Source organism: Magnolia sinica, chromosome 6, assembly GCF_029962835.1.
Source record: "Magnolia sinica isolate HGM2019 chromosome 6, MsV1, whole genome shotgun sequence".
NCBI classification, from domain to species: domain Eukaryota; kingdom Viridiplantae; phylum Streptophyta; class Magnoliopsida; order Magnoliales; family Magnoliaceae; genus Magnolia; species Magnolia sinica.
This window is the reverse complement of record NC_080578.1, coordinates 18,048,426-18,120,514: the sequence shown is the minus strand read 5'-3', so window position 1 is coordinate 18,120,514 and position 72,089 is coordinate 18,048,426. Positions and strand designations below refer to the sequence as shown.

Below are 72,089 nucleotides of genomic sequence, written 5' to 3'. Positions count from 1 at the left end.
CCTGTTCATGGTCAGACACAAGCACTTAGAATAGTAATCCAAACAACATCCATAACTAGACTTTGGTTGAGCTCTTAGAATGGAGAAGTACAGAACTTCCAATTAAGCACACTAGAGAAAGAAACACATCAATTAAATCAAAATGAAATCAACACATAATAAGGGTTATTCAAGTTAGGGGCTTCATCTCAGCCCTAGCTAGGAAATTTAGCTACTCATGGAATCAACTGGAAAGAAGGAAAAATATAGATGATAAAAGAAAAACATCCTTCCAATCTCTCCCTTCTTTCTTCCTCTCTATCTCTTACTTCTCCAAGCTGAAAAAATCTCCAAAAACTTGGAGGATCCGGCTCTCTGGAATTGCTCTTGAATTCCCTATCTTCTCTCTTGCTTTCTCCTCTCCAAAACGAACTCTCTCTCTCTCTCTTGCTTTCTTCTCTGGATCTTTTCTCTCCCTTCCTTTCTAAACGAGCCTTCTTTCCTCTTTCTTATAGCAGTGTAGGCGGTGGAGAGACGTGCTGGAATGATGGTGGAAACGCTGTCGCAGCAACAGCCGCGTGCGTAACTTCTTTACGCAGCCAAGTTTCAGACGCAAAAACCACACATCTTTCCTTGCTCAGTTACCAAATAAATATCGTCCCTTAGGACGTTTCCGAGTTATCTTCATGATGGACGGATCAGATCTTTCATCTGATCAAGTATGGTGGGCTAAAACCGCTGCAGAAATCGGACAACGTCCGGCGCCCGAAAACAGGGTATGCGGATTCCGTCCGCTGTGGTGCTGGTGGGACCCACTTCGATGTTATTTTGATAAATCCAATCCGTCCATTAGATGCATGACGGAATTTCGACCGCATATGGATGGTTTTGAACTTGCGTGGACGCGGCCCATTGTAGCAATCATGCTGTTTTCATTCTGGACGTCATGGGGCAGCTTGTTTGTGTCCTCTGTACCGAACACGTGTGCACGTATGGGTACAAAATGTAAACGTGGTTTTGTAGTTGTCGAAACCTTCTACACGATGAACGGTTTAGATTAAACATTCGTGCCACCGGTGGGGCCCACAGCGGTCCGTAAAAATGGATTTTTCGTCCGTTACACGCGCCAGAAATGAAAATTTCCATTTTTTGAAAGAAAGTCGGGTTAGCGCAGCTGACCGACGCATGCTCGTTCGGTGCTCGGGCAGTGCACATGTGCACCATGCACATGTCATACAAGGTGGGGTCCACTGTGATGCTTTTGAGAAATCCAATCCGTCCATCCTATTGCTCATCTTATTTAAACCGTTTGGGTCAATTTTGAAGTATATCCAGATTGTAGGTGGGCCTAAAATTGAAGATTAATGGGCTGATCTGTCCGTTGGCCCACTTCTCGAGATATTCAATGGTTGAAATTTAATATGTACGGTTTATTTATGGCCTCCAGGCCATATATGGAGTTCGAGTCAATCGGATGGCGAAAACCAAGTGATCTTGCATTCTAGACCATTTTCGGGCCTTTTTAACGTGAACGTCTTGATTTCCTCGGGTCCCTGGCATGTGAATTCTTTAGTCTTAGTTCTCTGGAGTGCGTCCCTTGCTCTGGTGACTTCGGAGTGTCAAATCCATGCTTGTAGTAGTCTTTTTCCATCAACGCTCCTGATTTCATCCTGCAACAAAAATATAATTAAAATACTCCGTTAAGCATTATCATATACGTAAAATCAGGTAATAATTGGGGTCTGATATGTAATATTTGACCCTCATCATTGGGACCCAACTAGAAAGGGCCCTGTATCGTCTCAGCTACCATTCAACCAAGGACATATCAGTTGGAAGACCTAACCGGATGACTACTGTCTCACCCATGGAACGCCGAGCATCTGAAAACCTATTACCCTTAAAGTCCGCACGGCAAAGTAATGAAAAAGACTCGGAAAAAACAGGCATGTAAATTGAGTCAAAAATGAATAAAATGAAACTGATCATATTCATTTATCAGCATGTTACATCGAATTACATCTTGCTTCGACAATACATTGTTAGACTAGAAAGGGGCAAAAGAAAGATCGGCCACAACGTGCGAATGTCTTCTTCGGTTAACGCTATTCTCAAGCTTGCCCAGAGCCGGTGTTAATGCCACAAATGGAGCTAATGATGGTACTCGATGATGGTACCAGCGAAGCTGGTGTTAGTGCTAAAAATGGAGCTGATGATGGTACCAAAAATCGAGCTCCGGGGCTCTCAAGGGTCATTCGGAATGACCTCGACCCCGGTACCAATCGCAACATCGTAAGGCTCAGCCGCTTCAGTCGCTGGATCATCGGGAGGCCCATCCTCAAAATTCGAGAGGTCAAGGTCGGAAAAAAATTGCTTCACCCCTTGGATGCAAGCTCGGTACCCGCTCGTGTATAGGCAGTTTCTCTCGTCTTCAAACTCCGGAGATTCAAGGAAGTCTTTTATGGTCTTCTCTCCCGCCTCTTTCTTGGCCACCTCGAGCGCCATTTTTGTATCGACCTTTAGCCAGGTTAGCTTATCCTCAGAGGCATCACGAGCCAGGCGAAGTTACCGACTCTCATCAGTGGCCCCTTTCAGTAGCTGAGCCATCCGAGTACATTGGGGTCTAGTGTCTTCAGTCGCCTTCCGAGCCAAGCTCAACTCGCCAGTCAAACGGCCGACCTTAGTGGAGGCGATCTCAAATTGGGCTTCTGCCTCTACTGCCCATCTCTGAGCCGCTTCGACGTTTGCCACATTTTTCTGAGCCTTCTCAGCCTCGGTCAGGTCTACGCTGGCTCTCAGTAGGCAAGGAGCGAGCTGCACAAATTTTTTTTACTAAGTCCGATTAAAGTTGAAAGAGACAAAGAGCTAGAGAACAAAATTTGAAACCCCACCTGGAGCAAGACCTTTGTAGCATAGGAGAGTATCCGACTCCTAGGAGCTTTGAAGATGGAAGCGAATTCCCTTTCGCTCTTGGTAGAAATAGCCCAAGGCACCATATCTGTCACGGCCCGATGGAAGGAGGATTGCTCCTGCGAAGCCGACTCCTCCCTTGAACTCTCCCCTCTCTGCTCCTCTCTATGCCCCGAGACTCGTTCAGCGACCTGTGTTGGCTAGAGAGTCACTCAAGACTCGACCGGAAAGTCCTCCACCCTCTCTTCGGGGTCAGAAAGATCGATGATGGGCGGGACGGCCGAGGTAGCGACAATGGGGGCAAAAGGCTCTGCGGCCGAGGGAGCGGTCTTAGCCTTTTTCGGGGGCCGAGGCTCTGACAGAAGGACTGACCTAGGGGGAGCCTTTAACTTCGACGGTCTCAGGAGGGGTCGAGCTTCGACCATTTCTGTGTCAGACAAAACACAGAACCAGAAAAATTCAAAAAGAATGTGCTTGAGTAATTCAAAGTTACCTGTCCCGGACGAGTCCAAGCCTGAGAGAAGAAGATGCTCCAGCTGTAAAAGGGACTTCCAAGACCTGTCTTCCGGGCTCAACTTCCACAAGTCTCTAATCCGAGCTAAAGCGTTGGCTGCTAGCTTCGGCTTTCTCTTGGAGATATTTGTAGAAGACGCTCATTTAGACTCAAGAGGAGGTTAGTAAAACAAGATGAGGAAAAAGGCGTGCCGAGTCACCTGCTTTAGAGAACACCCGGGGAACGAGGAATTTGTACAGCCCAGACTCGGCAGTTTCCTAGCGACCGCATGCTCAGAACCACCTCTCTCTCCAGTGCTTGTTAGAGGTAGGAGGGTAGGTTATCAAAGAATTACCCTTGTTCCGCCAAGCACTCAAAAAATACCAGCCGAGTTGCGAAGTATTCAACCGAACTTGGTATAGATAGAGGAACTCGTCAACAGTCAGTGGGGGCTGCTTAATCTCAGCCCACAACACTGCACATCCAAACAAGTTCCTCTACCCATTTGGGACTATCTATCCGGGAGCAATCCTGAGTCGGAAAAGAAAATCCCGAACAATAGGCTGTAGGGGTAAACGCAAGCCACATTGCATGACAACTTGAAAAATTATGACCATCCTAGGAGGGGGATGGTCGGGCAATTCATTTGGAAGCGGAAGTTGAAGAATTATTGAGTCAGGAACATGATACCCTATTCGGATCCTATTTAAGTCCATCTCAGTCAAAACTAAGGGAACCGACCCCTTTTGTTCGTCTCCAACCTCCTCACTCTCGGCAGCCTCTCCTTCTTCAGCCGCCGACTCGGCGAATCGAACCGATCTCCGTAGGGGGACCGACTCAGTGGTTCCCCCAAACTCGGCCCTCATCAGTCTCTTAGGAAGAGCCGATTCAGAGGTTCCTAATTCTTCCTCCTCTTCCTCTAAGTCATCCCTTGGAAAAAAGGGAGTGGGCCTGCCCAGGAAATGTCTCAAGACAGAGGGGTCCTCTGGGGCAAGGCGTTCCACTGGGGTCCTACTGGACATCCTGGCGGAGAGTTGGAAAGACTCATTGGCACTCATCGCCATCTTCGCTAATAAGGAAGGCAATTCCGAAGCATTCCAAAAATTCTCCGTTTCGCCCTCATCACTAGAAATCTCTCCCTGGGGATTTGAAGGATGCATAGTCACTAAACGTCGAAAAGAAAAGGAAAAAAGATAAGACTCACCGGAATGACGATAAGCACACAGTTGAGGAGAGAAGAAGGCAAAGATGGAGAAGAATGACAAACCGTAAACACAGCCGAGGAGGGAGAATAGGAGAGGAAAATGAATTGGGCAGACGAAATTGTGAAAGTCGATCCCGCTCTTCCTTTTATAGCTGAGCCACGTGGCAGCAGCATTTAAGGAGGAGTTAAATCGATGCCTGTTTCGACTCTACCCGACACGTGGCGCACGCCGACTAACGCAAGTAACGTCTTCGCCACGTGTCTGGCGCTCATAAGCGGACAAAACGACTCGACGACTGTCCGCTCGTGCGACCTCGAGTAACGATCCGTCACACGTTAAGAACGACACAAGAAACAATAAATATCCCATCATAACCTCGGTCCGCAATATAGTACTCCTTAGTGTCGATGTAACTGACACAAGGAGTAGGAGGCTTACTGTTGGGAAAAAAAATATGACAAGTCCGGAGACTTGGTTATGGAATGGACCAATTCTACTAAAACCGACCGAAGGATCCAAACTAATAGTTCAGATCGAGTAAGATAAAGCCAAAGAAGAGACTTGTTCGGATTTGTGGGAAATGAATCCCGACCGAAGTTGAGAGTCGAGAGCCTTAGGCAAGTATAGGACACATCAAGTTGACTCGGTTAATGAGGCAGCAACGTCTAAAAAGACCTGTTAAAGGTCCTAAATCAGAAAGCCGCCTGACCGACTATAAAAACAACTCATGTATGGTTGGTTGTAGTATCGGCTATCGGATAGAAGGAAAACATCGGCCCTGAACCGACCCAGTTTCATCCAATAGTAGGCAAAAAGTCTCCTATGTATGTCAGCCGAGATTACGGATCTATTGAGGCCAAGTCAAGCAAAGGAGAGATGGTGTAATCTTAAACACCGTCCTGAGAATTTTGTAGAAGGATCCCCGATCCCGAAAATCTCGGGATCGCGAAGTATCCATAAACAAAATACCATTTAAATCAAATCTCCAAATATCAGGAAAGAATCCCCATACTGCGGGATCCTCCTCCTCTTATAAATAGGAAAGACTCCAAGGATGAAAGGTACGCAAAAAACTTTCTCCCAAACCCTCTCAATACTATAAGACCCAGATTCCTAGCCTGACTTTGGCATCGGAGGGTCCCCTGCTTTAGCCAGGGTCTCCTTTGTCTTCTTCTCGTGCAGTTACCCAAAGGTATCAGGAGGGACGACCAGATTTTTGCATTGACGGTAACAAAAGCAGCCTTGTCACTTTCCACCGCCCGTCCCATTCAACAGTTCTCACCGACGTAGGCTATTAGCTCTTGCACTTTCTTATGCCGGAGGCCTTGGCTTGCATCAAGCCTCTGGGTGGTGAATATATGTGTGTTGCACAAAGCCCGCTGCCTCCGCCAGCGTGGGTTCGGTGGTAGCCATGCCATCGATGCTTCATGGTGACGTAGCGCTTGGACGGCATCCACGACGGTTCGACCGAAGAGAACCTTGTCATTCTTCTGGAGGATTTCTTTGGCAATCTTGGCAGATGAAACAACAACTGTTGTTACATGGCCCAGCTTTAGGGTCATCAGTGGGCCATATGTGGTGGAGAGCTGGGCAAGTGACTCGTTGGGCTTGTTACCGAGTCTGAAAAGGCTTCCAACGATGGGAAGTGGGAAAGGGCCTGGTGGGAGGCGGCCCTGGTCAGACCTTTTCCTTGCAAGGAGGAGGAGGACATGGATGCATGACCACGTAATCGAAATCCATACAAAGAAAGAAGAGTAGTCCATCTCTCTCCCTCTCTCTCTATCCGGCTCTATCCGGCTACGAGAGTATGGATATATACTGGATCTGGAAGATGCTATATATTGGCATGCATTTTTGGAAGTCCACTTTCTAGTTTGCGTGAGATCCGAGCCCCTCAACAGAAGGGTGTGCTTCAGTTGGGATTCCATGTCTAAGAATTAGGTGGGCCACAAATGGACAATGTGTACGCAGCCAATGAGCAGAGAAGAGACTGAATTTTCGCCCAGGGTACGTAACAAGTAAAAAAATTAAGTGGATATATATGATCTTGCCTTTTCCACGAGTGTTTTGTGGCCTAGTTCTCACGGGTGATGGCACACATGGCAGAGAAGGAAGTTGGATCGTTCGATCTGCAATATGTGTGTGTAAGTTGACGAGTGTTTAACATTGCTACTACAATCTTGGATACACGTGTTTTATGCGCGCAGCGCGTGAATTAGGCAAGCCATGCATTTTATGCAGCGTGTGAATCACGCAAGCCGATAGGCTTGATTTAGATGATACAAACAGACTCCTTCTGGACAAGGTGGGCCTAGGGGCATTGAGAAGGCCTTGATCAGGGCCCCCGTGGCGGCCCTCCCTCTTTTCTTGTTGTTAGCGGCTGCTTTCTCCTTGTCTGGCTGGCGGGTGATGTACACAGATCGCACTGTGCTTTTGGTAGCCTCTTTTCGATTTTTTTTTTTTTTTTTTTCTAGCTTAGCTCCTGGATATGATAGGTGCCGTGTGTATTCTTTTTGTTCCTAGATATGATAGGTGTAGCCTGTATTCTTTTTGTTCCTGGATATGATAGGTGTTGTCTGTATTCTTTTTGCCTGGACCCACTCGAATGGTTGTAAATTGCTGTGATTAATGAAATCTAGTGGTATCAGTCCACTTTCCAATAATTTAAAAAAAAAAAAAAAAAAAAAAAAAAACACTAAGAAAATAATTTAAAATTGTATCTAAAAGTTTTAGGTCTATACTCATGTCGAACGCACGCACGCACTCATACACTCACTCCACATTCTCCCGCACACTCGCATACAGAGATTGCTTGAACATGTGACTTTGTGTTGAAACTCCGTTGGGTCTACCACCAAGGCATGGCAACAGGTACATCAGGCTGATATTCGTATCTACCTTTCATCGTAGTAAGTTACACTTGATTAATGGCTTTAATTAAAGATATGCACCATGGTTGCCCCACCAAAAACCCTATGGTTGTCATCACATTCTCTAACTGGCATCCATCGTACATATCAGATGATCCGATCCATCTTTGATTTGGGCTTATTTTGTATAGCCATCCTTTTTTTTTTTTTCCAATCATGGATGGGATGGATAGGATTGCCTAAAAAAGTGATTCTTTAGAATCATAAGCAATCCATGATGATCTGTAGGTGAAAAACGAGGAAGCCATTGTCTAGGGGCCGGCCACAAGAGAAGGCGTGTGCTAGGAGAAGAAGATCATCCGATAATGCGGAAGGGCGACAGCATAGTAGGAGGTCTCCGGAACACGGTAAAGAATAGGAATGGAGTGTCGTAAGGCAGCAGAAGCCGGATGCGGGAGGCTATAGCCACTTCTTTGGAAATCTTCCTTTTGATTGCATGTTAGACATACCGGCAAATATGGTGGTGTTTAAATTAGATGATTTGTACAATAAAGCTTCGGGAGAAATCCTAAAATTTGTTATGAGAAATTTCCAACTGGGCGATCCATTTACGGCCCATTTTTCTTTTTAAGCCCACTTATTTTTAGCTCCCAATAATATGCCCCAGTGTACGGACAGCTTTTCTCATGTCGAAAATGCCCCTACTTTTTTCCTTCCAATGCGGATCGGCTGGTGCTCGAAGACGAGCGCTGACGCTCCTCAAACACTGAGTTGTACGAACAGTTCAAAAGAGATCAAAGTTACATGGCCCCATAGACATGTATTTATTATATCCACAACGTTCATTCATATTTCGAGACCATCTCCGAGCATTATCCAAAAAAAAAAAAAACATATCCAAAGATCAATTGGACCACACCACAAAGAGCAGCGGGAAAATTATATTTCACCGTTGAAAGTTTTATAGAGCCCACCATAACATTTATTTTCCATCCAATCTATTCGTAAGGTCACAAAGACCTGAATGAAGAGGAAAAACAAATTTCATAATGATCCAAAACATTTGTTACCCTTAAAAGGGTTTCAATGGTACACGTTTAAAGAAGCATGGTAATATCTTGGATCCTTACTCTTGCTCGGCTGGTAGACTCTTGGGAGTTTCAACACCCGGTCAAGGGTTCGAGTATCCATAGGTGGTGAAAGCCTACTATGGCGTGAGTGTCTGGGGGTGTGTGTGCGTGGGTTTAGAATTTTATTTTTTATTTTTTTTATTTTTTAAAAAAGGGTAATATCTTATGCTATGGTAAGACCTATGGCTGGATATCATAATCCGTAGCCATAGGGGCCTCCCCCAGTGATCAAATCCAAATCGAGGTGGGTTCGCTGAACTGGTGCCCCACTTGCTGGCCTGTCCGGGTAGGCCACTCATATCTGGCGGCTCCCCTATCGCTACGGATTATAACCGTAGCGATAGGTATTGTAAGCCGGTCTGCCTTTGATTTATTTATTTATTTATTTTTTTACATGGAGAACTTTATTCTACCTACATTTTTCTCTAATACATATTTATATAAATATGTACATGTAAGCATATAAAAAAAAATTTCTCTCTTTTTTTCATTTCTTTCTTTATTTATTTAATAAGAATATCTTCTAAGCCAAAATTAGTTACTTGACGTACCCTATATGATTTTGGGGTAGGAGAAGCTACTTTAGCCAACCAACTTGGTTATTTTCTAAGATTCCATCAGGTCGATGGTCGAAAATCCATTTTATTTACTCTGCGGTCAATTTCATTCATTTCATTTACTTCGCGATCAATTCCATGCATTTCATAGTCAATCCCGATGATTCCCCTTCACTTCACGGTTAATTCCATGCATATCACGGTCAATTCCCTTCACTTCATGGTCAATTCCGTGCATTTCACGGTCAATTCCCTTCATTTACGGTCAATTCCATGCATTACACGGTCAATTCCGGTGATTCCCCTTCACTTCACAGTCAATTCAATTCATTTCACGGTCAATTCCCTTCACTTCACAGTCAATTCCGTGCATTTCATGGTCAATTCCGTGATTTCTCCCCGGATGTGGGGAGGGACTTGAGAAAGTGAGCTGAATGCGACTGTCTCCTGGGAGCCGCTTCCCAGTTTCGCAAAAGGGTCAGCCACTCCATTTGCCTCCCTGACTGTATGGTGGACTATCACATCGGCTCTCTAAAGGAAAATCTTAGGATGAGCGCTCCAGTACCACAGCTGCGGGGAGAAGCAGAACCCCTTTGCCGCCATGTCGACCATTTCTTAGGAGTCGGTTCTACCGCAATTTTTCGGTATCCCTGGTACACAGTGAGGGCGAGGCCCTCAATCATCGAGCATGCCTCAGCTTGATTGTTGGATCCCATGCCATAAGCTGCCGCGAACGTAAAAATGAAGTTTCCACCTCTACCCCGTAAAATTCTCCCTCCATTAGACAGCCCTGGGTTTCCTCAGGAAGAGCCATCCACATCTAGTCTCCGGTTTTGTCCATCTCACCACCTCAAGCTTCCCTCGTCTAGGTGGGGGGCCTTTGATCCTTAAAGCTTGCAAGAACAACAGATGGGAGAGAGAGGCTGGCGACGATGATGGTAGGCTCAATCCAATTCTGCTCAGCCAGGTGCAGGTACGAGCGATGATTCTCCCATGCTTCATGTCATTACCTTCCATCCCGCTTTCATTTCTCTCCTTCCATACTTCCCAAAATAGAAAGCATGCCTAAGAGGGAGGGGAAGATATCATGCGAGGGGGTGGAGGAGGCCTTAGACCAGCAATGAACTGCTCTTGCAGCTGCACCTTGGTCCAGCGGAGTAGATAGGTCGAACATCGTCGAAAAGAAATCTCAAACTAAAGATGCCTTGCTGCCTGTGGAGAACAAATGGTCCAGCGTCTCAGTGGACGGGGCAGCAAAGGGGGTGATCACCGGATTACAACATTCACTATTGAAGTTAATGGGACGCCCCTGGCCTGCACTCTAGTAGCCTACACACACACACACACACACACACATATACACACACACACACACTCACCCATAAGGGATTTAAGATGGAAAATGGGCCTAGCTACCTGCACTGAAGAATGTCCAAGTCCGGCCCATGAACAAACACCATAGTTGGTTAGCTTTGCGTCATTCAGTAAAAGATGGCTAGCGAAAGATGGAAAGTAGTAGGGAATTAAGAATATAGATGTGTGCGGACTATGAACCATTCCCAGCAATATTAAAAATTGTTTGCTCTTAAACCGGTTAGACATAGTAATATCTTAGGCCCGTTAGGAATTGGTGATATCCATAGTACATTAACCATCATAATTTTTGTGTGTTTTATTGTTTGCTCTGTAATTTGATGTGCTTGTAGTATCATGTCTTCAGAAAGAAATAGGTCGGCAGCTGACATGATATGTTTGCCACATCTAGCTAACTTGTCAAATATATGTACCCAACCAAAATAATTAGGTGGACAAAAAGTCTTTCTATTTAAATCCTGAGTTGCGTGTGTATTTTGATGTTTTTAAGTGGTGTGAATTATTTTTTGTAGTGCATCTGTTGGACGGGTTGGACATGGTATGATTATTGGGAAGGTCATACAATTATTCATCACTTTTTAAAGTAAAAAGGTTTACAATGGGCATTCCTATTGTTTCTACTGCTTGAAAAGAAATTTCCTAGCTTAGAGGTAAAAATCCAGTTTACTGTAAATAATGAAATAGTAACATTCACGTTCACCCCAACGGACCACAAAATTAACATACATTGTGCAGATAGGACCAATTATGAGACACATGTATGCAAAATCCAGCGACCAAAAAGGAATGCATCACCTTGAAGATCAGTATGCGTGAAAATAAGGCACAACTATTGATCAGGTGGGCCACATCCTGGAAAAAGCAGGCAGTGGATATAAATGGACTGGCACTGTATTTATTACTACAGGTACACACGTATGGCTACCTAATTAAAGGATTTGTTTTTTTTGTTTTTTTTGGAACAATGATCTTCAGGCCATAACACTTTTAAGCCGCTTGGATGTAGTATACAGAGTGTACGTACAGTCAGCTGTATGTTTGACAAGTTAGCTAGCTGTCGTAAACATTCATTGTGAAGTGGTGACGAGCTGGATTTTCCCATTGAGAAAAGAGATTCGTGAAGTGGCGACGTGCTGGATTTGGCCATTGAGAAAAGAGATTATGAGCATATTAGCTCTGTGGTGTTGCCATGTTATAAGACAATATTTGGAAAAAGAGATTGTGTGTTATATTGAGCCACACACAACCCATATATTTATACTAGAATATTAAATGATTAGAGAAAAATATAATTAGAAACAATGTAGAAAAAGGAAGATACAGATGAATTGGATGGATGAGCTCATATCACGAATCCGAAGGGTTCAGTTTCCAACTCGTTCTTTCAACACTCCCCCTCAAGCTGGGTATGAAGATAATCAAAAAGCAAAGCTTGGAAGTAATTGCATCATGCCAGTCACGTGAAAGAGGTTTAGTGGAAACATCTGCTAGTTGGTTCCCAATGCAAACTGTGGAGTTACAATTTCATGGGACTTAATTTTCTCTCGAATAAAATGACAATCCACCTCAATATGCTTTGTGCCCTTATGTAAGACTGGATTGCTAGAAATGTGAATGACAGTCCGATTACCACACATCATCTGCATAGGTGTATATGGAGAGAAGCCAAGCTCGGTCAGAAATTTCTTTAGCCAAAGTAACTTACAAGTGGCATGGGCCATAGCCCTGTATTTGGCCTCAACACTAGATTGAGCAACAACCGGCTGCTTCTTACTTTTCCAAGTAATCAAATTTCTCCCCACAAGCGAGCAATAACCGGCTGCTTCTTACTTTTCCAAGTAATCAAATTTCCCCCCACAAGCGAGCAATAACCGGTTGTAGATTTTCGGTCATCTTTGGCACAGGCCCAGTCTACATCAGAAAAAGAGGAAATAGACAAGTATCCATGTTTGGAATAAAGAAGGCCCTTACAGGAGAGCCTTTGAGATAGCGGAGAACATGATGGGCAACATCCTAATGGGCAACCCACACTCACAGCATGAGAGATATCGTGTTTTGTAATAGTCAAGTAAATAAGTTGGCCAATGAGTCATTGATAAGGACCAAGATCAGAGAGAGACTCACCATGAAGAGAGGTGAGCTAATGATCCTATCTCATTGAGTAAGTCTAGTGCATATTTCCTCTGACATAAGGAAATACCATAGAAAGAATGAGCAATCTCAATACTAAGAAAATAATGCAAGAAGCCCAAATCTTTTACCTCAAAGGTGCTAGCAAGATGTGATTTAATGCTGGATATAGTAGTAGAATCATCGCTTATAACAATGATGTCATCAACGTAGATCGAGACCACTATGAGCCCATTGGTGTGCGCTTCCAAAAAATGGAATGATCGGATCTGCACTGGTGAAAGTGAGCAGCCTGCATGGCATGAGTAAATTTGTTAAACCATGCCCGTGGTGACTTGCGAAGGTGACAAACTTTATGTTCCTCCCCCTTATGACGAAACCTAGGAAGTAAGGACATATACACTTCTTCATGAAGGTCACCATGTAAAAAATATTCTTGACATCAAGTTGATGCATTAACCAACCCAAATTTGCAGTTATGGATAAGAGAACCTGAATAGAATTCATTTTTGCAACCGGGAAAAAATTCTCCATGTAGTCTCGATGCCACAAGTGTATGTGAAGGCTTTTGCAACAAGGCGTGCTTTATACCGATCAATGGTACCATCAGGTTTATGCTTGACAATGTAAACCTATTTACAGCCAATAGTATGTTTTCTGGCCGATAAATCAAGAAGATCCCAAGTTTGATTTATTTATTTATTTATTTGTAAGGCATTCATCTCCTCAGGCATAGCATGCTTCTAGTGAAGGCATGCCAAGGCCACAACCACTCGTATTGAAATAGAGACAGAATCAACATTAGCAATAAAAGCTTTATAGAACGGAGATAATGACTAATAAGAAACTAAATGTTGAATAAGATGAAATGTACAAGGACTAATACCTTTCCCGGGAGATACAGAAAGATCCGAGTTAGGAGCAGATCTCGGAGCATGTGATGATGGTGGAGGCAGTGACATGTTGGCTTACCCTTTTCTATGTTGTAAGATAGATGAGGCTTGAGTGCAAACATTGGAGAGGTCGAGTGTTGGGGCGAGTTGAGCGGCGTGGTATAGGTGAAGGTGGAGGCGGGTGAAGTGATGGCGGATAGAATGGAGCAAATGAGGAAGGTATTACTGGAGATGGAGGAGATGATGGTGATGGTGGAAGAGGTGAGGTCGGGGTCGATGAGTCTAGTAAATGGATATGAGTAACGTGTGGGGATAAGAGAGGAGAGGAAGTCTTTGGAGAAAAGAAACTGAGAGACTAAAAAATGTCGCATCTAGAGTGATATAGTGACGACCAGTATGAGGATCCACAAATTTATAACATTTTTTAGTAGGTGAATACCCAACAAACATCCAAGAGATGGATCTATCTGATAAATTTGTTCGAGAGGGAGAGAAGTCATGCACATAAGCAGTGCAGCCGAAAACGCGAAGAGGAATATCAGTGACATGGTGAACTTTCTTAAACAAGGAAATTAGAGTCTGAAAGTTTAAAGCAGAAGATGCAGTCGATTGGCCAAGTAGCATGCGGTGAGAATTGCATCTTCCCAATAGCGTTTGGGAACATGCATCTTAGTGAGGAGGCAAGGAGTGATATTTAACAATTGTTGGTTTTTTTTTCTTTCTGCCATCCCATTCTACTAAGGAGTGGAAGCACAAGTGGCGTTTAACTCGATGCCATGTTGACAAAGGCAGGAAAGAAAAACAGTGGAAAGGTATTCGCTACTGAAAAGGCCAAGCTATATGTCATGGAGCGGAGGGGGGGTGTGAATAGGACAATGCCAAATTTAAAATAATAACAGCGGAATTAAATAATGAGATAACCAAATAAAAGAAATCAATTCACAATACTAAAATGAAAGGCAACCTCAATAAACAAGTATTGAGAGGTTGATACAAATGTTGTTCTAAGGGTAACCTTACACCATAAAAACCAAGGGTTTATGGCAGGACAACTTTATTTCTAGAATGTTTTTCGTATCAAAAACTCAAACCGAAGAGTAATAAATAAATAGTAAGGAATTGAAATAAATTGCAAGAATTTAAATCTAAATTATTACAACATTCCCCACGGTGCTTGAAATGTAAATATTACAACATTCACATCCACACATACATTCCACAAACTTGAATGATAAAAGATAGGAAATATAAATCACACATCCACAAAACACAAAGAGTTATAGTAGTTCGCTTATGTGTACACCAACTGTTAAACAACAGTCACATAGCTTGCTACTCCACTCCTAATATCCTCACACAGGGGATATTAGCGTTCACTATGAAAATAGGTTTCACAGGTTCACCTAAAACCTTTACAATTGTGTCTTTCAAATGGGCTTAAACAATTTAAAAACCCCACTTCTGAGTTTTCGTGGCTCTCCTCAAATAACCACTAGATTGAGATTTTTCTGGCTTAATCTTAAACAAAAACCAAATTGAAGGAAATTTACAATACAGTAAAATACCTAGATTTCTCCTTTTGTAGCAGCCCGGAAGAACCAATCGGAGTAAAAGTTCGAATGTGGAAGTTCAAATGTGGAAGTTCAATGTCCAATACTCACTTTGAAATGGTTCTAGGTTCTAATTGATTTTAAATTAAACCAATTGGGCTAGCTATATTTGATTTTGATTCCAAGAAGAGGGAATACAATAATTCCTTTTTTCAATTCAGATTGGAATATAGAAACAAAATCAAATTAATAAAGCTAACAAAAGAGAATATTAAATAAGTACAATGTAGCTTAAAAATGAACACTAACTTATTTCAGAGTGATGCCTTGATTTTTCTAGAAATTTGATATAAAACTCTGAAATTCATGTTCTATTTATAGTTACAGAAATCTCATCTACGACTGGTCGTAGACCGAACAGATTTTTAAAATTTTAAGCGCAATCGAATAAAACCATTTCACTACCGGTCGTAGGGTGTCCACGACTGGTCGTGTGCCCTCCACGACTGGTCGTGAGCATCCCACGACTGGTCGTGAGAAACCAGGAACAGTTGCTGGAATTTGAATCGTAGGTCCAGGATTGGTCGTAGGACGAGTCATGCACTATTCACACGACCGGTCAAATAGAGTCAAGGACTGGTCGTAGCTCAACCAAAAAATTTTAAAAATTTGCAACAACTTAGGACTGGTCGAGCCACAGCTAGGACTAGTCGAACAGAGTTTAGAACTAGTCTTAGAACAGTCCAAATACATGAAAAGTAATTCAATTTGAATTATGTAAACAAAATGACCTACCCTAAGGTCAATCTAAGGTCAATCATACCTTGAAAGTGAGGTATGCACATTGAGACTTCATTTTTTTAGATGATAGTTGACCTTTGAAGATTGTAAAGCTTGAGATCTCTCTACTTAATGTAACATTGAGCTTGAGATCTTTTAGAGCTTGAATTACACTTGACTTGGGTCTTGAACAAGATCACTTCTTCCGTTGTAGCTTGTACTTGCATTTCTTCAAATGGTTTGAAGTAGTTCTTCGTTCTTGACTTGAAGCAAAGTGTTTAGAGAGGTGATGCAATGTCTTGAACATATATACCAATGAGCTACACAAGATATAGATTGAGGTTTTGACACCACAAAATTTTACAACCAAAGGAGCATAAAACCATAGCACTTACAACTACCATTATCACAGTGAAGAATCTTGATTTTTACATCAAATTGATTAATCAACCAACTATGAAAAGATCTAAAAGTTTTAAACACTTCACTTTTATTTTTAAGAAGATAGATCCATGTCATCTTGGTAGTACAATCCATAAAAGGCACAAAATATTAAAATCCCCTGGAGGAGGGAATAGGAGCAGGTCCCAAACATCAAATTGAATGACAGAAAACATAGAACCAGAGTCTTTATTCAAGATTAAAGGAAATGAAACACGTTTATGTTTGGATAAAGCACAAGTACTACATTGAAAGGCTAACATCTTTATGGGAAGCTAAAGTAGGAAATAAATTATGTAAAATGGAAAAGGCGGGACGACCATAACGAGAGTGCCATCGATAAAAATCCTCCTGAGTGATTGAAACAAGATGGGATGCAGCTCTAGGTTGAACATCAGCATCCAATTGGTAAAGACTAGAATGTTCACAACCACCACCAATTATCTTCTGCATCTTGAGATCCTGAAACATACAATGAGATGGGAGAAAAATGGTAGCATGGTTAAATTGTTCGGTGAGTGTACTAAGGGAAAGAAAATTGGAGTCAAGACCCGAGACAAGAAGGGTCTTGTCGAGGGAGACAATAGAGGTTAGAGGAACAGTTTCCGACCCCGTAATGGGAGTAAGGTTTTCATCGACTAACTTTACTGATCCTAAAGTAAAACTGGGATGAAAAGATAAAAAACTACCATGTTTGATCCAACAAGTGTCAACCATATATATGGTTGGTATGTTTGCAATGAGTGCAAAAAAGAGAACCACGACCATGGCTTCGAATTCCACGACCACATCCCCGATCATCAAAAAAAGGAGTATCAGCCTGTAAGGCAGACTGTGTGATAGAGACAGGTGGAATCATAACCTACTTCCATTTTTCTTCTCTTGCGAGCTGAGCATAAACCTGATTCAAGGTCATCGTCTCAACATTGTGGATGATCTGTTGTCGAAGTATCTTGTACTCATCATTAAGGCCATCTAAGAACTTAAAGATCCAGCGTTGCTCCTACCGTTTTTTATAAGAATCACATCTCGAGAACAGTAGGTATCTTCCTCGTCATGAAAGGCAAGCTCCTCCCATAAAATCCAGAGTTTAACATGGTACTCTGTGAGGCTCTTGTCGTTTTGTTGGAGAGATGTTATCTCCTTCTCTAATTGAAAGATGCATTACATGTTGTACGCATTGCTATAGAGTTTGTGGATCATGTCCCATATTTCTTTCGCCGTCTTTAAGAAAAGAAGGCTACTCCGGACATTGTTGACCATGGAGTTCCATAACCATGACATGAAAATCATGTCGTCAAATTCCCACTTTACTTTCTTCGGGTCTCTATCAGCTAAACAAGGAAGGGTCCCAGTGATGTGGCCAAGTTTTCACTTGCCGCTAATAAAGATGCAGACAACCTTTTACCACTAAAGAAAATTGGGCCCTGTGAGAGAAGAGGATGTGATCTTCAGACCAAGATTTCCAGACTGTCTAAGATCCACATCATGAGAGAACAAAATATCGTCAGAGTCCTTTAACGGTACCATGGAGAAATATCAAGAAGAGGAGAACCACTAATTTTATTTTATTTATTATTTTTTTTATTTTTTATTTTTCAACTAATAAGCATGCTGACGTCGTGTAACACCTCGAACTTTTCAATACCCGAGTATTGAAAATTCTTAAGTGTTACCATAAAATTTAATTTAGTATATACATATGTATATCACCAATTTAACCTATCCTAACCTTACATCTATTCTCCAACATGAATTTGATCATTGAGAATGATCTTCATCTATAGATCAAGTCATCAGACCGTTAATTTTAAGATAAGATTATCATATATTCAAGTATTCTCACTTATCTATCATAACTAACTGTTTAATCAACTATCCACCTATATGTAAAGATATCTGACCGTCCACTTTGAGTTTGGACCACCCGATCGTAAAACTAACTACTTGATATTTACATCCACTCGTAAACATATCAAACTGAGATTTTGATCCATTCATCTTGTTCACAACCTATGAATATGTTTAACACAACATCAGAACTATAATATGAGAAACTTACACATGTGAACAAGTTACTTAAATCTAATGGTATTCATGTTCTACCACTTGATCACTCCATAAACCTACTTGTGTTCATCCATTTACAAAACCGACCATATAACCACCTACATACATGATCAGAGTACTAACCATCAAGTTTTCTTCTTTTTAACATGTCATCTAACCATCCATTATATTTAGATTCACTAAACGGGACGCCTAAATATCAGAATGAATAGCTCAGTTCGAAGATTGTAAGATATATACTACAACTACCTGCTGACTTCTCTATTAGATATATGAAAGTGTTGATTTAGACTCAGGGCAGTATAACCCATTAAAAAGGCATCTGGGTCATCTACAAGCGATCAAGACCCAAAATGGGGTGATGGAAAGAGAATGAAAAATAAAAAATGTCTGTGAAATTTCAATGCATTTAGATGATGTAGTTCGACATTACGGATAATGGAAGTTAGAGAAACAAATGATGACAAAATTATAAATACTTAATGTCATTAACATATACCCCTGAATTCTAGATCACATAGTTCTCATGATCCATTTCATGTGAAATTTTAGATCATTCCTATTTATCATAAATTAACCATACACATCGAATTTCAGCCTATAGATCATTGTAAAAGTAGCCCAATTGACAAATCTACCCCTTAACCATTGATTTTGATGTCTATCTAGAAAGGTCATGGGTAGTCACAGTAGGATATTTCCCTTCATATGAATGACTTGGATTTTCTATCATATAAACCATATGAAAACCCCACCTTACAGGCTTTTACTAGCCATTTTAAGCTTACTAACTCTTCCTAAATCTAAAGCTTCCGATTGACCCACATTACACTGTTAATCACAACTTAAATTTAGAACACACTTTGGATTTATATAACTACGATATCATATAAAATTTAGACCTCAATATATAATCTTATACCGTTGAATGGTGGCCGCCTTGACTCCAATTCCTTCCTTTTGGTGCAAAAGGTGAAATTTTAGGTTGAAGCCTTTTTCACCATCGATCAACCACCAACTTTTATCCAACCATTTTCCTATCATGACTATACATTTCTCTCAAAATTGAGCCTTGATCATTAAGTGTTGATCATTAATTTAAATCAAGTTCGCTTTGGCACTCGTTTGAAGAATTTTTAAGATAGGCTAATCTAAATTTCAGATCACCAAGAAAATCATGTACTCTGACTTTATTCAACGACCCCGACATACTGGACGAATTATATTTAAAGAACGATCACTAAAAAAAGTCAAATTGGAGAAATCTAATATAAGTGGGATGTGAAAGAGAAAGAGAAGCCTAGACGCCATCATCCTCTTCCTTCTCCACACGGATGATGTCACCTTCTTGCTCAAGTGATGTCGTGGTTCATATAAAAGCTTTCCTACATCGAGATCTACCTTGGGTTTAGATCTAGGACTAAAGTGAGAGATTCTTTTAAGCTTACACTAATTCGAGTTGATATGATTTATCTTATTTTTACATACTTTCATATTACTGTAATTTTTCATGCAATTGATTGAAGGACCATTATGAATTATTTATCCTTTTAAAAATTATGGTTAAGGTATGATTTTAATTATACGTGATTTTTATGAATTTATATGGGGTGATAGATAAAAAGCATTGCCCTTTGCCAATTTTGAGAGCGACGTGTACTTCCACTCTATATTGAGTTGGTATTTTGCTCTTCTCCCCTTGTTCTTATTAAGTTAGCCTATTTGCTACTCTTCTCTTTTATTGAGATAACTTCATGCAACTTTTCTCATTTATTAGGTTAGCCTTATGCTACCTCCCTTTTTGTCTTGGGCATGTGTCTTGGAATTCTAAAACCCTCATGGTTTGACTTGTTTCTCTATTGATGCAAGTGATGTGTTCACTACCAAAAAATCGGGCAAAGGATACAGCCTATGGCGGAATTTTGCTACGGTTTAAAGCCGTAGCTATATAGCTACGGATTTAATCCATAGCTAAAGCCTGTATATCCGTAGCTAAATCCGACGAAAAAACAAGCTGCGCGGGTCCTTCCTATTTCATTGACGCGGGCCTTTTTTTTTCATTCCCTCTCTCTCAAACATCCCTCTCACGCCTCCACCTCACCCCCACGCCCTAGCCGCACCTCCACCTCTCTCTCTCTCTCTCTCTCTCTCTGAATTGGAAGAAGGTCCCCACGCCCTAGCCGCACCCCCACCTCTATCTCTCTCTATCTCTCTCTCTTTGAATTGGAAGAAGGTCCCCACGCCCTAGCTGCACCTCCACGCTCTATCTCATGTCTACCATCTTTGATGCCTACAAGAAACAAAAACGGCAGATCAAGGCCTATGCATTCCATGCGTTCGCAGACCCTAGCTGCCCAGTCGACTACTCGGGCCTGTTTCGCGACAATATCCGATCGTTCCTCCAGGAATGTGCTAAGATCGAGGACTACAATGTCGAAGGGATGCCGACATGGTGCACGTTGCTCGTCAATGAGAGCAGCGGTGTCGTTGTCCGTCTCTATTTGATCGAAGAAAATGTCAAGCACTCGAGCTGACTGTTCTGCGATTTCTGTTGTTGCATCGGTAAGGAATTACTGATTTGGATTTGTCACGTTTGATTGGAAATGGGATTTTCTTGAATTGGAATTTGCAGGATTTGGGTTTTGAATTGGGGATTTGGGTTAGAATAATGAATTTTGAGAATCACGATGAATTCTTTTTGGCAATTCATTAACATGGCATCTGTCATTGTAACCCTAACTGGATTTCTTGTGAGAAGTGATGAATTGGCTCTATGTTAATTTCCCCCCTGCATTTCTACCCTCGACCTGAATTGGGAATCGGACTTGTGTAGGATTCTTTTAGGCGTCATGATATAAACCAGAGTGTGTTTGTTAAAAAAACCTTTTGGATTTGGGTGGGATTCTTTTCAGCAACGAATTTCAGTTATTGGGTGATTTTTTTTTTCCATTTCTAGACCTGAATCGGTTTCCTGAATTGGGGATGGGATCATGAAGAATTCCTCTTGATCCAAATCAGGTATTGTGATTTATGTCTTTTCTATGACAGAATCTTATTTCTTACAATTAGTCATGGATAGTTGTATAGTTGTCAAGGTATTTTCTTCATTTGAAGGTATAGGAAGCCTATGAACTCATTTTCAACTATTTCAGGCCTGTTTTGCAAATCAAAACATAAGATTTGATGTATTTAAATGAGGACCAAATCCATATCCTGTTTTGGGTTTTATCCATTGTTGGAATTAGTGGTGCTAAATCTTAGTAATTTGAATTATTTTTAGCATTTAATGGTTTTGGGAAAGAAATTAAAATAAAACCATGTTCCTATTTTGTGCATTGTAATTACTGATTTTCAAGACATTGAAACTCCATGCAGGTCAAGAAGACTATAACAGGCTGAGACCTCTCAGCTACAGTGGCGCTGATGTCTCTCTCCTTGCTTTCTCTCTCATTAGCAGGCCTAGTTTTGAGAACATAGCAAGGAAGGTGAGCTTATTTGATTGTCCTGCTGTGATTTTTTTTTTTTTTCAATACCCAATTGTATTTTGTTGGCATTGATATTCTGCTCAAAGTAATATTAATGATGCTGTATTCTTGGGGTACACTTTTCTGATTTTCTGTGACTTTCTTTTTCCGGATTCTGTTATTTGTATTGGTTTCTGTTTGTATTTCACATGTGCTGAATCTCAATATGTTCTGTTATAGTTCTAGTCCTGAGCCTGCCTCTTCCTTGTTGAACTCTTGCTTTTACTTTACTCTAACATTGCTCATTTTTATACTTTTATTACCTGTTCTGATCTTCTGGCCACTAAGCTGGATTCGCACTATCCAACTATTGGTGACTCATGGTGTTGTGGCTTCAAAAACATCACGCACCTGGTTCACCACTCACCAATGGTGGCTCAGTCACTTAGCATCAAAACTTGACCGTCCAATATGGGAAAAACAAAGAGGTCAGGCAGATTTGTGAGTTGCCTGAGTCGACTCAGTAAATCCACCCCATTTTGAGTCGTACCAAGCACCTAGCTAACCAGGTGTCAACAAATGGGGCAATAGAAGATCAAAGGGCAACTAAACTGATTTGCTGGCATTTGGATCATGGGGTTTAAGATGGAGAGTCACTAAACTGATTCTATCATTTCCAGTCTCTAATATCTCCAATGATTTCTATCTTGCAACGTATCATTGGAAATTTCTAATACACCGCCTAGTTTCTCAAATTAGCTTCGAATTCAATTGTTAGGTTTTAGTTTATTAGCGTTGTTTTTTAATTGTGTAGATATTTGTTAATCAAATCAACCCAGAAATTGCTAAAGCAGGGTGACACCAATTTAATTCATATTGATGGCCGATCTTTAGTTGTATTCTCATGCATTTCGAGCAGGCCTGAAGCAATCCTAGCTAGAATTTGGGGCCTAGTTCTGCCATTTTGAATGGAATGGAGCTAGCTCCACTGGTTTACCTAGAATAGGAATCAAATAAATTTCCTAAATCAGATGATATCTATGTAGCCTGCATCTTTTCTGTGCATGTGGACTGTCTGATGATGAATCTGAAGCATCCAACTGATGGGCAAGCTTGGATTTTCCATGTTTCAAAACTCTGCTATCTAAACAGTGAGCTTCAACAATTTCTTCTCACCTAAAACATATTAAATATAGATGGTGCTTAAGGGGATCCATGAGGTCCATTGGAATATATGTGTTTGATCTAATCCGTCCAAAAATTCTGATATATAGTTTCAAAACTCTGCTATCTAAACAGTGAGCTTCAACAATTTCTTCTCACCTAAAACATCTATTGTTTGGACAACATGGGAATAGTGAAGTGTAACATCTTTGGAAAGATGCAAACCACTAATTGTAGTTTGTGTTCTTGTTATTTCTAGTTAGTTATAGTGCCCATGTTATTGACATCCTGTTTGGTTTGTCTACAGTGAGTTTCAGCTAATTCATGAATTGTGCTTATATGTACTATCTTCATCACAAAGGACAAAACTTATACGAGCAACACTGGCAACATTGCATGCTTTTCTATCATGGATTCCTCTGGGCTATATATTTGAATCCCTGCTGGTTTGTGTTTTAACAACTACGGATCTAAAGAGTTATTAGTGCTAAGTTACTTTTGGTTTCTATATTTTTCTGTAACATTTTCCTTTATCCGACTTTCTTATCTCCCATTAATCTTATGCATTTGCTAATGTTTTGTGGATGTGATAGCTGGAAACACTCCTAAAGTACTTTCCCATGGCATTGTATAGGAATCTTATTCTCCTGTGTTTAACAGATGTAAGAATCTATTTCACAGTTCAATAGAAATCTATATTTTACCATTTTTCTCTGTTAAGTAGTGATTATTCTATGTTTCCTAATGTCATGATGTTCACAGGTTTCGTCCCTTCAATTTGAAGATTACTATGACATGCAATATGTTAAAATGTACACTATGTTCATGATGCAACTACCGGTATCGTTCTGTTATCATTGCATATTTGCATGTGTATTAGTTCTATATCCAAAATTGCTATTTGTTTCCTTGAGTGTGCTCAATGACACATCATCTAATGTTCCATAGAGTATTCTCCCACTTGGAATGAATACTCCTAATTCTTATGCAAATGGTAAGAGCAGGTACTTCTTCATTGCATGGAATTGCTGCATGCATGTAAACTCATGATGCCTCTGCTGCATCTTCATACTGAGATTCTGATGTGCCATTGAGCATGTCTGATATGCTTCTTTTGGTCCATTCAGGCATTTATTCAAAATCTAGCCCTTTTTTTCACTTCATTTTACAAGGCAAGTTCCTCGGCTGTATAGTGAATAGATAATATGAATGCCAAGATTTAAAAGGTGAAGAGTTCATGATGTATATGGAGCAATACTGATTGCACATGTCCTATTGAGTTTAGTCAAGTTTGGTTCAAACCGAATATACTGACAGTTCATACTTGTTTGTATAGGTTCCACTGTCGGCATGCCGTTATTCAGTCCATTTTTAATGTTCTTTGAGTGCTTGAGTAGTTTTATTAAAACCAAACTAAAAAGGGTTCCAGTTCTAGTTGAACTCGGTTGGATTGGATGGTCTGGTCTAGTTTTTAAAACACTAGACCTAACCTATAATTCCATTTGTATGCTTAGGGCTTGGTTTTCAATGAGATTAGTTTTTGAAAAAAATTCATACACTTTCAAATCTATCACCTCTCACTTGTAATCTTTTGTAGTGTTAAAGATAAATTGTAGCACATGTTACTTTGTCACTTAAGAACATGTGGTACCCTGGCACATGGGGCGGTTGAATATGGATTGTAGCTCACGGTGCCCCGTGGCATATCCGCATGTGGTGCACAAGCGGAGCTTGAAGATGGGCGAGGGAGATGTGGTGCATGGGCATGGCGTACGCTTGTACAATCATACATGCGGAAAACTTAAAGATGAAGGTGTACTATGCTAATATATGATAAATTGATATGTAGGCATTTGATGGGCATTGACAATACTGTAGCATATACATCGCTTTAAGATAAATGGTAGCACATCCATATACTCTGTCTAATCTCAAGTGTCCTATCACAGGTGCCAACTGTTTTAAGCTGTCTATGCACATCCAAATGGAGCAGGTGAGCTTCTTTTACTTTATTTTATTAAAAACATATCACCTCCATTCTTCGATTTGGAAACATGATGTCCCAAGTAATTTATTTGCACTATTCAACCATACCATCAGATTCTTCACCCCAGAAAACCACCAAGGACCCTAAAACAAAGGAAACGAGCTACGAGGGAATCTGGACCCTTGAATTTCAGTCACAAAATAGCTGGAATATTTACAATCAGCGTCCCTTTTTTGGTGGGTGGTCGGTAACATTGGAGAACGCCCCTATGTTTTAAAGTTGTACGTTATTACCCAAGAAGTATGTCTCTCCTCACCTCGGTTGTATTATCATAAATCACATCATTTTAGGGCATGAGACAACGAATGAGGCAGATCCAAAGCTCAAGTAGACCCCATCACAGAAAACAGTTGGGATTAAACACCTCCTATTAAAAAATTCTTTGGGCCACATAAGTTTTTGATTAAGCTAATATTTGTATTTTCCCTTATTATATGTCTTTGTTAACTTATAAATAATTTGGTTCTCAAATAAACATCATGGTGGGCCTAGGAAGGTTTCAAAGGTGGCGTCACATTTCCAGATTTTATTAAATATCATAAAATTCTATAACTCATCAAAACTCTAAATGAGATTGAAAACAGATATCTATAAACATACATGACTTTTCCATTAAAACCCACCAATGCCTCACGGTGTGTGTGTTTTTTTTAGTTGTCTTTTCTGCCAATAATACATACTTGTCTGGGTGCCAAGTTCAAATATGCCCTGTACGCCGCAAGCAATTGATGTTCCGAGGAAGGCTAAAGTTCTGATTGTTCCAGAAAAGGCTGCCAGCGCCGGATGGGTATGAATATTTTTAGACAGCTAAAAATGAAAAATATCCTATGGGCCTTTTTCAATTAACCGTTAGCCTTTTGTTTAATGGGCCTTAAGTCCTAAGTAAATATGTTAGAGAGACTGAAAAGAATGTAAGGGACCTGTTTGCTGATGCTGAGAATGACCAACGGACTCCTGGTGAGCAGCTTTGCTTAGAGAAATGTCATGTTTTATAGTGATGGCTATGCCATACATGCTTGCTGATGCTGAGAATGACCAACGGACTCCTGGTGAGCAGCTTTGCTTAGAGAAATGTCATGTTTTATAGTGATGGCTATGCCATACATGCTTGTTTTGATAGTCTAATTTGTATTCCTTTCTTTCCTTGTTTTAGGTGATCAAAGTGATCTGCATGTTATCTTACCGAGTTTAATGAGTAAGTCTTCCATTTTCTTAGCTTTTCATGTTTCTCAATGTTTGTTTTGCTCACTAATTTCTTCTGCGTGTGTTTTTCTAGCTTCTTACACCCAGCTGATACTGATAACCAGATGTTGCATGTGGGAGGGTTGGAGCTGCATATTTCAGATTCAAGCATCTGGTACGTCTCTTGTCAAGAATGCACATGTGTAGTTCATCAAACAATACATTATGTGATATCGTGTGCATGATATCTATATTGTAATTTCCCTCATGTATTTTGCTTAAAATCTATGTTTATGCATGATTCTCATGCATTGACATGGATTTGAGCTAAAAAAGATCGAAATGGAAAATTTGAGAAAACATGGGATATTTTCTTTTATAAAGTAAGTATTTGAGACCAAGTGGTTACGTATTTGCTCCATTAAATTTGCTCAAAATTAATGGAGCAGACCCGGATGTGCGTCGGAGCTATCCGGATGAGCGGGGGTCCCTGGAAGGTGGGAACCGCTGTTATGACCATGATGAAGCTGTCCATTTCCTATGGACAGCGTTGGAGGGGCCTGTCCATTTGGATAGGCCGTGTTTATGTATTTGATCGAAATTAATGGAGCAGTCCCGGATGTGCGTCGGAGCTATTCGGAAGAGCGGGGTTCCCTGAAAAGAGGGAACCGCTATTATGACCATGATGAAGCTGTTTATTTTTTATGGACAGCATTGGAAGGGGCCTGGCATTTGCGTCGGATGGCCTTGTTTATATCTGTATTTGCTTTGCAGGGACCATACCCTTAACCTTTCTCAATTCCCTAAACTTAAACCTACACCTAATCCTAATCGTAACTCCCTAACCTAAACTTATCTTTAAACTTGAAAACCCAAACATAAACCCGACCCCGAACCCAAACCCGATATCATAAACCTAAACCTTAACCTATTCTCAATTCCCTAAACCTATGTCTTATAACCTAAACCTAAACCTAAAGCTAAACCTAAACCTTAACTTATACCTATAACCTATATCCTAAACCAAAATCCATGACCTAAAATCTTAACCTATAACCTAAACCTCAACCTTAACTTAAACCTATAACCTAAACCTGAACATATAACCTTAACCTAAAACCTAAAACCTAAACCTAAACCTATAACCTAAATGTATTCTCAATTCCCTAAACTTAAACCTACACCTAATCCTAATCGTAACTCCCTAGCCTAAACCTATCTTTAAACTTGAAAACCCAAACATAAACCCGACCCCGAACCCAAACCCGATTTCCTAAACCTAAACCTTAACCTATTCTCAATTCCCTAAACCTATGTCTTATAACCTAAACCTAAACCTAAACCTAAACCTTAACTTATACCTATAACCTATATCCTAAACCAAAACCCATGACCTAAAATCTTAACCTATAACCTAAACCTCAACCTTAACTTAAACCTATAACTTAAACCTGAACATATAACCTTAACCTAAAACCTAAAACCTAAACCTAAACCTATAACCTAAATGTATTCTCAATTCCCTAAACCTCAACCTACACCTAATCCTAATCGTAACTCCTTAGCCTAAACCTATCTTTAAACTTGAAAACCCAAACATAAACCCGACCCCGAACCCAAACCCGATATCATAAACCTAAACCTTAACCTATTCTCAATTCCCTAAACCTATGTCTTATAACCTAAACCTAAACCTAAACCTAAACCTAAACCTTAACTTATACCTATAACCTATATCCTAAACCAAAATCCATGACCTAAAATCTTAACCTATAACCTAAACCTAAACCTTAACTAAAACCTATAACCTAAACCTGAACATATAACCTTAACCTAAAACCTAAAACCTAAACCTAAACCTATAACCCAAATGTATTCTCAATTCCCTAAACTTAAACCTACACCTAATCCTAATCGTAACTCCCTAGCCTAAACCTATCTTTAAACTTGAAAACCCAAACATAAACCCGACCCCGAACCCAAACCCGATTTCCTAAACCTAAACCTTAACCTATTCTCAATTCCCTAAACCTATGTCTTATAACCTAAACCTAAACCTAAACCTAAACCTAAACCTAAACCTAAACCTTAACTTATACCTATAACCTATATCCTAAACCAAAACCCATGACCTAAAATCTTAACCTATAACCTAAACCTCAACCTTAACTTAAACCTATAACCTAAACCTGAACATATAACCTTAACCTAAAACCTAAAACCTAAACCTAAACCTATAACCTAAATGTATTCTCAATTCCCTAAACCTCAACCTACACCTAATCCTAATCGTAACTCCCTAGCCTAAACCTATCTTTAAACTTGAAAACCCAAACATAAACCCGACCCCGAACCCAAACCCGATTTCCTAAACCTAAACCTTAACCTATTCTCAATTCCCTAAACCTATGTCTTATAACCTAAACCTAAACCTAAACCCAAACCTTAACTTATACCTATAACCTATATCCTAAACCAAAACCCATGACCTAAAATCTTAACCTATAACCTAAACCTCAACCTTAACTTAAACCTATAACCTAAACCTGAACATATAACCTTAACCTAAAACCTAAAAACTAAACCTAAACCTATAACCTAAATGTATTCTCAATTCCCTAAACCTCAACCTACACCTAATCCTAATCGTAACTCCCTAGCCTAAACCTATCTTTAAACTTGAAAACCCAAACATAAACCCGACCCCGAACCCAAACCCGATATCATAAACCTAAACCTTAACCTATTCTCAATTCCCTAAACCTATGTCTTATAACCTAAACCTAAACCTAAACCTAAACCTAAACCTTAACTTATACCTATAACCTATATCCTAAACCAAAATCCATGACCTAAAATCTTAACCTATAACCTAAACCTGAACCTTAACTAAAACCTATAACCTAAACCTGAACATATAACCTTAACCTAAAACCTAAAACCTAAACCTAAACCTATAACCTAAATGTATTCTCAATTCCCTAAACTTAAACCTACACCTAATCCTAATTGTAACTCCCTAGCCTAAACCTATTTTTAAACTTGAAAACCCAAACATAAACTCGACCCCGAACCCAAACCCGATTTTCTAAACCTAAACCTTAACCTATTCTCAATTCCCTAAACCTATGTCTTATAACCTAAACCTAAACCTAAACCTAAACCTAAACCTTAACTTATACCTATAACCTATATCCTAAACCAAAACCCATGACCTAAAATCTTAACCTATAACCTAAACCTCAACCTTAACTTAAACCTATAACCTAAACCTGAACATATAACCTTAACCTAAAACCTAAAACCTAAACCTAAACCTATAACCTAAATGTATTCTCAATTCCCTAAACCTCAACCTACACCTAATCCTAATCGTAACTCCCTAGCCTAAACCTATCTTTAAACTTGAAAACCCAAACATAAACCCGACCCCGAACCCAAACCCGATTTCCTAAACCTAAACCTTAACCTATTCTCAATTCCCTAAACCTATGTCTTATAACCTAAACCTAAACCTAAACCTAAACCTTAACTTATACCTATAACCTATATCCCAAAACCCATGACCTGAAATCTTAACCTATAACCTAAACCTCAACCTTAACTTAAACCTATAACCTAAACCTGAACATATAACCTTAACCTAAAACCTAAAACCTAAACCTAAACCTATAACCCAAATGTATTCTCAATTCCCTAAACTTAAACCTACACCTAATCCTAATCGTAACTCCCTAACCTAAACCTATCTTTAAACTTGAAAACCCAAACATAAACCCGACCCCGAACCCAAAACCGGTTTCCTAAAACTAAACCAAAACCTATAACCAAAACCTATAACCAAAACCCAAACCGACACCTAAACCTAAACCTAAACCTAAACCCTAACCTAAACCTATAACCAAAACCCAAACCGACACCTAAACCTAAACCTAAACCTAAACCTATAACCTAACCTCAACCTAGACCTAAACTTAAACCTATAGCCTAAACTCAAATCCCTAAACTTAAACCTAAACCTATAGCCTAAACTCAATTCCCTAAACCTTAACCTAGACCTAGACCTAAACCTAAACCTATAGCCTAAACTCAATTCCCTAAACCTCAACCTAGACCTGATCCTAAACCTAAACCTAAACTCAAATCCCTAAACCTTAACCTAGACCTAGACCTAAACCTAAACCTAAACCTATAGCCTAAACTCAATTCCCTAAACCTTAACCTAGACCTAGACCTAAACCTAAACCTATAACCTAAACTCAATTCCCTAAACCTCAACCTAGACCTAATCCTAAACCTATAACCAAAACCCAAACCGAAACCTAAACCTAAACCTAAACTTAAACCTATAACCTAACCTCAACCTAGACCTAAGCTTAAACCTATAGCCTAAACTCAAATCTCTAAACCTTAACCTAGACCTAGACTTAAACCTAAACCTATAGCCTAAACTCAATTCCCTAAACCTCAACCTAAACCTAAACTTAAACCTATAGCCTAAACTCAAATCCCTAAACCTTAACCTAGACCTAGACCTAAACCTAAACCTAAACCTATAGCCCAAACTCAATTCCCTAAACCTTAACCTAGACCTAGACCTAAACCTAAACCTATAGCCTAAACTCAATTCCCTAAACCTCAACCTAAACCTAAACTTAAACCTATAGCCTAAACTCAAATCCCTAAACCTTAACCTAGACCTAGACCTAAACCTAAACCTAAACCTATAGCCCAAACTCAATTCACCTAAACCTAAACCTATAGCCTAAACTTAATTCCCTAAACCTCAACCTAAACCTAAACCTAAACCTATAGCCTAAACTCAATTCCCTAAACCTCAACCTAGACCTAATCCTAAACCTAAACCTAAACTCAAATCCCTAAACCTTAACCTATAACCTAACCTAAACCTATAACCAAAACCCAAACCGACACCTAAACCTAAACCTAAACCTAAACCTATAACCTAACCTCAACCTAGACCTAAACTTAAACCTATAGCCTAAACTCAAATCCCTAAACCTTAACCTAGACCTAGACCTAAACCTAAACCTAAACATATAGCCCAAACTCAATTCCCTAAACCTTAACCTAGACCTAGAACTAAACCTAAACCTATAGCCTAAACTCAATTCCCTAAACCTCAACCTAAACCTAAACCTAAACCTATAGCCTAAACTCAAATCCCTAAACCTTAACCTAGACCTAGACCTAAACCTAAACCTATAGCCTAAACTCAAATCCCTAAATCTTAACCTAGACCTAGACCTAAACCTAAACCTATAACCTAAACTCAATTCCCTAAACCTCAACCTAGACCTAATCCTAAACCTAAACCTAAACTCAAATCCCTAAACCTTAACCTAGACCTAGACCTAAACCTAAACCTATAGCCTAAACTCAATTCCCTAAACCTCAACCTAAACCAATTCCCTAAACCTAAAACCTAAACTCAATTCCCTAAACCTCAACCTAGACCTAATCTTAAACCTAAACCTAAACTCAAATCCTTAAACCTTAACCTAGACCTAGACCTAAGCCTAAACCTATAGCCTAAACTCAATTCCCTAAACCTAAACCTAAACCTATAACCTAAACTCAATTCCCTAAACCTCAACCTAAACCTATAACCTAAACTCAATTCCCTAAACCTCAACCTAGACCTAATCCTAAACCTATAACCAAAACCCAAACCGACACCTAAACCTAAACCTAAACCTAAACCTATAACCTAACCTCAACCTAGACCTAAACCTAAACCTATAGCCTAAACTCAAATCCCTAAACCTTAACCTAGACCTAGACCTAAACCTAAACCTATAGCCTAAACTCAAATCCCTAAACCTTAACCTAGACCTAGATCTAAACCTAAACCTATAGCCTAAACTCAATTCCCTAAACCTAAACCTAAAACCTAAACTCAATTCCCTAAACCTCAACCTAGACCTAATCCTAAACCTATAACCAAAACCCAAACCGACACCTAAACCTAAACCTAAACCTAAACCTATAACCTAACCTCAACCTAGACCTAAACTTAAACCTATAGCCTAAACTCAAATCCCTAAACCTTAACCTAGACCTAGACCTAAACCTAAACCTATAGCCTAAACTCAGTTCCCTAAACCTCAACCTAAACCAATTCCCTAAACCTAAAACCTAAACTCAATTCCCTAAACCTCAACCTAGACCTAATCCTAAACCTATAACCAAAATCCAAACCGACACCTAAACCTAAACCTAAACCTAAACCTATAACCTAACCTCAACCTAGACCTAAACTTAAACCTATAGCCTAAACTCAAATCCCTAAACCTTAACCTAGACCTAGACCTAAACCTAAACCTAAACCTATAGCCCAAAATCAATTCCCTAAACCTTAACCTAGACCTAGACCTAAACCTAAACCTATAGCCTAAACTCAATTCCCTAAACCTAAACCTAAACCTAAACCTAAACCTATAGCCTAAACTCAATTCCCTAAACCTCAACCTAGACCTAATCCTAAACCTAAACCTAAACTCAAATCCCTAAACCTTAACCTATAACCTAACCTAAACGTATAACCAAAACCCAAACCGACACCTAAACCTAAACCTAAACCTAAACATATAACCTAACCTCAACCTAGACCTAAACTTAAACCTATAGCCTAAACTCAAATCCCTAAACCTTAACCTAGACCTAGACCTAAACCTAAACCTAAACCTATAGCCCAAACTCAATTCCCTAAACCTTAACCTAGACCTAGACCTAAACCTAAACCTATAGCCTAAACTCAATTCCCTAAACCTCAACCTAAACCTAAACCTAAACCTATAACCTAAACTCAATTCCCTAAACCTCAACCTAGACCTAATCCTAAACCTAATCCTAAACCTAAACTCAAATCCCTAAACCTTAACCTATAACCTAACCTAAATCTATAACCAAAACCCAAACCGACACCTAAACCTAAACCTAAACCTAAACCTATAACCTACACCTAAACTTAAACCTATAGCCTAAACTCAAATCCCTAAACCTTAACCGCTGACCTAGACCTAAACCTAAACCTATAGCCTAAACTCAATTCCCTAAACCTCAACCTAGACCTAATCCTAAACCTATAACCAAAACCCAAACCGACACCTAAACCTAAACCTAAACTAAACCTATAACCTAACCTCAACCTAGACCTAAACTTAAACCTATAGCCTAAACTCAATTCGCTAAACCTTAACCTAGACCTAGACCTAAACCTAAACCTATAGCCTAAACTCAATTTCCTAAACCTCAACCTAAACCTAAACCTAAACCTATAACCTAAACTCAATTCCCTAAACCTCAACCTAGACCTAATCCTAAACCTAAACCTAAACTCAATTCCCTAAACCTTAACCTAGACCTAGACCTAAACCTAAACCTATAGCCTAAACTCAATTCCCTAAACCTCAACCTAAACCTAAACCTAAACCTATAGCATAAACTCAATTCCCTAAACCTTAACCTAGACCTAAACTCAATTCCCTAAACCTATAGCCTAAACTCAATTCCCTAAACCTCAACCTAGACCTAATCCTAAACCTAAACCTAAACTCAAATCCCTAAACCTTAACCTATAACCTAACCTAAACCTATACTTATAACCTAAAACTATTCCCAAATCCCAAAACCTATTACCTAAACCTAACCTTTCCCTAAACCATAACCCATTCTCAATTCCCTAAAGCTATAACCTATAACCTAAACCTAAACCTAAACATAAACCTAACCTAAACTTATAACCTTTCCTAAAACCTTTAACTTAAACCTAAACTTAAAACCTAAATGTATTCTCAAATTCTTAAACCCAAACCTACACCTAATCCTAATCTCAACTCCCTAACCTAAACCTAAACTTGAAAGCCCAAACCTAAACCCGATCCCGAACCCGAACCCGATTTCCTAAACTTAAACCTTAACCTGTAATCAAGTTCCCAAAAGCTATAACCTATAACCTAAACCTTAACCTAAACCTAAACCAAAATCTATAACCTAAACCTTAACTTATAACCTAAACTTAATTATAACCTATAGCCTAACCTTAACCTAAACCTATAACCTAAACCTAAACCAAACCTAAACCTATAATCATATGGTGAGACCATTTCTTTTGTGTCAATTTCATTCCTCTTTGAGGTTTTTTTTTAATTCATTAAGAAAAAAAAGTGGTTATACGTGATGCACTTCTTTTACTGTCTTTCTTTTCTCTAATGGGCATTCTAATTTATGAATGACATGACTGTTTGTAAGATGATGGAATATACGAAGCTGCTGAAATTCGGTGAAGTCGAGCACATTTCTCTAATGAAGCCAAAGATTTGTATTTTCAGCATTATTGTATTTGTAACTGTATTTGATTGTAATTGTAATTAATTGAATGAAGGATCGTAATTGTAATTGAATGAATGAAGGATTGTAATTGTAATTGAATGAATGAAGGATTGTAATTGTAATTGAATGAATGATTGTACAGGTGGTATTTGAATGAACAGGTGGTAATTGAATGAACAGGTGATGAATGAATGAATGATTGTACAGGTGGTATTTGAATGAACAGGTGGTAATTGAATGAATAGGTGATTTAATTTTTTAATGTACAAAATAGCTACGGATATTGACCGTAGCCACTAGTCAAACAGGTGTAGACTTTTTAATTTTGGCATATTGTTACGGACTTTCAGCTACAAATAATATCCGTAGCTGTTTGAAGTTTTTGCTACAGATATAATTGCTATGGATTATATCTGTAGCTATTTACAATATAGCTACGGATTAAATCCGTAGCCAATAATCAGATAGGTATAGCCTTTTAAATTTTGCCCTATTGCTACGGACTTTCAGCTACAAATATATCTATAGCTGTTTATTTTTTTTTGCTACAGGGGAAAAGGCTACGGATTTAATCCGTAGCCTTAGGTTTATGGCTACGGATTAAATCCGTAGCCATAGGTTCCAGACCTATCGTTATGGCACCTACGACGACGGTCGTGTTACGGATTAGCTACGGACTTAATCCGTAGCCATAGACCTAAGGCTACGGATTAAGTCCATAGCCTTTACCCATTTTTTTGGTAGTGGTTATAGACCTCATATATAGTGGTTCATATATTTTAGCATGGACATAATGTGCTCTGGGTAGTGACCCTCTTAGTTAACGCGTAATTTTATGGATTTTGGGTAGTGGTGCACAAATCAATGTAAGTAATCTGCAATGCGTGTTACATTATTTTAAGATTAGATGTCGCAAATAGTCACTCCATAAACAAATTGTGTTACATAATTCATCTTATCCGTGTTTTGTGTCATCTTGAGGTATTCATGTAAATCTATAGTAGTATTGGACATGCCGACGAATCTCTATAGTATGGGATGCGGGGCGAGCTAATTTTTTTTATGAATTATATTCCATATTGTGATGATCACTACATATGATGAACCACACACACTTTGCTAGGTGTGTGTATATATATATATATATATATATATATATATATATATATATGATCCTTACTCTTGCTCGGGTGGTAGACTATCAGGAGTTTCAACACCCGGTCAAGGGTTCGAGTATCCATAGGTGGTGCAATTCCACTAGCGTGAGTGTGTGGGGGGGTGTGTGTGTGTGTATGTGTGTATTAGTTGCATATACTAATACCACTCGTGGCGGTGGAGTACGAGACGTATTAGAACCCTTAAATTATTCTTATGAATCTCTTGAATTATTATTAATCTTAAAGGATAACCATCACTATGAGTACGGCATTGACCCTCTCCGACCATACAGATGATGCAGGTGATGTGTAGATTAAAGATATGGATGACGATATCCCTATGGAAGATTATTCCGAATAAAAAGGGAGATAACTTTATGTTTAATTTTATTTATTTTTCGCTGCACGTGTTGAACAATGTAAAAAGCTCCCATTTAAGAGGGCATTAGACAGTTAGCTAAATTTTATGTCTTAATGAAAGAGTAAGCACAGATGATTTTGTTCTTGTGAATGTGTATCTTCGTGAAGGTAACTGGATGTGAACTAAATGAAAAAAAAAATGTGCGATTTTAAAGTATCTAATTATTACTTTATTAACACTCGAAATTCTTAGGCACAAGTATGTACTCAAGTTACGAAAATTTGAGGTGTTACACGTCGGCTGATGACGGAGTGGAGAGAAGAGAGAAGAGAGAGGGGCTTGAGATCTAGATTGAGTCACAGCCGGAGTTGGGTTCGATATGAAAGACAGCCCCGATGTCAGGGAAAATGACTGTAATCACTGATGCTAGATCTGTTGTGGCGGCTGGATTTAATGGTAGATGGGTGTCAAATGCAAACAGGTGATGCAAACGCTGGCTATGAAGATTGGTGGTGCACTAGATCTTGGAAGAAAAATGGATTATTGCCGCTAGTTGAGGCTCGGATCCTGTTGTCTAAGCCATGGTGGTGTCGCCTTGTTCAAAGGCGTGGAGAAGAATAGAGGGATCTAGTTGTGATGCCTGAATCCGGTGCATGGCCGTGAAGAACAAGTTGTCGGTTTCAATGGTGCCGCGGTGGTGGAGAAGAAGGTGGTGGTGATGCAGCTGCTAACAAAGATAGTAGTGCTGCTATTGATTGTGAAATATTGTATATTTTCCCCCTATTTATGCCATGGTTTTATAAACATGATAGTGCTTAATCGATCTAACTATGCATGTTTTCATGTGCGAGACGAATTCGAGAGCTTATGGTGAAATTGATGCTAAAAGGAATATTTATACTCAAAAGATTACTAAATGAGGATTTGGAGATTTGGAAGTCATTAATGAAGAATTCATATGCCAATGATCTAAGGAAACCAAGTGAGGAATAAAGAGAATCGAAGATTTGTAGTGAAGAAAAGAATCTTGAAAATTTACTAGAAAAAACATATTCTGAAACTCCGAGTCTAAAAAGTTAAAGTTCTGAAATAATTTTCGAAATAGACTTTGATGTCATCGAAAATTTCAGGAATTTCGAGCTAAACTTGCTAGATAGTTCTAGATGATTTTTTAATGACATCGAGGACCTTCTATGACATCGAAGACTTTCGATGACATCGAAGTTTGCCACCGAAGATGCGCAGAGTGCGTAAATTTGAAGCGGTTTGTGAACTTTTCTAAGGCGGTGCGAAAGTTTGAATTACAAAACTATTTAAATGAGTCACTAGGCTATTCTAAATCATCTTCCAGGGTTTGGAAAGGGAGAGAAGGCCTATGTGGAGCGCCAACAACATTCTTCTACTTCGATTTTTTCATGGATTCTAGTATATATCTTTTAGTTTTTCTTTCATTTTTGAGTTAGCTATGACTAGATAATCTCTTAACTAGGGCTAAGAGGTGAAGCTGTAATTTATTTTGATACTTTCTTTACTTTGATTCAATTATATATTGAATTGATATTAATTTATAGTTTGAAAAAATGAATATTTTCAGTTTTCTATGGTTTATTGTGACTTAAATTACAATAGATGATGTGATCGATAGATTTGAATATCTTCTTAATATATTTTGAGAAGTGTGTGATCTATAAAATTCATGATTCATTACAGTCTATGACATGGTAGATGGTTGGATTCCCTGAGATTATTTCATGGATGCTTCATGAGAGAACTATGTTAATGGGCCGAAAATTCAGATTTTTGTATTTTTATTGCTTTATCATCCAATTGGATAGGATAGAACTCTAATTCCAATTGTAGCTCTTTGAATTAAATAAGGTAGCATCTTAATAGATATATGTAGATACTTGGTACTCTAGTTTCCCTTTTATTATTGATTGTTAAATCATTGATCTCTCAATTCCTCAAATTATTACTTAAATCTAGTTCTAGTTTATTTTAGAAAGACACGCATATAAGTTCCTGTGGATTCGACCTCGGTCTCACCGAGTTATTACTACATCACAACCTTGCACTTGGGGTTGTAAACAGCTGCGCTGGTGGAATTCACGTACGTCTCCTCGGGAACAACCCGCTTTGATACCATGTTATAAGACAAGATTTGGGAAAAGAGATTGTGTATTATATTGAGCCACAAAAAACCCATATATTTATACTAGAAAATTAAATGCTTGGAGGAAAAATACAATTAGAAACAATGCAGAAAAAGGAAGATACAGATGAGCTCATATCACGAGTCCAACGAGTTCGGCGTTGGACTCATTCCTTCAACAAAACAAACACCCCAAATATAACAAATGCCTCAGTTAGTTCCTGACACCTTTTTGAAAAAAAAATTAAAAAAATTTACCACTGGAACTGCCCCCATGCATAGAGCATTGTGCCCCTTCAGGGCATTGAAGTGGGAGGAAGCAGATTACGTGTGTTGAGTAAATTGTATGAGGCCCACTATTGTGTTTGTAAGAAATCTATCACATCCAAATGTTTTGCCAAATCATTTTATGACATGAGCCCAAAAATGAGGTAGATCCAAAGCTCAAGTGGGCCACACAACATAAAACAATGGATATTGTATGCCCATTGTTGAAACATTTGTGGGGCCATAGAAGCTTTGGATCAGGCCAATATTTTTGTTTTCTCAATTTATCCCAATGGTAATGACCTTATGAACATTTGGGCCATTTTATAAATGGTTTGGATTACATATAAACATCACGGTCGAACCCATAAATGTTTGAACGGTAGGCAACCCCTTTCCACTATTTCCCATCATATGGCCCACTTGAGTTTCAGATATACCTGATTTTTTGTCTCATGTTTTAACATGATCTAACAAAAATATATTAACTTAGTGGATTTCTCACAAACATATGGTGGGCCTAACATAGCTTCTGATGCGACTAACTTCCTGCGAAAGGTATACTGAAAATTATCTGCCGCCATGTGATGGGATGTTTGAACGGTAAGTAACGTCCCCTTTCCACTATTGAAGTGACGTCACCAAGTTCCGTGGGCCCCACCATGATGTATGTTTTGTATCCACACCTTCCATCCATTTGGAGCAATCATTTTAGGGAAATATCCAAAGAATGAGTTAAATCTAAAGCTCCAGTGAACCCAGCACAGAAAACAGTGGGGACAATGACGCCCACCATTAAAAACTTCTAAAGGCTAAAAAGTTTTAGATCAAGTTGATATTTGTGTTTTCGCTTAATTCATGTCTTTTTTAACTTTTGAACAGGTTGAATTTCAAATAAACACTATGGTGGGCCTTAGGATAGTTTCAACGGTGGGAATCACTCTCCCCACTGTTTTCTGTGGTGGGGTCCACTACAACTTTTTATTTGCCTCATTCTTTGGCTCATGTCCTAAAATGATATCTCAAAATGGATGGACGATGTTGATACAACACATGCATCATAGTGGGGCCCACGGAACTTAGTGACGTCACTTTAGTAGCCAACTCGCTACTCAACCTATAAGTATTTAATCTGTGTCCCTTTTCTTGTATCAGAGCTCAGTACTCGATGCACCTTGATCCATGAGCTGAGAGGACAGATTGGCTACTCCCCCTGCCACCAGCCAATGCTGGTGGTCGGTGCTCTGTGAACCCCACCATGATGTATTTATTTCATCCATGTCATCCATCTATTTTTCTAAATCATTTTATGGTATTAAACTAAAAATGAGGTATATCCCAATCTCAAGTGGACAACATTACAGAAAACAGTGTTTAATGAACATTGTGCAGATCGAATCGAATCGGATCAATTCGGATTGGCTACTGACCCAAACTCGACTCGTTGTGCTATTGGATCTGAGTGGGCCTACTTAATCCGACCCGATCCTGGCCTTCGGTTCGGGTCAGATTAGATCCGACTGGTTCGATCAGGTCGGATCCGTCAGTTTAAGTCGGATCCTGCCCAACTCTAATTACATCCAAAGGTGTTTAATCTCAAAGCTAAAGGATTGGTGAGCATAGGCATCAACGATAGGGGGAGCAAAAGGGGGAATTGATTGAAGCACGAGAGAAAATCAATCAAGGAACCCAGGAAGGCACTACAAAAAGGGCTCAATCTGACAAGTTGTTAATTCACTATAAAAAATAGGGCAACGCCGACAGCTAAAAACCATCGGCAATGACCTTCCTCAACGGATTTAAACTATCAGCATCTTTGATAGCTAAAACCGATGGCGTTTCCAATGACTGAGGGTGACAAATTTAGCCATCGGCGATTTCGACGACCAAAACTATCTGCATTTTTTACAGCGAAAGCTATCAGCCTTTCCAACGGCCAAGTTCGATGGCCAAAGCCGTCGGCGTTTCCAATGGCCATTCGCTAATGATTTTAGCTATCGGTGTTTCTCATTAATTTAACAAAAAAACAATGAAAATTAATTGCGTGGGTACACTTATGCGCTGCTTTCCTCTTGCTCTGGGAGCTCCTTGAGTTTCTCTAACTTCTGTTCTCTCCAATCGAGGAGGGGAGGGGGGTATTTATAGGCTTTCACATGTGTGAAGGCCATTTTCGCGCAATAGACCTCTTAAACCTGTGTAACAAGTCTATTTGCGTAACAGATCTATGTAACAAGTCTGTTCGCGCAACATCTCTATCGTGAAGTCTGTTCTGTGCGCAACAGAGGATTGGAAGTCTGTTTTTGCATAACTGCACTCCGGATGCCTATTTTTGCACAACTACACTATGGATATCTGTTTCTGCACCACAGGGACTGGGAAGTCCATTTCTGTAACAACAAGGAGCGAGAAGTCTGAAAATGCTGCCACGTGGACTGAAAGGTTTAAAAATGCTGCCACAGGGACTGGAAAGTCTGAAAAAGCTGCCACATGAACTGGAAAGTCTAAAAATGTATTTTTTGTGCACCAACACAGATAAGTTCAAGTTTTGTGCAACTTCTCTTAGCTTGGCGAAGCCTTAATGAAGACGGTGTGTGTACAATAAGCAACAATAAAGTTATAATGCAAGGCAATTAAAGATCGTGATGACAAATGAGCAATAGAGAATGAAGATTGAAGACATTATGGATATTGTTGTCTAATGTCTTAAATTTGTCTATAACAAGGTCTGTAGATGTCATCGACAGACCACTCGATCCCATCGAGCAAATGTTGATGTCATTGACAGAAGCTCAATTGCATCGAGAAAATCTTAAAAAATCATCGTTGATTGCTAGACAGCTTTGGAGGATGCTAATCGATGGCATCGAAGGATCTTCGATGTCATCGACTAGTCTTTGATGTCTGTTGATGCCATCAAAGGACCCATTGAAGGTGAATGCATTTTTGTGTAAGTGCATAATTTGTTTTCTATTATGGTTGGATAGTATATATACCAAGTGTAATCATAAATAGGGAGGAAATTAGGGCTTTCTAAGTTGTTCAAAAGGATTCAAGGGCATAGCTAGTGTTTCAAAGGAGACTAATGGGTTGTTTGAATTAGTAAAATCTATCATCTTTTGTAATATTACTTTCATAGTGCATTAATTGTCGATTTGCACCGTAGTTTTTTCTGAAAGAATTTTTCCACGTAAAATCCAAATTGCCTTCTTGTTGGGTTTGTTTGTGCGATTGTGATTATTTTGTTTGATTTTGCTACGTGTATTTCCGCGTGTCCCAACAGATGCTATTAGAAATAATGTTGACAAGTATATCAAATATGAAAATAAAGTACCAATGTCATTTAACATAAAGTTCAACGTAGAGAAGATAAGCTATCAATAAAGCCATTGGATAATTTTTCATTTACAACCGTCCACTAAATGTCCTCCAATTTGATACTCAAGTTTAATTTGAAATACAGGATAAGTTTCCTATACATTATTTAAGTAATTTATAAGTGCCTACGTATCATACACCATAGTCTGCCTGAGTATTCAATTTTTTGTCACAGGAAAAGTAACAGCAATAAGGCATTCTTAAGCATCTGATATCAGCTTTAATTTCGAACCTCTGGACATTTTCCTTTATATCATTCATTGGGTGTCCACAGCACTTGAATGTTTAGGACCGCTTGACCAGGGTAACCTCCACGATATATGCCCAATCAATTATAGCTCCTACCATATATATACAGCGGATAAGTCACCAATATCATACGAGAAACACAGTAATGTAGCCGTAGAAAGAGATATCCTGTCAACCCTGCACGGGGACAACACAAAGTGGAACCGTCTTTTGTAAGGTGATGCCGAACTTATCACTCATGTCCATCTCCTGTGGGGTCATCCCATCAGGAAGCTTCCATGCAAACGAATGTAGAAGTGAAGCCAGCATCAAGTGCACCATCCGATTGGCAAGCGGCAATCCAGGACAGATCCGACGGCCAGCCCCGAATGGTATGAGCTCGAAATCTCGGCCTTTGAAATCAACCTCAGAACCTAAGAACCTACCAGGGGTGAAGGAAGTGGGGTCCACCCAAGTATTCCTATCCCTGCCAATGGCCCATGCATTGACAAGCACTTGAGCGTGCTTAGGTATGGTGAATCCACAGATTTCGGTGCTGGATTCAGCTCTGCGTGGTAGTAGGAGTGGAACCGGTGGGTGCAGGCGTAGGGTTTCCTTTACGACGGCTTGTAAGTATGGCAGTCCAGCGATGTCCGATTCTTCCACTTGTTTTTCTGTGCCGATGGTTTCAGCGATCTCCGATCGTGCGATTGCCATGGCTTGTGGGTTATGTAGTAACTCTGACATGGCCCATTCTAGTGTGCTCGAGCTTGTATCACTCCCTGCAACAAAAATGTCCTGCAGAATACATCGAACGGCTGGTTTATCCTATCAAATGCGTTCGTTTTTGTGGCTCAGGATCCAGTGTCTCCCGGCTCATTGGGGCCCACATGTTGAGTGGCTTGATGATCTGAACCATCAAAGTTGTTGATGAGTTTCTTTTGCCTCCGTGGCAACTCAGGATCCAGCATGTGTGGGAGCTCAGTGGAGCCCACATGATGGGGCCACGTAGGAAACTTAGGCTGAATGGATGATTGGAGCCATTACCATCAGTGGATGAGTTCAGAGCAACGAAAAAAAAAAAAAAATTAGTGGTTCTCACTCAACTTTAGAAATCAAATGTTGGACCATCACTGAGTTGTGTGAATATCAGAAAACAATTTAATCATGATAGCAAAGAGAGTGTAGACGGTTCCAATCATCTGACCATTTCAGCATGTGGGCCCCAGTGGGTGGCCACAGGGGACGCGGATTGCGTCCTAACCCGGCCTGTCTCTAGCCACGAAGGGCAGTTATGTGGGTGGGCCCACATGATATATCTGTTTATCTATGCCTTCCATCTCTTTTCTGAAAGCGTTTTAAGGAATGATCACAAAAATGAGGCAGATCCAACGCTCAACTGGACCACAAATTTATTATTTTCTGTAGTTCACTTGAGCCTTGGATCTGTCTCATTTTTGTGCACATACCTTAAAATAATCTGAGAAAAGGAATGGACAGCGTGGATAAACAGATACATCATGGTGGGCCCACCCACAAAACTGTCCGCCAGAGAAGGGCTTGGTGACACTGATTTCCCGTGAAAGCTGTGCTGAGAACTAGGTGAGTTTGTTTTTGATAAATCCACCCCATCTATCCGTTTTAAGAGATTATTTTAGACATGCTACAAAAAGTGAGCCGGATTCAAGAGTCAAGTGGGCCACACTAGAGGAAAAAGTGGGGAAAGAAATTTCTACCATTGAAACCTCACTAGGCTCCACCTTAGTGTTTATATGACATCCAAACTGTTTATAAGATCATTTTCACTAGTATAAACTAAAAACACACAAAACTTATCTTAATACAAAACTTTTATTGCCATACGAATGTTTCAACGGTAGCTTACTGGCCCAGCGGAGCCAGCTGGGCCAAGCTCTAATCGGTTCGGCCGGTGTACAATTTTAGGTGCTCCATATCAATGGCTCATGGATCAGTAAATCTACGGAGGTGGGTGGATCCCTTGCTATGGTGCCCACCGTGATGCATTTTCCTCACATCCATGTTGTTCATCCCTTTTAGATAACTCATTTTAGGGCAAGATCCTCAAGAATGAAGTAGGTTCAAATCTTAGCTGGACAACGTACACTACATGGAACAGTAGTAATTGACCATTAAAAACTTCTTGTGGGGCATAGAAATTTTGGATCAACTCGATATTTATATGGCCCCTTGATTCAAATCTTGATGACCTTATCAATACGTTGGATGGCAAATAAGCAAGTTTTTAATGGTAGGTATTCAATACCATTGTTTCTATGGTGTGGTCCATCTTAGACTTAGATTTGCTTCATTTTTTACATCATGCCTTAAAATGAGTTGTCAAAAATGATGGACAGCATGGATTTAATGTACATACATTGAGATGGGCCCATAGTCAAGGATCCAAAGGGAATCCAGTTATGCAACGTCGGTTATAAAACATAACAAGGACTAGATTGGGTACTACCCACCTAAGACCTAGCTAGTGACAGGTGGTCCTCTCAGAGGATCCATGGGCCTACCATGATGTGTGTGCGTGTTTTGTTCATTCATTTTGACAAATCATATAGGGCATGAGCCCAAAAAGGAGGTAGATTGAATGCTAATACGTGGACCACGCTACATGAAGCAACTGGAGATTGAATTTCTAACGTAGAAAACTTCCTAGGGCCCATAATAATGTTTATTTGCCAGTCATCCTGTTCATAAGGTCCCGTAGACCTCTGAGAAGGAAAAACATATATATCAACTGGAACCAAAACTTCATTGCCGCTTAAGAAGTTTTGAATAGTATGCTTCCAGTGGTGTGGTCCACTTGAGCCTTCAAATCTGTTTTCTTTTTGAGCTAATGCCTTGAAAATGAAATGTTAAAATGGATGGATAATCTAAATAAAAAATTTACATCAAGGTGGCCCACAAAGCCCTTGATAGCACCGTGCATCTCTAGCTTGCGGGGGTAGCACCCAATCCACGGTCAACCTAATTTGCGCGGGGAAGCGGATTGTGTAGTAACTCACTATGCTTAGCGTACTGAGTAAACTCTGTGAGGTGTACCATGATTTATATATTTTATCCGCTCGGTCCATTCATTTTACCAGATAATTTTAGAGCTTGACCCCAAAAATGAACCATATACAATTTTAAAATGGACCACACCACAGGAAACAGTTGAATTGATCAACGACTATAGTTGAAAATTTCATGGGACCACATAAGTTTTAGATCAATCTTATATTTGTGTTTTCCCTTCTTCCATGTCTTTAAGATCTTATGAATAGGTTGGATGACAAATAAACATCACTATGGGGCCTAGAAAGGTTTCAACGGTGGAAATCATTATCCCGACTGTTTCCCATGGCATGATGCATTTGATCTTTGGATATGCTTCAATTTTGGGCTCAACCCATTAAATTAGATGGAAAAATATATATACGGACGGCATGGATAGACCACATACAGTCAAGGTGGGCCTAGCTGAGTTTACTCAGTATGATATGAGCGTACTGAGTACTTAATCCAATTTCTTGGCGGGGGTACCACTCTCACCCCACCTAGCTAGAGAAGGACTGACATGTCAGGGATTTTGTGGGGCCCAATGTGATGTGTATGTTTTATCCATGGTGTTCATACATTTTGACATATCATTTTAAGATGCATGAAAAGAAGGTTGATTGAAGGCCTAGGTGGACCACACCATAGGAAGCAATGGGAATTGAATTCCTACCAGCGAAAACTTTTTAAGACTCGTGTAACACCCGACCCATCCAGAATAGTGTCCTGAGGCGTCCATGTGGGAACTACCGCAGGACCGCTCGATTAAATCACTCGTGTGAGGGATACCACCAACAAATTAACTCGGACTATCCCATTACTGCGGTCGAGTTTGATTATGGTTGGACCGAGTGCCAACCGTAAAGCCAGTTCGCCTAATTGTACTTGGCAATAGCCTGCGCACAGCCAGAGAAAGGCAGAAAAGTCTAAAACTTGGTGAGGTCATGGGCTTCACTAGGCTTGTGGTCTGTCACGGACTACGGACTCAAAAGACGCTTAGAAATTAAATATTCTTGCCGTCCATACGGCACTTGCCAAGCCCGACTCACCCTAGCCTTGGCCCAGGGATTGAAATTTTAAATCAATGGCCCCTTATTTGAAATGGAGATATGAGGCATTGTAGCCGTCGAATCTCTTCTAAATTTATGTTGAAGGCCAAAAACATTTCTCCACACCAGTCCACAAAATTTGAACCCCGATCATGGAACGGTGACCGTTGATCGCAAATCAGCCCCTTGCGATAAAACTTTGTGTTCGTTTGCCTTCAAACTTTGCACAGCCCCTCATCGGGTCATGGGACACTTATCCTACGAATTTCATGGCCAGGGGGCCATCAGAGAAGCCCCAACAGCCAGAAATGGACCCTACATGACCATTTGAAGATCAGACCCGTACAATAAAACCTTACATCCGTTTGCCTTCAAATTTTGTACAGCTCTTCATCAGGCCATCGGGCACCTACACGATAAATTTGGTGGCTAGGGGAATGTCAAGGCAGCTCCAGCAGCCAAAGAGAGGTCCCATAGGGCCATTGAAGGGAATTAATAGAACTTAAGGCCATTTGGCCCAAAAATTCAAGATCTAAGATCCTTAAGCACCCACTCTAACTCACTCCCACAACTCCTCCAGCAACAAGAGAGAGAAGAGAGAAAGAAAGGAGAAAGAAGAGGGAGAAAGAGAGTGTAGAAGACGGTGGGGCCCAAGGGACTTGGGCCTTGAAGAATCTCCTTCCTATTCCCAAGGGATCTCGCATCCACAACCACGAAATGAATTCCAACTAACTTAGAGGTAATCACTCATCTTTCCCATAATTCATTTTATCAAGTTAGGTCTTTACATGTATCCTAACATGTGGATGCATTTGACTCAGAACCTCAGCAAATCGACCCGCGAGTTCGGCACCCCTAGGTTGTTTCCGCAAGCTCTCAACGATCCATAAGTGCGAGCTATTATCCTTAGGTGAACAACTACCAATTTTAGGATAAATTTAATGATTATGGATGTTAGGGTGATTTGCATGAGTAATCTAGAGAAAGCCTAGCTAGGAACCTACAAGATATCCACCAACATACATGCAACGATAAATTGTTGTTTGATTGGTCTTCAACATGTTTAGGCATGAAATTGGTGTTGCATGTTCACTTCACATCTGATTTTTGCATGGTCTTCCCTGTAGCATGTATGTTTACATTATTTCTTGCTGAATTTTTCTGTAATATTAATGATGTGTTGTCCTTAATCTCTTAGGTAATTCAACACCACACACACACACGTCTAACTTATGCTATTAAGAGTAGTTGTATTTATCTTAACAACCTGAAATTTTATGCTCAATGTATTGTACGCATGATTCCACCTGTATTAGAAAATGAACTCTTAATTGCTAGAAGTGTTATGAAATGCAACCCATTTTCTAGGTTGCTCAGGGAACTGACATTTGTGAGGGTGGTCCCGTTGGTTGGACCATCTTGTGACTAGACTAACTGATTTGAGCGGATGCAAATGGGCGACAGTAATTGGACTACATGGGTTGCTTGCACCTGATGTCGTCCGCTACGTGCTCGTCTGAACTTGAATGGTCTAGTCCACCGACTAACTAACCATGTTTGTTAACCATGTTTGCTCACTCCTGTTTGGAACTTAGAACACCCATTACCCATTGAACCCACTAACAACTGTTAGAAACTGATCCACAGTCTCGTGAGCTGGGCACGGTGGAATGGGACACTATGTTCGAGCTATCGGCCTATGCTAGGGTGACGAGCCTCCCCGTAGTGACCGCGAGCGATCCCGCTTCCCAGCACTCCCCATGTACTTAAAATCGGGGATGGGGACCTTGATGGGATCAAGGATAGCGGGGTCTTAGCCTCATATGTTGAGGGGCCCTGGCCTCGCCAATGATTGAGGGCACTGATACCGTTAGGGTGTACCACTTTCTCTAATTTGCTAGATGAATGGGATTAAATAAATATTCAGCTAACACATCCACGATCACACTGCATTAGTCAGGTTGGCGACTCGGCAGTTGAGGTCGCAATAAGGGAGTGTTGGTCATGCGCGATCGTTAGACGAAGTCGCTCGAGGGAGTGTTATTGTAAGGTCATGCATTATATCATAATTCATGCATATGCATTAACAAGATTAGTTAGAGATATGTGAATGTATGTTTTTCATTAAATTCATCATAGAATTGATATTTGATGTAACTTAAGACTAATAACACCCACTGAGTTGATCACTCACTCCCACTGTGGGACGGTGTTTTAAAACACCAACCAGACTCTTCAGTAGATACAGGTGATGCTGAGCTCGATGAGCCGAGCCATGCGAGCATAGACGAGGAGGATGAGCTATCCTACTTCCATCTGATGGGCGAGTCACCTTAGATTGAGCGGGCTGATTTTGGGTTGTTAAGTAAAAGACTCAGTGCACTATTCTTTTAGACATTCTTTTTGTGTTTTGTTGGGCGACGTCTTGAGCAGCCCGTTTGATATTTTGTAGACTCGTATAACTTAGCTACTTTCATTTTAGTTGACTAGTTGAGGTTGTGGTTTATGTTTCCATCGATTCCATTTATGCTCATTTAATTTGGATTTAATACAAAACACTAAAATTCGGATTACAAGTGACTCCCGGGAACTTGGGGTCGAGTGTTTGCACAACCCTAAATTTCAGGGCATTATAACTCATGTGATATTTATTAGCCATCTAACCTTTTCATAAGGTCACATGTACGAATATGATAGGAAAACAGAAATATTAGCTTGATACAAAAGTTCAGTGGCCCCAAGATGTCTTCACTAGTAAGCTTTTAATCTCCATCATTTCCTAAGGTCCATTTGAGCATTCAATCTCCCTCTTTTTGGGCTTATGCCCTAAAATGGTCTTCTAATTAAATAGATGGATGATGTGTATAACTTATACATCACGTTGGGTTTCATAGAGCCCATGTCAGGACTGTACTACTCTAGATGGACGATGTGGATAAAAGTTCTAGGGCTCGCTATAATGTTTATTTGACATCTAACCTATAGATTAGGTCATGTAGACATGGATGATGGTAAAAAACAAATATCAGCTTGATCCAAATCTTTGGTAGCTCAAGAAGTTTTTAATGGTGAGAATTCAATCAACACTGTGTGACCCACTTAAGATTTTGATCTACCTCAATTTTGGGTTCATACAATAAATTTATTTTTAAAAATGTATAGACAAAATGGATGAGACACATACATCATGTTTGGGTCCACAAAGCACCGACAGGGGAGTAGCCAATCTGTTTATGATGACAGTTCATCTAGAGAATGGGACATGGATTTCATGCAAAAGTCTTTAGCAGGAAGTTCATGCACTAGAAACCTATGTAGGGCCCACCATCATGTTTTTGAGAAATCCATCACATCCATCCATTTTGTGATATCATTCTAATACTTGAGAGAAAAATTGAACAGGATCTAAGATTCTAATGGGCTTTACTAAAGGAAGATGTGGGTAGGGAAATTCCTATAGTTGAAACCTCCCTAGGTTCGACAGTGATGTTTACACGTCATCCATACCGTTCATAACGTCATTCATACTGAGATGAATTGAGAACGCAAATATTAGCTTGATTTAAAACTTTCGTTGCACCATGAATATTTAAACGGTGGTCACTGAATATATACTGTTTCCTCTCATATGGACCACTTCAGTTTTGGATACACCTCATTTTTGGTTGCATGTCCTAAAATGACATCTCAAAATGGATGAATAGTGTGGATTTATCACTAACATCTTGGTAGGACCCACCTAGCATCCCAACGGAAAAGCTTATTGTGAAAGGCTTCCGCCACATCCTTTAAGAGTTAGAGAACAGGGAGAAGAGGCATGCAAGCTCGATCTTTCAAACTCACACAGAAGAGCGCCTTCATCCACACCATCTACCTAATCCAACGGTTGATAGCAAAGTTCGCACATAATGACGTGCGAACTAGTGCTCAGCCGAGCACTTGGCTATATATATATAGGGAAAAGGTACTATGCGGTTGAGCTCATGGGAACTTCCCATGAGGTCGAGCTGTGTGGGCCCCACCGTGATACTTGTCCAACATCTACCCCATCAGTCAGATGCACCATTCCATGGTGGGCCTAGGTTTCAAAAATCAACTCAACCTGTGACTTGTGTGGGCCACACCATATACAGAAGTTGAGAGGGGCTACCCTCCATTAAAAAATTCATAATCATTTGTTGGGCCCACCGAGATGTGGTTTGCAAATCCAACCCATCCATTATGTGTCCCACTTGGATGAGGGTTAAGACTAAGTTTCAGACGCATCCAAATTTCAGGTAGGCCCCACCAAGTGCTTTTATATGTTTTAGGCATGTCTTCACATGCTTTTAGATGGTATGGCCCACCTGAGTTCTGTATACGGCTGATTTTTGGAATATCCCATAATTTAAAGGGGACCCATCAAATGCACGATGTTGATGGTCGACAAGCATCACGGTGGGGCCCATAGAGCTCGACCTCATGGGAAGTTCCCATGAGCACGACCGCTTAGTACCTTTTCCCATATATATAGTAGGTGGACCACCGGTTCACACAGAACTCGTGTGAACTTTTTTAAGAACTCATCATATGTGATGTGACTCCAAAATCTGAACGGTCCATGTGGAGCAGCACCTCATGAAACCCCTTGGGCCCAATTTTTACTTTGATCCAAAACTTTGGTGGGCCATGAAAAATAAAAACAATTTCCTCCCTTGATTTGCATTTCTCTTTGTTGTGGCCCACCAGAATTTTAGATCATTGTGAAAATTTGTCCCTTGAGGTTTCATGGGATTCCGCATCACATGGACTGTTCAGATTAGATAACCATGACACATGTGCAAAGGTGCGCACATGCCTAGGTGAGCCTCTCTCTCTCTCTCTCTCTCTCTCTCTCTCTCTCTCTATATATATATATATATATATATATATATATATATATATATATATATTATGCCTCGTGATAAGGGATCGCACCCACTTCCTCGATGGATCTAGGATACACTGAAAACACAAATATCAGCTTGATCCAAAGCTTCTGTCAGCCAAGATGTTTTCAACGGTAGATGTTAAATCCCAGTTGCTTTCTCTGGTGTGATCCACTTGACCTTTGGATCTACCTCTCAAAAATAATCTTGGAGATGGATAGATGGTATAGATATAACGTATACGTGATGGTGGAGCTACAAAACTTGATGACGTCAACGCACCACCTCTGTTGTGTAAGGCACACCCGGCGATCCGGTTCCACGCGTATTGCCTGCGACGAGGTGTCTCGCCGAGTTCCTGCGCGCGCGGAAGCTAGGTGGGCTAGGTGGATGTTTGTAAGAAATTCACCCCGTCCGTCCGTCCGTCGTTTTCCCAGATGGCATGATTTTCAAGATGGATGGACAGGGTGGATTTGTCACAAACATCACGTGGGTCCCACCTAGCTTCCCAGGGCAGGAACTTCCTGAGACACCAGGCAATCCGCGTCTAGAGGTTCAATCAAACTGTTTCCTGTAGTGTGATCCACTTGAGATTTTAATTTGCTTCATTTTTGGGATATAGTCCTAAAATTATCTGTTAACATGGATTAACGGAGTGGATAAAATAAATAAATAACAGTGGACCCCACACAGTTTACTCAGTACGCTAAGGGCACTGAGTTACTCAGTGCGCAATCCGCTTCCCCAAGTAACTCATTCCACGGGACATGGTCTGATGATTCGATCCGATAATCAGGCTCTATAGGTGTAGGATAGCTTGGGTCCTTTAGCAGCATGGATCTTGGCAATGATCCATCCGTGTCCATGATCATCCCAAAAGGAAAACATAAAGGAAATGAAAGTGTTACCACGAATAGCGTTTTTATGTCATGACGATCGAGCTCCGAGCCGCTTACTTCACTTTGATCAAGAAGCAGGTCGAGGAAATCGTCCCTTCTGGGAGTGTCCGGCAACGATCGTGACCGTAGACGTTGATCGATCAATTGATCAAAAATTGTATGCAGCTTTTGGAATTTCGCGGTCACGCGACGCCTTATGCCTTGTAGATCGATCGGCCTGATCAAAGGGAAGTAGTCCCCCAGATTCGGCCTCCCTACATCTACCATAATTTCCGATACAAGATCCTTGAATTCTTGCGTGGATTTGGAATTGAGGTCGACCAAATCAACGGAGAAGACGGTGTTCGATATCAGATTAAGGGCGGTGACAAAAGCAGCTTTACCAATATCCACCGCCCGTCCAGTTCGACAGTTCTCGCCTATGTAAGCGATTAGCTCTTGCACTTTCTTCTGCCGGAGGTCTTGGCTTGAATCAAGCCTCTGGGTGGTGAATATATGTGTGTTGCACAAAAACCGCAGCCTCCGCCAGCGTGTGTTTGGTGGTAGCCATGCCATCGATGCTTCATGGTGACGTAGCGCTCGGATGGCATCCACAACGGTTCGACCGGAGAGAACCTTGTCATTCTTCTGGAGGATTTCTTTGGCAATCTTGGCAGATGAAACAACAATCGTTGTTACATAGCCCAGCTTTAGGGTCATCAGTGGGCCATATGTGGTGGAGAGCTGGGCAAGTGACTCGTTGGGCTTGTTACCGAGTTTGAAAAGGCTTCCGACGATGGGAAGTGGGAAAGGACCCGGTGGGAGGCGCCCTTGGTCAGATCGTTTCTTTGCAAGGAGGAGGAGGACATAGATGCATGAACACGTAACTGAAATCCATAGAAAGAAAGAAGAGTACTCCATCTCTCTCTCTCTCTCTCTCTCTCTCTCTCTCTCTCTCTCTCTCTCTCTCTCTCTTCCTACCTACGGCTACAAGAGTATGGATATATATTGGAACCGGAAGCTGCTAGGTATTACTGTAGTAGTCAACAGAAACCACTTTCTGGTTTTCGCTATAGCGTTAGATCCCAGCCGTTCATCAGAAGGGTGTGGTACTGTGAGGATTCCATGTACAAGAATTAGGTGGACAGCAAACTATCCCGCCTCAGCAGGCGGGCCTCCCTCCGAATCTCTTTCTCGCCGAGGGAAGCTAATGGCGTCGAGGACGGCCTGGCTAAGTCCGGGAGCGCTACCCAGGGCCAGACCGAGTTCTTGACAGTAGATCTTCCGTTCCCTGCCAGGGGCGCCTTGTTTTCTGGGATTAGGAGCCACCCGATTTGGCAGATGTAAATAGCTCCCTGTTTTCCTTTTTCTCCTTCTTGTAAGCAGCGGTAAGTGCTTCGATAGGATATGTGTGGCTCTCGATTTTGGAGTGGCCCACCCGAATCTGGGATAGGTGCGGCTCTCGATTTTGGAGAGGCCCACCCGATTCTCTTGTAATTTCCTCTTATGGATATATATGAATGAGCACTTCCTTAAAAAAAAAAAGGGGGGGGGGGGGGGTGGGGGGTGTGGCTGCGATGTGTTGCTAGCCAATGAGCAGAGACGGGCCTGAATCTTGGCCCAGGGTGTCGGATTATTGTGTAACTAGTATAATATTAAAGAGTAAATTATAATAACTGCCTGCTGTTTGGGCTATTTTTCAATACACATTGGCTTTTAAAATATTTAAAGTAATTCACTTACTATCTTTCGCCATTATTGATATAACCACCTGGTAGTATATCATGTGAATATACAGAACCGTATTTTTAAAAGGCTAAAATGCTATTCATTTAAAACCTAAACCACGAAAGAGAAAGGGTTCTCCGGTGGTCCAAAGGTAGGTGGGGCTCACCATAGTGTTTGTGGGAAATCCACCCCATTCATATCTTTTGCTGGCTCGTTTTATGACATGACCCCAGTAATGAGACAGATCCAAAACTAAAGTGGGCCTCGCGACAGGAAACAGAGGATTCAATATCCATCATTGAAACATTCATGGCCCATAGAAGTTTTTTATCAGACTAATATTTTGGTATTTTTAGTCTACCAAAGTAGGAATGACCTTATGAACAGTGTAGATGGCATATGAATAGCACGGTAGATCCTGGGGAGGTTTCAACATTAGGCATTTCCCTATCCTTTTTCTCCTTATCATGGGGTCACTTGAGTTTTGGATCTACCTCATTTTTTAGCCAATGTCTTAACATGATCCAGCAAAATTGATGAACATGGTGAATTTCTCACAAACATCATGGTACGCCCCACCTAATTTCCCATCGATCGGTGCCATAAAGAGGGGACGTGACTTACATCCACCTCATCCATACGTTTTTTATAACTCATTTAAGGTCATGTTTCAAAAAATGAAACAAATCCCAATCTCAGGTGGAACACACCACAGTAATCAGTGGTGATTGACCATGAACAAAGACGGTAGTTGGTTAGCTTAGCGTGAACAATTCAGTAAAAGATGAGATGGGAAGTTGTAGGGAAGGATATAGATGTGTGTGGACTATGAACCATTTCCCAGCAATATTAGAAACTGTTTGCTCTTAAACTGGTAAGATATCAGTAATATTTTAGACTGGTTAGGCATTGGCGATATCCATGGTATGCATCAACCATCATGAGTTTTGTATGTTTTCTTGTTTGCTCTGTAATTTGGTGTGTTTGTAAAAGGGACCGTGGAGGCCATTTTTTACGGGGAAGTTGCCGCAGAATTTTTTGGCTGACATGATATGTTCATGACTGCTAGCTAACTTGTCAAACACATTCACCCAGTCAAAATAATTAGGGGGACGAAAAAAATCTTTCCATTCAAATCACCATATTGGTTGCATGAGTTGCATTTGCATTTTGGTGTTTTTAAGTGGTGTGTATTTTATTTTTTTTTAGTGCGTCTGACTGTATATTTAGGTAAACCGATATTTTAGTTCCTTGAGCATCATGGCATATTACATTGTTCAATAGGCCGGACATGTTATGTTTATTGTGCAGGTCCGATAATTCTTAATCACTTTTTAAAGGGAAAAAAGTTTACAATGGGCATTACTGTAATTTTCACTGCTTGAAAAGAAATTTCCTAGTATAGGGGTAAATTTTCAATTTTCATTCACCAATGAAGTACGCCATCTAGGGCCACTACAGCCACACTGCCTTCGCCTACGCCTATGCCCGAGACTAAGCGCGCATGCGTGCATGTGTTCCAGCACTGGAACACACAAACCAAGCATCTCATCCTCCATTTCTCTAAGTAAGAATACTATCCACTCAACCGCTTATAAACCACAATGTTTCTCCCACTCTTTCCGACGTGGGACTAAAGAAAACACATTTTTTTCTTTTGATTTTTCAAAATCGTTTTGAAGGGAAAATGAAATTTTCAAAATATTTTATTTATTTTTTAATCAAAAATTTCAACATGATCATCATATTGTTTACTAAGATTATATCTGATTTTTATTTTTTTTTTAAGAGGTATTCATTCCATGAGAAGACTTTACAACTAATTTACATTTGGGCTACCCCATTGGAAAAAACCCAAGGGGTGGCCTATCGTAAGCGAAGACATGGAAAGACAAAAAAAAAAAAAAAAAACTGCTCAACTTACAAAGGAGGCCCTGATTGACCCCAGCCCTACCCTGACTAGGAAGAGATGTGCCCTAATATGGGAGGGCGGGAGGGGAATGAGCCACATGAGGGAGTTATCTTGGAAAGTGCTACCCCGGCAGGCCATTCCGTCAGTCGAAGCATTCCCCTCCCTCCAGATGTGCACGAACTTGAACAAGCCCCTATGCTTCATTGAGTTTATCCTAGCTAGCTAGTATTTCTAGGACTAGGTGGGGGAGGAAGAGCCATTCAGCCAATCCACCACTAACTTAGAATCAGATTCTATCACCACTTTAGAGAGCCCCTAGGCCAGGCAGTGAAGCATCCCATCATGAACAACATGAAGTTCTGCATTAATGGTCGAGCCTACCCCGTAGCCCGCCGAGAAGGCAGAGATGAATTCTCCTTGATCACCCCTACAAATTCCACCACCTCCAAACTAGCCCGAGTTATGAATTGCAGAACCATCAACATTTAGCTTCGTCCACCCTATCTTTGGTTTTGTCCACTTAACAAATCTCGTTGGCTCCCTGGGGCGAATGGGAGCATCAATACCCAACTCCCTAAGGGACCGACGAAAAGAAGAGGAGATGTGCTTAGGGCGAATTGCCCTTGAACTAGCCCGGGTTATAGCTGAATTGTAACGTCACTTTACCAACCAATCATTGACGGAAACATCTGATGTTGGAAACTTTCCAATGACAATGAAATTGTAAACCGGATGTAGACTCCTCCTCCCGCTGTGATTCTGGAAACCTGAGAAGATAATAAAATCCTCTTTCAACAAAGAGGGAGGTCATAATGACAAACTCAACACTCGAGAGAGAAAAATCAAAAGAAAGAGAGAGAGAATCGAGTCAACCCGTTGAGTTCTCGAGTTGAGTCAAATTATCTAGGTTTCTACCCAGTGTCTTCTATTGGGCGTGGATGAGAGGGACAAAAGGGAAGAGAGAGAGAGAGAGAGAGAGAGAGAGAGAGAGAGAGAGAGAGAGAGAGAGAGAAGAAGAAGAAGAAGAAGAAGAAGAAGAAGAAGAAATGGAAGAGAAAGTGAGAGAAAGAGAGAAAACATCAAAGCTGAGTCAACTCATTAAGCCACGTTGAGTGAGAACGAGTTTTGGGTTGAGTCAGGTGGGTGATCTTACCGAGTTTTTGGAAATTTCAATTTATTTTTTTTTACTTATTTCTGAGTTTAAATGTTTTGGTATGAATTTGGGTTAAAATTTAGTTTGATTTTGATTGTTTGATGGAGCTGATAATTCCAAACTTTAATTGTTGATTGGAAGTGAATTTTATTTAAAGTTTAGATTATGATCCAAGTAAATCTCAGAATTCTTAATTTGGACTAGTTATAGAATTTATTTGTTAATTACTGAAATTTAGATTTTACTTAAACTAAATTCGATTTAAATTTCAAAACATTGAAGATTATTCATTAAAAGGTTAATTTTAATCTGGTTTATGAAATTTTAGAATTAATCAAATAAAAAATAATTTCATTTAAGACTAAATTATAATTTGATTAAAAAAATCTAAATTAATGAAATCTATTTTATTAGAATTAAACTCTTACTTGAAGTAAGTTAATCCAATTGAATTTTTAATTTTTAAAGATAACTTGTTGGGCTATATTATAATCAGACTTAAAAGCTAAATTTTATGATATTATTGATTTAAATTTAAATTTTATTTATATCTAGCATAACTAGATTAAATCTCGTTTGATAAACTCCTTAATTGTTATTAATTTGAAATATTTAGATATAATTTACATTCCTAGTTTAAGCATTTTAATTGATAAGTTTTAGATAGAATTTTCTTAGTAGTAATTAATTAAATTGAGATAATAATTGGTTGATATTCCCCGGAAGATTTTAGATAGAATTTTCTTAGTAGTAATTAATTAAATTGAGATAATAATTGGTTGATATTCCTTAAAGTCAAGTTAATTAGTTACTTAGCAGCCCCCTTAGCAGCAGCTCAATCAGGACCATCTATCGAAGAAAGCTGGCACTCAAAATTACAATGTTGCCCATCCTATCGAGCCGGTGCCAAGAAGTAGGCACAAGCGATCCATATCGGAAGGGAACTCCCCCCTCAGGAATTCCATGGATCCCTGGGTGAAAGGAGATCACTAGACCATGTAGCAGGTCATGGCAGGGTTGTTGTCTTCACAGGATTTCCTCCCGATAACCCCTCTCCATCACCATCCTAACATCAATGACAATCCTATGTCTGCCCAAGAGTGTATTTTTCCGGCCTCCCCTATTGAAGTATAGGACAAAGGGCTATTAGAAGTAGACCTATCCCTGTATTTCTCCCCTTCCCGAGAAGGAATAGGCACAACTGGCCCCTTAGGAGCTGCCTCCCCAATAAAGGCACCATTTCCATGTGAAAGCAGCTACCCCAGGGTGATGGGTAATAAGGAAATCACCCTAGCAAATTCCCCTTACTAGATCAGCAACCAGGACATGGGACTTGAATGCAACAGTCAAACAGATGTAGAGAATGGGAATCACCCTTCAACCAATGAGGGGTTGTTCCATACTCACAGAAGAAGGCCGAAGATTCATTATACCAGAGGATCATGGGATTTCAGATTGAGGAGATTGAAAAGAAGGGCCGTTAACTCTGGTTGTGTAATAGATGGATAGAATCCTAGTGTGGAATGCTCGTGAGATTGGTAACTCTCGTACCATCCGAACTTCAAGAAGATCCATAAAGAAATTCAATCATTGCATCGTGGCCACCCTTGAACCGATGCTTGGAGATGTCAGGAGAGTGGGGACTAGCCTGGCTCTCGGCTTCCACTCATCCTGCTCAAATGGGACTGAGGGAGGAAAGATACGGGTCTTCTTCAAGGACCATGTCTCCCTCTCTATCATAAATTCATCTAACCAATCTCTTTCTTTTGCAATTTCAGTTCCACACCTCAACAATCCGTTCTTTCTGACCGTCGTCTATGCTAGCTGTGCAAAAATTCAAAGATGAGCTCTATGGATGGAACACCTTGGCAACCTTTTCCTCTACAATAAATGGCTCATGGGCTACCTGTGGGGACTTCAAAGCAACTTCAGCAGTGACGGAAAGAAGAAGCAGACGAGCTGCAGTACAGGGCCAGCTCCAGGGAATTCTAGGACGCCTTCAAACGCAGCTGGCCTGCTTGATGCAAGGTATTCAGGTAGTCGTTTCACTTGGTGTAATAACCAGGGGGGCTCGGCGCGCGTATGGGCCAGGCTAGATAGGGTCCTCATCAATGCATAGTGGTCGAATCAGTTCCCCTCCTTATAGGTTCAACACCTCCCGCGAGTAAACTGGGACCACGCTCCGTTATTGCTGGATATCCCTGCCCAGATTTATGGGCGTTCTAAACCATTCCGGTTTCAACAGATGTGGCTTCTTCACGACTCTTCCAGCAACTGGTGAAAGACGCTTGGAATGCGAAGGCGGCTGCCCATTGATTCTTCAATGTGCTAATCAAACTCAAGAGTGTAAAGAAGGCCCTCAAGGTGTGGAATAAAGAGGTGTTTGGGAACATTTTTGAGCAAGTCAAGTTGGTTGAATGTGCTATGGAAGAAATAGAGACCAGAATGCAAGACAGGCCGATAGATCTTGAGCCCAATATCGATCTGCAGCAAGAATTCAACGACTTAGCCTCAAATCTCAGCTGTTTAGAGCTTATGGAAGAAACATTCTAGAAGCAGAAATCTTGGGTCAGCTAGCTACAAGTGGAAGACAGAAACACTTCCTTCTTCCACGCTACTGCTTCGGCAAAATACGAAAGGGTGATAATCAAGAGCATCACGCTGGAATCTAGGGAAACTATTGTAGACCCAACCCAGATAAAGAAGGCAGCAGTGGACCATTTATGTGGCATTTTACTGCGTCACCTGGCGTGCCTAGGCCTCAACCATTGGGTATCATTCCCTCTCTACTTACTCAGCAGCAAAACGCAGCTTTAATGACCACTCCGATGCTGTAAGAGGTCCATCAGGCAGTGCTGGACATCTCGAAGGATGGGGCAGCTGGGCCAGATGTTTTTTCTGCTGTATTTTATATTGGCTGCTGGAACATTATTGCATAGGATATCTTCCAAGCAACAGTGTACATTTTCTCGGGGGGACAATCCCGAGAGCAGCAAATGCGTCCTTGATTTGGTTAATTCCAAAGTTCATCTCCCCTATAAGCTTCTCGGACTTCCGGCCAATTAGCCTTTGTAATTGCCAATATAAGATCGTAGCCAAAATCATAGCAAGCAAGCTATTCACTGTCCTTCAATCCCTGATCTCCTTAGAGCAGAGAGCATTTATCCAGGGCCGGCCCATTGCTGAAAATATTACTCTTGCGCAGGATTTATTCAGAGATTTAAATAGGAAAACCAGGGGTGGAAACATTGTGCTTAAGGTGGACATGGAGAAGGCGTATAATAGAGTCGACTGGGATTTTCTCAAGCAAGTTCTTCTACGTTTCGGCTTCAGCCAAGAGTGGGTGAGCATGGTGGAAAACTGTTGGACGACGTGTTGGTTCTCAGTGCTGATAAATAGGGAGGCAGTTGGGTTTTTCAAATCGTCTAAGGGCCTCCATCAAGGAGACCTGCTCTCCCCGTCCCTGTTCATCCTAGCTGCGGAGGTCCTTAGCCGCGGGTTGAAAGCGTTGATGGATTATGGGCCTGTGATCTCATTCAAACTGCGTCGAGGATCCCCGCCGATCTCCCATCTGCTCTATGCGGATGACACGCTCCTCTTCCTCAATGGGGGGTTATCTTCGGTCAAGGTCATGAAAGCCTTTCTTGATTCCTACCAAGTGGTGTTAGGGCAATCCATCAACCTCAGAAAGAGCTCTTTCAATTGTACCAACAGCATGTCTTCTGCCAGAGTCAGGGCCATTGAAAGAACATTAGGCATTACCAAAGCATTCGTGTCATTTACTTACCTTGGTGTCACTCTTGCCACGGGCAGGCAAAACGTCTCTATCTTTCAACCGCTTCTTGATAAAGTGGAGGCTCATATCGTGGGTTGACAGTCGAGATTCCTCTCCTAAGTGGGGAGAATAGTTCTCATTCAACATGTGCTTGGAAGCATCCCTATCCACTATACGGCAGCAGCCCACATCCCCGCATGCACAAACTTTAGTTAACCTCGAGAAGCAGTTTGCATGCTTCTTCTGGGGGTGGGCGGAGGGGAAAGGCAAGCACCAATGGCGAAGCTGAAAAATAATCGCCTGGCCCAGAGAGGAAGGGGGCCTTAGGATTAGAAGATTATTTGATATTAGGAAGGCATTTCATCTCAAGATAACCTGGGACATCATGAACAAGGAAGGTAAGAGTCTTTGGAAAAGTTTCATGTGGGCCAAATATGATTTTTGCCCTACTTCTGCACAACCCCTCAACCCCCTAGCTCATGTTTCGCCAATGTGAAGGAAAATTACCCACCTACTCCCTCTCATAGAAGCTTCCTCTCAAATCCAAATTGGGAATGGTGAGAGCAACCTGTGATCCTCAAATTGGATGGGTTTGGGCCAATTATGCAATCTGGAAGACTGTCTGATTACAGAAGCATTACAGAATTTGAAGATTAATCAATTCTTGGGCATGTCTGGACCACTCCCTCCTTTAGCGGCACTGCTTCATATCCCTCATCAGGCCGTCGAATACATCTTTCAAGCAGGCTTGTGCCTAGGCCCTGGCCCAGACATACCATTTTGTCCTTTCACTGTTTCCAGCCTGTTCTCTGTTGAGTCAGCATGGAATATTGGTCGATCGAGAGTTGCTCGAACGGGGTGGGCCAAAAGAATATGGCATGTTGTCCTTCCCCCAAAGATTTCTCTGCTAGTATGGAAAATTCTAAGGAAAGTGGCTGCCAGTTGAAGCTGCGGTACAAGCCAAGGGTATTCATTTGGCATCCCGGTGTCAATACTGCGAAGCTGTTCAGCCTTTAGACCAATCGGGCCACGAAACTGAGACCATCAGCCACTTGTTTCTTGATGGTAAACTGGTAAGAGCAGCCTGAGAGCACTTCGGGATGAGGTTTGGGATCAATGTGCAAGGCACCCCGTCCGTAGAGCAAAGGCTGACCTAATGGTGGTCTATCCCTGCTGTTAAGCAGTGTGAATCGGTTGCCTAAAAGCTGATCCCCTGTTTCATCTGTTAGGAAATTTAGAAGGCTAAAAATACGGCGGTATTCGAAGGTGTGCGGCCATCCCTCTCCTAGCTCATCGCTCGTGTAAACTGGTGGACATGGATTGCACAAGATCATGAAAGAGCTGCTAATGCGCCGCATCTATTCCCTGGGGTGTAGGCCCCATCGTTGATGCAACACGTTACCGCGGACAGCGCCTCGTCCCCCGCTGACACAGTTTTCTATTCTTTGTCCTCAAGGCCTGATCGTTTGGTTCCCTACAAGGCTTATGCGGAGGTGGTGAGATGGTAACGGCCCCGGGCCAATTGGGTGAAAATTAATGTAGATGACTTGGCCTTGGGGAACCCAGGTCTATCTGGGGGAGGGGGTATTTGTCGGGGAGAAAATGGAGAGTTCCTCTTTGTTTTTGCTACTGGTTATGGCCCAAGTTCAAACGTCCATGTTGAGCTCCGGGCTATTCATGATGGTCTATATCTTTATCTGAGCAAAGGGATGAGAAAGGTGATAGTAGAATCGGACTCTCAGTTGGTAGTCAATTTCATTTTATGGGCAGTAATCCCGGGTTGGAAGTGGAGAGCTTGAATTTCCAGGATTCGATTTTTCATGTTAAAAGCTCAAGTGGAGGTCTCCCATATTTTTTAGAGAAGGAAATGCGCCAGCAGATTCTATGACTCGTCTGGGTAGCGAGAGCCAAGCCTATTCGTTCGTGGTAAATACGGCAGCTCTTCCCTCACAAAACAAGGGCCTTATCTTCCTAGACAAAGTGGGCCTAGGTTCGCTTAGAGCTAGTTAAAATTTTAGGGCCGGTTGGAGGCGGCCTGGTGATGCGATCCGTATGCCCGAGCAGTGTTGTTCTTCTTTCTTTTCTCAGGTTTTTCCTTAGTTTCTGCACAGAAAATCCCTGTATAGGTTATGATAGGTGAGCCAGCTTCTCTTTTTGTTGTTGCCGGGTCATGCCCGAATTACAGCCTGTTTTGTGTAAATCTTGAATTTTCAATGGAAAAAAAAAAAAGTTAATTAGTTACTGATCTTAGATTTATAAAGAAATTATGAAGTTTATCTTAAAAATAGTAAAAGTGTGTTGTCCTTAACTAGAGTTGTAGTAAATCTAGTGCCTTATATTTCTTAATGACATCATTGATTGTAATATAGCAAATTAAAGTCATATGCTTTATTATCTAAGGATCGAGATTTGTGATCAAAGGCACTTTGCCTTGGGTTGTCTTTAAAAATTAGCATAGGTGCTCTACCTTGGGTTGTCCTTAAAAGATCAACACATGCGATCTATCTTGAGTTGTTCCTAAAAGATCAACACATCCGATCTATCTTGAGTTGTTCTTAAAAGATTAGCACAGGGGCTTTACCTTGGGTTGTCCCTAAAAGATATGCATATGCACTCTGCCATTGGATTGTTATGGTCACACCTATTTTAATAGCATTTCAAGGCTCATAATTTAGTTAGGAGCAAAGCAAAGATACAGTTGTCTATCTAGTCACATCTGATATTTTTATTTATAAAAGAAAAAAAAATTGTATAGTGAAAACTCAAAAGTGAGTCCAGACTATTGTGATTTAACATTGTATTGGATGAATGTTTGGTTTATTGTAGTGTAATTATTATTAAATTATGGTTGTGAATGTTTAAAGTTTGAATTGTGACCTGGGATTCGAAGGTGTAGCCAACTCCGATAGTAAATTTAACGGTGTGACAGATCATGTAAGCATGTAGGCCCTGAACTCATTAAAAGTTTACAAGTCTAACGTTGCCAAAACATACAATAAGAAGGTAAAAGGGAAGTCATTTGGGGAAAGGACACTGGTATGGAAGATTATACTTTCCATTGGCACGAAAAGCCCAAAATTCAAAAAAGGGTCCACAACATGAACAAATGCCATTTATCATAAAGAAGATATTACATGGAGGTGCCTATCTGTTATAAGATTTGGACGACCAAGAAAGCAAGAATGCCATCAATGGCCGTTACTTTAAAAAAGAGTATGTGCCTACTCTTTGGGAGTTTGTGCAAAAACAAACTAAAATAGCCAAAGAATAAGCTAAGTAAATTTAAAAATAAATAAATAAAAGAACGAGAGACCGGATATTCAAAAGGTGACTATAGGTTTTTTTTTTTTTTTTTTTTCATTGAAGTAAAATTGGCCTTACAAAAGGAGATGACTTACTCTATCATTCCTTTTTATACATTGAAATTATGAAATTAAGCATGCAAAATAAAAGAGGAATAAGTTCATCTTTGGTCGATCTTCAAAAAAGGGTCCTTGTTTTGATCTTTGAACTGGCTGACCTTCTAATATTTGGTCAACGCCCATACAGAGTATCACTCATCCAAGCTTTCATCCTGCGAACAACCAAGCAAGAGTACAAAGACATCAATAGGATTTAGTGTTGGCGAAGGATGAAGGGGGTGAAAACCGAATAGTCAAACAAGCTTTGCTTGAAGGCTCCTTTTATAGATGGTTGTGGCTATCGATCTCTTCGACATAAATAAGTAAGACAAATCATGACAGACAATTTCCGATGTTAAAGGCTTCACACGATAATCGAAAACAAACCTTGTACCACCGTGTGTCGCTTGTCACTTCCACCAAAGGTCGAAAGGCACATGCAACGTCTCTTAACATTCTTCGAATACAAAGAGACATGGGAGGCATTATTTATACCTGGCTTGACATAGCCTAGATTAACGATCGAGAAGTCGTTACTTGTCAGTGCACTTGTACAAAAGCAAGTGAGAAATATACTCGCACGGGAAAAGACCATAGATATCCATCTTTTGAGGACACATCCTACCAAGAGATCAAGCGCTCAAAGACGTGCGCATGACCAAAACCTAAAAAGCGATCATTTATCTCATGACATGTGATGCAAGGCATGCTCGACGCTTAGTTTATAGAGGAAGTCTTGCCAAAGACCTATTGTTACCAAACTCTCGCATAACCAATAATCACATAGCATGGCCATTCCATGACTCTTCTATAACAACCCAATATTTTACGTAGGCTAAATTTTAAATTTTAAAATTTTAAAAGGACCTAACAAGTGTACACTCTTGACGGATGCCTACACAAGGACCAAACAAGCGTATACCTCCCATCAGAGGTCTACACAAAGACTTACACAAGTATTCACTCGTATTAGTGGCGATACAGTCTTACACAAGAACCTACGCGAGTTTAGGTCACAAACTCTATACTCAATCCTACATAAGGGCTTTTAACTCACTTAGAAAATCATCATTTTACAAAGATCTAATTGCAAAATATTTAGAGAAAAAGCTCCAATGAATTTCTAATGATTACCCTCGATCGATCGACCAAATGTTGTTAATCGATCGAGTAAGGCTGAAATATTCTAGTGAACTCGCTAGACTGTTTTAGCCATGTTCGATTGATCGATCGAACCCAATTGCTCGAGATCGATTAACGACGTGTTTGATCGATCGATCGAACTAACCCTAAGTTAGCTAGTTTGGGCAATTTGTTTTCCAGCAATAAGGAACCTCTAAAGGTTATCTAAGCATGTTCTATAAAGGTTTCTAAGGCTATGTGATGATCAAAAAAATGTTTACCTAATAAGAAATGATCACCTAAAGGTTTTTGAGTCTAAAGTTGGGGTCACCAAGGCATCTCATTTACCTGTTCTTCACTTCCTTGATGGTCCACCTCTTCATGTGTCTTCGATCTTTAGCATTTAAGGGCTCAACTGACTCAATAACACATAGCCAAACGTGATTGACAAATAAGTGCACAAATCAGTGCACTAATAGAATGATCTGAAAAAATACGACGAACGGTGTAGACCTAAGAAATACATCATGGTGGGGCCCAAGTAAATTTCACATGGCAAGAAATTTCATTATTTGTTGTGTGGCATAACACATTCCGAGAAGAGAGAAGAAAACATAAAGTGTTGACATATAGAACTTTCATGGGTTCCATATGAGACAAAACAATGAAGCAAATCCAAAGTCTCATCTGAGCCACACTACAAAAAACAATGGAAGTTAAATGTCTGATGATGAAAACTTTTTCGAGCCACAAGAGGCTCTAATCCAGTTTGATATTTGTGTTTTCCCTTCATCCATGTCCATATGACCTTACAAAGAGATTAGATGGCAAATAAATCTTACAGTGGACCTTAGGAAGGTTTCAATAGTACTCATTCAATCTCAGTTTTTTTTGTGGTGTGGTTCATTCGAGCTTTAGATGTGCCTCATTTTTTAGCTTGTGCTCTATGATTATCTGGAAAAATTAATGGATAGATTAGATGGCAAATAAATCTTACAGTGGACCTTAGGAAGGTTTCAATAGTACTCATTCAATCTCAGTTTTTTTTGTGGTGTGGTTCATTCGAGCTTTAGATGTGCCTCATTTTTTAGCTTGTGCTCTATGATTATCTGGAAAAATTGATGGATGGTGTGGATCAAACACAAATCTCCCCATGCCGTCAGCACAGCATATCCACACTTTTATTATTATTTTTTTTATTTTTATTTTTGCATTAGATTGTTAGTACACACCCATGTCAGTACACACACTCCATGTTAGCCACCCCTGCTAGAGATCGACACCAAGACCTCAAGTGTTGAAACGAGGTATCTCCACTCAGTCTGCCAGTTGCGCTATGGACCTGGGTGTTCAGAATATCCACACTTGATGATTAATCATGAGGAGAAATGGACTCCGACTGCTCCCTCCGATGCAGAAAAAGCTCCATGGGGCCGACCATGATATATGTGTTTTACCGATGCCTTCCTTTCCTTTCTAGATCATTTTTGTACAATATACCACGTATCCAAATCTCATGTGTACAGGTGGACCACACCATAAGATATAGTGGTGATTGAAATCCTACCAATAAAAACTTCTTGGGTACACAAGTTTTGGATCAAGCTGATATTTGTGTTTTCCCTTCATCCAGGTCCGTGTGACCCGATCAATAGGTTACAGTGGGCGAAGTTTTTAATGGTGCACATTTAGCCATCACTATTTCCTGTGGTGTGGTCAACCTAAGAATTGGATCTAGCTCATTTTTTGGCTGATGCCCTTAAATGAGCTGAAAAAATGAATGAACGGTGTGGATAAGACATATACATCATGGTAAGGCCCACAAAGCTTTTTCAAACTGACCAGAGATCGGTAAGGGAGGGTCACTGTCGAATCTGAGTCAGCAAGAAACTGACAGATGAAGAAAGAGTGTGACAGATGACTACGGAGGCTGCCGTAGACAGTGAAAAGTAAGTAGAAATTTGGGTCGTTAATGTTGATTGTTTGATTGAATTTCCCTGCCATGAACAGGACTCTTCTGTTTTAAAAACACACACACACACACACACACACACACACACACATATATATATATATATATATATATATATATATATATCAATGGTGAAATATAAATATGCATTCAGCTAAAAACATCAAAGACTGGAAGCAAGGCTTTCATTTGTCCAAGTCCCATCTACACATTTACCCGTGAGGGATTTAAGTTAGAAAATGAGCTGAGCCAGCTGGACCGAAGAATGTCAAGTCCAGCTCTTGAAATCAGAGTTGGTTAGGGAAGAAAGGAAGTAGTTAGAACGTTTAGGTATCGGTAATTTCATGGGCCATCATCCGTCCTTAGTTTTGCTTGTTTGTCCGGTTCGCTTGTAAACGGGATCATTCAGTCATTTTCATGCGCATGCAGCGCTTTTTTTAAGGGCGGATCCTCTGTTTCTTGGAAACAATCAGCGGCTGAATCCAGCTTTATTATTTGTCCACGTCTCTGTAATTGCCACGTCACCAGTTTTATTAAATATATTTTTTGAAAAAATTCATTTCACGGAAAGTCTAACGGAAACGGTAGACGGTTTCCATTTGATTTGGAAATCGAATCGCGTACTGTGTACAGTAAGCTCTTATGATACTGAGTAAACTCAGTTGGGCCCACCTTGTATGTATGTGGTCTATCCGCTCCGTCCATCCATTTTTCCATCTAATTTAAGGGGTTTAGCCCAAATTTGAAGTATATCCAAATATCGAGTGGATCATACCACAGTAAACAGTGGGGATAATGATTTCCACCGTTGAAACCTTGCTAGGCCCACAGTAAGGCTTATTTGTCATTCAACCTGTTCATAAGATCATACAGACATGAATGAAGGGAAAACACAAATATAAGATTGATCCAAAACTTTTGTAGAAAGTTTCAATGGTAAACTCACTTCAACTGTTTCCTATGGTGTGGTCGATTTGAACATTGTGCATGCTTCATTTTTGGTCTCAAGCCCTAAAATTATATGGTAAAATTGATAGACGGAGCGGATAAAATAAACAAATCATGGTAAGTGCAGTGAGTTACTCCATGGAGCGGATAAAATAAATAAATCTGGGATTCAGCGCATGGGTTGAGTAGCGAGACTCTCTACTAAAGTGACGTAGCCTAGTTATGTGGGTCCCACCATGATGTATGTTTTGTATCCACACCATCCATCCATTTGGAGAGATCATTTTAGAGCATGAGCCAAAAAATGAATCATATCCAAAACTCAAGTGGACCCCACCACAGAAAACAATGGAGAGAGTCACGCCCACCATTAAAAACTTCTAAGGGTTACAAAAGTTTTTGATCAAGCTTATATTTGTGTTTTCCCTTCTTTAATGTTTGTGTTAACTTAAGGTCCATCGTGATTTTTATTTAAGTTTCCATTTGGGGATTCAGCGCATAGGTTGATTAGTGAGACTCGCTACTAAAGTGACACACCTAGTTATGTCGGTCACATCATGATATATGTTTTGTATCCACACCGTCCATCCATTTGTAGAGGTCATTTTAGGGCATGAGCCAAAGAATGAATCAAATCCAAAACTCAAGTGGACCCCACCACAAAAAACAGTGAAGAGAGTACGCTCACCATTAAAAACTTCTAAGGGCCACGAAAGTTTTCGATCAAGCTGATATTTGTGTTTCTGCTTCTTTAATGTCAGTGTTAACTTATGAATAGGTTGGATCTCAAATAATAATCACAGCTGACCTTAGAAAGGCTTCAACGATGGACGTCACTCTCCTCACTGTTTTTCGTGGTGGGGTCCACTCCTACTTTGGACCTGCCTCATTCTTTGGATCATGATCTAAAATGATCTCTCCCAATGGATGGACAATGTGGATACAACACATACATCATGGTGCGCCCCACAGAACTTGGTGGCATCACTTCCGTAGCGAGTCTAGCTACTCGACCTGTCGGTAGGTAATCCGCCTCTAATTTCTTTCTTCTAAAATTTTATTAGGCTATGTCATCTCACAGTAATTTATAAGATTAAAAAAATTATATTTACAAAATCTACTTAATTAACAAGGAATATTAGCTACTACCCAAGATGAGCAATGTCCGTAAGATCCTCACCGTGGGCCCACCTTAATCTATGCATTGTATATCTACTCCATCCATCCATTTTCTCATATTATTTTAAGACTCGACCCGAATCGGTACTTGTGATCGGGTGTCACGCCTCGACATTTGGGTACCCGGATAGGGTATTTAGGACCCGAATCCCATGTTCATGAGTTTGAATATATTGATATTTATTACAATCCACACCATTAATCAAATTTAATAGATATTCAACGTCATGTAAAAAGAACATACTACTAAAATGTTTATTAAATACAACTCTTTTTATAGTTTTTCCTTTTCTACATCAAAATTTGAAACATAAACTAAACCTAAATAACAAAAATAATAATAATAATAAAATTGAATTGAATTAAAACTAAATCTAATTTTCTAGAAAATAAAACTAATAATAGAGATCCATCTGCTTGTAGTATTTCAGCTCTGCACCAATGCATTTTTATAGTAGAGTGACTATAACAGCTCAGTAGGATCATTTCTTACTCAAAATTTAACATATTCAGATTATATCAAATTTTTATAAACAATGGGGAAAAAAATAGAATACAGATAATAAAAAATATGAATTTATGTAACAAAATTGTAAAACTGTGATGTATGTGCTAATTTTCATGAATTCTCATAAACAATATATATCATTTCTTACAACGTTGTACCCAAGTGGATGACCACGTTGCATTAACAGCCACGTAGTAGTACCTCATGGTGATGAACCTATTTGTACGTTAGCTGGTCAGACTACTGCTCCAATTGTACCTCTGACATATATCCGCGCACACAATTGTACTCATACGCCGTATAGAAAGGAGACTCCAAAGAATCTAGTGGGTTCTATATTCTTTCACTCAAGGGACACGATTGCCCTACTTACTGGTTTTAGAGTATCTCACCCAAGGGACACGATTATCCTACTTACTAAATTTAAGGTCTTTCACCAAATGGACACGATTGCCCTACTTGTGTACGTTACATTGAACATATTAAAATTGATACTCAATGAATGGTAGATATGCATGTAAGATGAATAATTGTTTCACAATCGAAAATTTCAACAATATAATTCTAATTAATAATTCTAAATTTAAATTTTGTTAAAACTTTAATAATTCAAATACTTAATAAAATATTATTTTTACTATTATTTAATTTAGGAATTACTGTGAAATAATGTATAAGAAATTTTATTTAAATTTTAACTTTAATTAAATCAAAATTTTTACTTAAATGATATTAAATATTAACATAAAAATATTTATTATTTTGATTCACTAAATTTCAAATTTTAAATTTTTATTTTAATTATCACATAAACTTAACAAATGTGTGTGTGTGTGTGTGTATGTAGGGAAATGCTCACTTGCGTACCGGTTCGTACAGAAATGGTGCGAACTTTTTTAAGAACCCATCATACGTGATGTGAATCTAAAATCTGAACCGTTCATGTGAAGCAGCACCTCGTGAAACCTTGGGGCCCAAGTTTTACTTAGATCTAAAACTTTGATGGGCCATGAAAAATGAAAACAGTTTCCTTCCTTGATTTGCATTTCTCTTTGCTATGGCCCATCAGAATTTTAGATCAGGGTGAAATTTTTTCACATGAGGTTTCATGGGATTCCGCATCACATGGACCGTTCAGATTAGACACCCATGACACGTGTGCAAAGGTGCGCCAATGAACATGACTAATATATATATATATATATATATATATATATATATATATATATATATATATATATATATATATATATAATGCATACATCAAGGTGGGCCCCACGGCCAGGGCCACACGTTTTGGGTGAGGCCGGGTGCACCTAATCCACCGGCAGCACCAGCTAATCTGGTTCAAAGAAGGAAAGATGGGAGCGGAATGGGTACTGTACCGTCTCTACTAATGGACGGACAGGGGTTCTGAGGGGCTATTGTGATGTATGGGTTTTATCTACGCCCTCCATCCATTTTGCCATTTTTTTTTAGCATATTAGCCCAAAAGTAGGTAGATCCAAGGTTAAATTGGACACAGAAGTTTTCGAGAAGTTTTGATCAAGATGATAATTGTGGGCAGTCGGGATGGCAACTAACCATCACGGTGGGTGCTAGGAAGGTTTCAACGGTCACCCTGCTGCTTCCCATGGTGTGGTCCAATTGTGCCTTGGATCCGTCTCATTTTTGGGCTCAAACCCTAAAATGATATGGAAAAAATGGATGGGCAGTGTGGATAAAACCGATCGATACATCACAGGTAGAAATAAGCGGGGTACCCAATCGGCTTCCAGGAAAGATGAAACGCAGCTGGCCTACCCGTGATGTGGCTACTGGCCGTTGCTATGTGGGGCCACTATAATTTATGTGTATTATCCATACCGTCTATCTATTCGTTTGAACTCATCGTTGAAAACTTCCTAAGGCCCACTGTGATCTTTATTTAACATCCAACCCGTTGATTAGGTCATACAAACCTGTATGAAGGGAAAACATAAATATCAGCTTGATCCAAAACTTATGTGGCTCCGGATAAGTTTTTAATGGTGGGTTTCCGGAATCATGCCATAAAATAATTTGGAAAAATCGATGGGTGGCGTGGATAAAAGGCACTCATCATGGTGGGCCCACCCATAGAGCACCGACCAGTAGCCGCGTGAGTAGGCAATCCGCTCAGTGTTGTATTTTATCATTTTAGTAATTTTAAATAATAAATAGCTGCTGGTAAATATTGTATTTATGTTCAAGTAATTAAGTTACGGTATTAAGATGGGTATTTTAGTTATTTTAAGAAAAAAAAAATGAAGAAAGTGACAAAAAAGTAACATAAGTATCCATTTGACCATTATTTTGATTAATGAAGTAGCTTG

The 72,089-nt window shown here is 40.2% G+C and overlaps 1 protein-coding gene across 1 annotated transcript; it reads right to left on the bottom strand.

The window, feature by feature from the left end:
- Positions 1 to 42,259: 42,259 nt before the first annotated feature.
- Positions 42,260 to 53,205, bottom strand: LOC131248446 (geraniol 8-hydroxylase-like). Its single transcript, XM_058248726.1, has 2 exons — positions 52,068 to 53,205; positions 42,260 to 42,932 (listed from the first exon to the last, which is right to left on the bottom strand). The coding sequence occupies exons 1-2, from the start codon at positions 52,956 to 52,958 to the stop codon at positions 42,327 to 42,329; spliced, it is 1,497 nt and encodes a 498-aa protein (XP_058104709.1). The 5' UTR covers positions 52,959 to 53,205; the 3' UTR covers positions 42,260 to 42,326.
- Between the last annotated feature and the right edge of the window lie 18,884 nt (positions 53,206 to 72,089).

Bases quoted from the DNA above. Each gene is read 5' to 3' on its own strand.
- LOC131248446 (XM_058248726.1), bottom strand. From the start codon at position 52,958: ATGGAGTACTCTTCTTTCTTTCTATGGATTTCAGTTACGTGTTCATGC. The intron at 42,933-52,067 runs GTAACACTTTCA...TGTATTCTGCAG, and splicing joins ACATAAAAACGCTATTCGTG to GACATTTTTGTTGCAGGGAG.